The 71,185-nt window shown below is 51.9% G+C and overlaps 1 long non-coding RNA gene across 1 annotated transcript; it reads left to right on the forward strand.

The window, feature by feature from the left end:
• The first annotated feature begins 44,711 nt into the window (after window positions 1-44,711).
• Window positions 44,712-45,561, forward strand: LOC127492746 (uncharacterized). The gene is made up of 2 exons (XR_011382110.1): window positions 44,712-44,985; window positions 45,419-45,561. It is a non-coding gene; the product is annotated as an uncharacterized lncRNA (long non-coding RNA).
• The last annotated feature ends 25,624 nt before the right edge of the window (window positions 45,562-71,185 follow it).

Genomic DNA, 71,185 nt, shown 5'->3' on the forward strand with positions numbered 1-71,185 from the left:
TTAATAAGGCCTTAGAACTGCCTAATATGTTCTTCTCTCTCTCTCTCTCTCTATTTTATAGAATTCATTTATTTACTGAGAGTCAGATTACAGAAAGAGAGAGGGAGAGCCAGGGAGAGAGTTCTACCACCCGCTGGTCACAACAGCTGGAGCTGTGCTGATCCAAAGCAAGGAGTCTCTTCCAGGTTCCGCCGCAGGTGCTAGGGCTCAGGCACTTGAGCCATTTGCTAATGCTTCCCCAGGCCATCAGCAGAGAGCAGGATGGGAAGTTGAGCAGCCAACACTCAAACTTGCTCCCATGTGGGATGTCCGGCTCTGCATATCATACTTCACATACTATGCCACTGGTTGGCCCCAGGAAGTGCTTATGGAGAGAATTCTGGTACTGAAACCACAAAGCTGAAGTTAGCACTTCATTCATGAAGTAGCAGGGACAGGTCTCTCCATGGGTGAGTGTTCTCCTGCTTGTAGATAGAAAGCAGAGCCTGGGTAACTGTACCACAGGGTAGAGGGAGTCCTAACAGGCACTGTGCTCTCCACACCTACGCCTGTTGTGTAGCGCCTGTTGCAGACATGCACAGAGAAGGTCACTAGCTTTCTCAACTCCCCTAGACAGAAACATCTGATGAGTTTAGAGATGCTTCATTAGGGAGTTTTGATTTACACAGTGTTAAATTATACTATAATTCTTACTTCAAAAGCCTACTGGTGTCCAGTATCCTTGAAAGGTTTCTTAACTACTTATATCATATTGTCTTACACTTCATTTCTCTATTACCCTATTCTGGAGAAGTTGTGTGTTATACACTAACAACAACAACAACAAGAACAAAAGTTCTTCTGCTATGGGAGTCAGAGAATCTGACATATTTAGGAAGAATTGTGAAAATACTTGATTTTAAGATTTATTTATTTCAAGATAGGCAGGGTTACAGAGAGGGAGAGGCGAGAGAGAGAGAGAGAGAGAGAGAGAGGGAGAGAGGTCTTCATCTGCTGGTTCACTCCCCAGATGGCTGTGATGGTCGGAGCTGCATCAATCCAAAACCAGGAGCCAGGAGCTTCTTCTGGATGTCGTACATCACGCAGGGGCCCAAAGACATGGGCCATCTTCTACTGCTCCCTCAGGCCATAGCAGAGAGCTCTGGTACATCATAAGGGAGGTGTGAACCTCGTTAGGAAAGGAACCCTGTTGACTTTCATTACCTAGCTGACCCGGGAAGAGAGCTAGCCAGGTGAAGGCAGGGGACATTCAAACAGGAAATTTACAGTTCTGCTTGTGATGTGGCTGACCCCCTTGGTCATCCCCTTGGCAGCAGTGGTTCCTATAGACGCTGGGCTGAGTGAAGGGCTTTTCAGCTTAGAGCGAACAAGGCTTGCGCCTCTGACCTGGAGTCCTTTGACTGCAGGGCAGTTCCGTTTCCAGTGACCCAACTCAGGGCTGGGTAACCGGAGTCCCCCTGCCACCCCTCCCAGATACCATTCTCCCTTATTCCCTGCACAGACATTCTTCTCTCTTTCGGTGGGTTTCAGTCTCTGCTCCAGCACTGCTACTGTTATGTTTTGGCTCAATAGAATTCTACAAAGCAGTGCCCCAAACACCTTCCTTCCCTTGGTATTTCGGATATCCCTACCGGCTCCACCAAGCCTGGAACTGTAGCCAGTGGCACAGCCAGCACAGCAGGGCAGCCAGTGTCTCGAGCCCCGTGAGTGCCATCTCTCAGACCCAACTCTTTGGGCTCCATCTTTTTCTAATATCCTTAGGAGGAATGCCACACACAGGAATTCTGCACGTGGTCAGCTTTTATTTGGGAAGGTGAAAGAAAATTGGACATGCGCTCCGCAGGCACATTTGCATGGTGCATCGGCGATCTCAGGAGGGTTTCTGTTGCCATTTCTTCCCACAGAGTCCTCTGTCAGGGTGGAAGCAGAAATCTTCAGGCTCCTGGGTGCTGCAGATGTGAGGTCAAAGCAACTTTATGGTCTTGAGTGCAGTGTGGATTGAATCCTGTGCCAGCAGACTTGACGGATTCCACTGTGGTTGCCCCCCGAGCAGAAGGGTGAGGCCCCGTGGTGTCTCTGCCATCAGAGGTCTTGGGATCTCATTGTATGTCACTGGAGCCATTTCCTGGGAGTGCCCGGGGCTTCTGTTCGGTTGTGGCCCTCCTGGGTGCGGGGCTCTGCGCCCCTCCTGAGCCTCAAGGTGGTGTGCACCCTGGGAAAGTGACTATTCCATGACCATTTCTGACTGAGAGTCCTGGGGAGGGTGGAGAGCGGGTCGCTTTGCAACTCTAAGCTGTCCCAGGAGAATGAGTTCAGGTCAAAATTTCAAAAGGGAGCAGCTAGGGCCTGGCACTGCTGCACTTGCCACCTGTAACTTCCAGGACTCCCAGGTCTCTACTGTGGAGCCAGGAGAGGGAGGCTCCATTGCGGTGGGATCCCACCAAGGGATTGTGAGTTGCTGGGATTCAGAAGTCATGACCATTTAGCCTTTCTTTTTTTTTAGTTTTTAAATTTATTTGACAGGTAGAGTTAAAGCCAGAGAGAGAGACAGAGAGAAAGGTCTTCTTTCCGTTGGTTCACACCCCAAATGGCCTCTATGGCCAGCACTGTGCCGGTCTGAAATCAGGAGCCAGGTGCTTCTTCCTGCCTACGCCCTAATGGGATGCCGGCACCACAGATGGAGGATTAACCAAGTGAGCCATGGCGCCGGCCCAAATTATTATTATTTTTTAAAGACTTAATGTATTTATTTGAGAAGTAGAGTTACAGACAGTGAGAGGGAGAGACAGAGAGTAAGGTATTCCATCTGCTGGCTCACTCCCCAGTACCCTCAATGGCAGGATCTGGACCAATTTGAAGCCAGGAGCCAGGAGTTTTTTCTGGGTCTCCCACATGGGTGCAGGGGCCCAGCACTTGGGACATCTTTACTGCCTTCCCAGGCCACAGCAGGGAGTTGGATCAGAAGTGGAGTAGCCAGGGCTAGAACCCTTGCCCATTTAGGATGCTGCCACCAATCTGGAGAATTAACCTACTGTGTCCCAGCACAGGCCCCACCTTTTGCTTTGTAATAGGGCTCTGGCCTCCTGGCTGGTTCTCATTAGGTGGCAGGAATGTGGGTGTGACCTTATTCCTAGGAGTTAATACATCAGAAAACGGAATTAGAGGGTCCTGTGATGTGGTGCAGTGGGTTAACGCCCTAGCCTGAAGCGCCGGCACCCTATATGGGCACTGGTTCTAGTCCGGCTGCTCCTCTTCTGGTACAGCTCTCTGCTATAGCCTGGGATAGCAGTAGAATATGACCCACGGGCTTGTTCCCTGCTTCCCTGCACCTGCGAAGGAGACCTGGAGGAAGCACCTGGCTCCTGGCTTCAGATCAGCACAGCTCTGGCTGTTGTGGCCATCTGGGGAGTGAACCAGCACCTCTCTCTCTGTCTCTGCCTCTCTCTGTAACTCCATCTTTAAATAAATAAAATAAATAAAAAAAGAAAATGGCATTAGAAATAAAATAAGAATCACTATGCTCCTAAATCTGTATATATGAAATACATGAAATTCCTGCACCTAACATAAATTAAAAACCTGAAGAAAAATAACAAAATTCGATCTAGCTGGTGTTCTGGTGTAGCTATAAAGCCACTGACAGGATGCCGGCATCCAATCGGGACCCACTGGTGTCCTGGCTGTTCCACCTCCCATCCAGCTCTCTGCTAATGGCCTGGGAAAGCAGCAGGGAAGTGTTTTGGCCCCTACTACCAAATGTCAGAGACCACAGTGACACTCCTGGCTTTGGCTTGACCCAGTGCTGGCTTTGGCCATCATCAAGGGAATGAGCCAGAATGGGGAAGATCTCTAAGTCTTTTACATAAATCTAGAAAGAAAAGAAGGAAGGAAGGAAGGAAGGAAGGAAGGAAGGAAGGAAGGAAGGAAGGAAGGAAGGAAGGAAGGAAGGAAAGTGATGATATGTTGTAGTATTCACTGGCCAGTACAGGCATCTCCTATGCAGATACGGGTTCTCACACTTGCTAGGCCTCCAAGACACTATGCAGAGGGTAGCAACCCTGAGAATTAGCTGGGATTCTCACTGGTCTTTCTGATATTTCTTCCCTCTGAATCCTACTCAGGGTTTCCTGTCAACATCCCACAACTCTGCCTTCCCCTATATACCTTCCGTCTTTGTCTTCTGGGGACCCAGAGCCTCCCATCCTCTCAGGTGCAAAGTCTTAGGCGGTATCCTTCCTATTTATTTATGTTTTATTTTTTTGACAGGCATAGTTGGACACTGAGAGAGAGAGAGAGAGAGAGAGAGAGAAAGGACATCCTTTTTCTTTTGGTTCACCCCCAAGTGGCCGCTACGGAAGTGCGTTGCGGCCGGTGCATTGCACTGATCTGAAACCAAGAGCCAGGTGTTTCTTCCTGGTCTCCCATGTGGGTGCAGGGCCCAAGGACCTGGGCAATCTTGCACTGCCTTCCCGGGCCACAGCAGAGAGCTGGACTGGAAGAGGAGCAACCAGGACAGAATCTGGCGCCCCAACCAGGACTAGAACCCAGGGTACATGCGGAGGATTAGCCTAGAGCCGTGGCAACGGCTGATGGGAGTAAGTCTGGTCTGGGAACAAGCCACCTAGCCTCGGGCAAGTGACCCCACCTGCTTCAATTCCAGAGTAGGTCTATTTGCTTATAATCCTTACTCCAAACTTGTTTGCTTTTAGGGCTCTTTACCTCTACAGTGGATAAGCAACTGAAAGTACCCACTGTGTCTTAGAGTTAAAACGGACAAAGGGACAAAAGATAATTGGGGCAGGCGCCGTGGCTCAATAGGCTAATCCTCTACCTAGCGGCACCGGCACACCGGGTTCTAGTCCTGATCGGGGTGCCGGATTCTGTCCAGGTTGCCCCTCTTCCAGGCCAGCTCTCTGCTGTGGCCCGGGAAGGCAGTGGAGGATGGCCCAAGTGCTTGGGCCCTGCACCCCATGGGAGACCAGGAGAAGCACCTGGATCTTGCCTTTGGATCAGCGCAGTGCGCCGGCCACAGCACTCCAGCCGTGGCGGCCATTGGAGGGTGAACCAATGGCAAAAGGAAGACGTTTCTCCCTCTGTCTCTCTCTCTCACTATCCACTCTGCCTGTCAAAAAAAAAAAAAAAAAGATAATTGTCCAATTAAAACTAGACCCACCACACATCTGAATGCACATGACCCGGGACCGCCCCTGCCATCTGCCTTTGCTGACCCAGCGCCCTAAAGGCTCTGCGCAGACGCCTCGCTTGGAGACCCTGGTAGAACAAAGGGTTGTACAGCGCCGGACCTCAGTCCCTCGAGGAGATTTGTGAGATTTTCTCTCCGTTCCTGAATGAAATTTTACAATCTGCCATCATGCTTTCTCACGCATGTTTCTAGTGCGGCCGTGGGATGAAGGAGGTGCACAAGGTCCAATAGACGAGCGCCAGGATCCTCCTGCGCAGGACCTTCAGTGGCTTCCCCTGGCTGGACTCGTGGCAGGCAGCCGTTTCCTGTGCAGAGCAGCACAGGCGGATTCCAGCGTGGCAACATGGACCTGGGTGTCTCTGCGGAGCCTGCAAAAGACCCAGCAGACAAGTGGCAGCCCGAGACTCCACTGAAGCCACAAGGTCTCCTGTTCCGTGGCCCCAGCTCTGAGGCTCCAGCTTCTTCAGGGGGCACTGCTGCAGCCTCCTCGGACTGGCCAAGCTTCTAAAGGCATCTACAGGACGAAGCCTCGGCTGAGCTGTCCTCAGGGACTCCCCAGGCAGTGCCCTGCTGCCTCAGACTGTCCTTTCAGCCCCACAGTGGAGCTGCCCAGCTGCCCACCTGCTGCAGGCCATGGAAAAGTCCGTGGTCCCAGGATGTGAAAACATCAGCGACTTCTTTTCTGTCCTGTGGGGCTGGGGTTCTTGTACTCTCCAGTGGGACTGCTTCTTTTCAATCCCTGCTCCCATGTGGTGAGTTGCTTTTTTTCTCTTTTAGAAGTTCTTTATATTTGAAGCACAGTGTGACATGGGGGAGAGAGAGAAGAGACGGAAGGAGGGAGAGATCTTTCGTCTGCTAGTTGCCCAAATGTCCACAACATGCAGAACTGGGCATGGGGAAAGCCTGGAGCTTAGAACACCATCTGGGTGTCCCACTGGATGGCAGTCTCTTAACTATTTAGGCCATCATCAGCTGCCTTCAGGCACATTAGTGATAATTGTCGCTCCCCCTCTTCGTGGAGGAACGACACAGGACCCTGCGCTGTTCTTTCGTCTGCTCGGCCCTCCCCGGGTTTGCTGCTGGTTCTTCCCGGGTTGGCTACTATCCCTTCCACCTCCGTGGAAGGGCAGTTCCCCCTGGCCGCATTCCCCACTTCCGCAGGGGAGCGGCACACCGCCGGCCGGTTCTCTCGGGGCTGCACGGGTTCCCTTAGATGTTCCCCATAGATGTTCCTGGTGCATGCCGTCTCTCTCCTCCTTTATAGTCCTCCTCCGCCAATCCCAACTCGGCTGAGTACGCTGCTCTCCAATCAGGAGCAAGTCCTACAGTTAATTGGTTGAACTGGAGGCAGCTGTGCGGAAGCTGTTTACTTCTCTCCCAGCGCCATATTGTGGGAGAGCAGATGCATAGAATAAGTCCTAATTCGAGCAACTTAGTCTAGTCCGGATTGCTCCCCACAGATCCCCCTTTCTTTTTATTTTTTGGCGTTGATACGCGCCTGTCTTCGGTGTCCCGCAGCACACACTCTGCTGTACTTGCTAGAGTTGCCACAGGCTCTTACAAGTCCTATCAATCAGGAAAACCGAATCCGGGTCCTCTCTTCGCCATTGTGAGGAGGTTTTTAGGCGCTGATGTGTGCCTGTATTCGGTGCCCTGCAGCGCATGCTCTGCTCTGCCTGCAGGGGACTTACAAGACCTATCAGGCAAACCGAATCCAAGCCTTCTCATTGCCTTATTGTGGGGGAGACTTATTAGTGTTGGTTCGTGCCTATCTTCGGTGACCTGCAGCTCATACTCTGGTCGAGCTTTGCTGGCGCTTACCGCCTTAAATCAGGCAGACCGAATCCAAGCCTCCTAATTGTTGCATTGTGGGGAAGCCTTGATGTTAATTCGTGCCTGTCTTCGGTGACCTGCGGCTAGCCGCCCAGGTGCTCATCGCCTCACTAATCGGGCAGACCGAATCCAAGCCTTCTAATTGGCATGTTGAGGGGAGGCCTTATTTCTCTCTATTTCTCTATCTCCGGGCATTCCTATTTCTCCCATTTTACTTCTATCTTCCAGCATTCCTATTTCTCTCACTTTACTTCTAAAACTTCTGTTTCTCTTATCCCCGCAGCTTCCCGGCACCTCGCCCCGCCGGCGGGTTCCCGGCTCTGCGCCGCTTCAGCCCGCGCGCCTCTCTCATCTGCGCAGCTTCCCGGCTTTGCGCGGCTCGACTTTGCGCGCTCCGCGGTCTCCACGCTTAACCCTTTCGCGTCTGAACCACGGCCTACGCCAGCGTTCCCTATCTATTCACGCCCCGTGCTCTCTCTGCACGCGGCGGCTTCCGCGAGTAACACAGCGTAGCTTGCGTCTCCGCCACTAGGATTCAATCTAAGTTCCCCGGGCTAGCCTGGCGAATTCAACCCAGCGTACGTCTCCGCCCCACGATTTGGCTTTCCGTCCTTTGCTCCCCGGGCTAATCAGACGGATCCCAATCTGGCTTACGTCTCAGCTTCTGGTTTCAACTTTTCGCCCCCTATTCCCGGGCTAACTTGAGAACCCCAAAGTGGCTTTCGTCTCCGCCTCGGCCTGCCCCCCGCGGCTTCAATTTCCCTAACATTTTTCTCTACCCGGTATGTTTCCCCAAGCTTTCCTCCAACGATATTCCTCCCTCATTTCTCCTGGCCTCTCCCCACAGTCCGCATCTGAGTCTGTTTGTTCTAGCTTTCACTTTCGCTTTCGACCTTAGAGATTTCTCCCAGCTTCCCCCTGTAGTCCGTATCCGAGTCTATGCCTAGGCTTTCAATAGCTTCTTCCGGCACCCTTTTCGTCCGGCTTTTCCCTAGGCTGTTTGCTAGTTTCTCTCTCTGATATTTTCCCTAGTTCTTCCCGTTTCTTCCCGTTTCTTCCCTCCTAAGTTTCATATCCGTCCTAAGTTTCCTATCCGAGCTAGGTTTCCTATCCGAGTCACGGCACCATTATGTCGCTCCCCCTCTTCGTGGAGGAACGACACAGGACCCTGCGCTGTTCTTTCGTCTGCTCGGCCCTCCCCGGGTTTGCTGCTGGTTCTTCCCGGGTTGGCTACTATCCCTTCCACCTCCGTGGAAGGGCAGTTCCCCCTGGCCGCATTCCCCACTTCCGCAGGGGAGCGGCACACCGCCGGCCGGTTCTCTCGGGGCTGCACGGGTTCCCTTAGATGTTCCCCATAGATGTTCCTGGTGCATGCCGTCTCTCTCCTCCTTTATAGTCCTCCTCCGCCAATCCCAACTCGGCTGAGTACGCTGCTCTCCAATCAGGAGCAAGTCCTACAGTTAATTGGTTGAACTGGAGGCAGCTGTGCGGAAGCTGTTTACTTCTCTCCCAGCGCCATATTGTGGGAGAGCAGATGCATAGAATAAGTCCTAATTCGAGCAACTTAGTCTAGTCCGGATTGCTCCCCACAATAATCTAAGTAGGAAGAGGAATGCAGCTCCATATGGGATGTCAGTACCAGAAGGGTGGGTTTAACTTACGGTGCCAAAGGCCAGCCTCTCTCCTTTATTTCCTCAAGAGTTGTTCTAAGGAATGATATCAATGTGCACTAGAAGTTAATGACACTCATTCATTCAATTACTTTCAGGGGTGACGTGAAACTCCATTGTGGCACTCGTGGACTTCTTGTAGGGGGCTGCCTGTGACACAACCCAGAGCACTGATTTCCCACCAGCAACTGCTGCTAGTAAACCCGAAGGAGCCACAGGCGCTGCAAAGGGAGGCGCACACTGCCTGAGCCAGCTCACGTGCTCCTTTGGCCTCTGGATGCCGAGACTCTGACAGATGAAGACTTCACTTGTCCTTGGGAGCCACCAGAACTGGCATCAAGATCCCTGACTGAAGACATGGCCGCAGGAGTCCTGAAGACCCGGGACCCTGATGGACCCACAGACACCCACGAGACAGATGGATGCTGTCATCTCAGGTTTGGACGCAACATTGCCCTGCTTGCTCTAGGCACAGACCACCGGAGCTGGAGACCTCTGATGGCAATATTGGGCACAGCCTGACCCTCGCCACCACCACAGGAAATTCCCATTCTGGTTGGAGGTGGATCCACCTTCTGCCTGGGACCCTTGAGGTTTCTGACTCCATACTCCATACACCAAGCGCTGTAAGCAGATGTTGTTCTGTTGCTTTCTGTCTTGGTTTAAACGCATGACAAGATTTGTGCCAGCACTGTGCATTGTAAGCAGGCTTCTCCTTGGTTTTCCCCTGCAATAAAATGGCCCTCAAATGTAAATTCTTTCTCGTGTTTCTGGTATGGCTGTTGACATCCTGGGCCATGGTTATGAGAACCTGGATTGGAATAATGTGGGGCCCCCAGAGCCTTCCCCTGGCTGAGACCTGGAGTGTGATTGTTGAGTCCCTGAGCTGGAGTTGCACCACATATATGGCGTGGGCCATGGCCTGTGCACAGGAAAGCTCCCAGCACCTATGTGGCTGATCGTCACATTTGTCTACACGTCCTGAACCTGCAAGTGTGCAACCGGCAGACAGAGCAGACTGACAGCTGCACTTGACGGGGAGATGTTCCTGCTTCCTCTCACTGGCCTCTCAGGCGGTGAGGCCATTTCTGGGCTTGCAGTTGCCTCCCCGGCATTTCCACTGCTCTCCTACCACCCTCACATTCTGGCTTCCTCCCTGCAACCCAGCATGTGTCCATCCACACTTTGGCACTCTTGCAACCCCTTCTCCAACATTGCTTAGAGGCAGAATGTCCTGGGGGTTGTGCCCTGTACCTTCTACCTGGTAGGAGGCCCTCAGTGGTGAGCACAGCAAACCTGCAAGCCTCCCTGCCCCAGGTGAGATCCACAAAATGCCCAGCACCACAGTGGATGGACAGAGTCGTAAGAACCCTGGCCTGTCCATAGTAACCTAAAACAGTGTTCTTTTAGCTCCTCTGTTGATATTTTACTCTTTCAGACTCAGAGGGAAGTTCCTCAGTTAGGGCGTAGGTAGCGTGGGAGGCATGGGGACTCAGAAGATCCTGGCCCAGGGAGGCTGGAGGAGCTGGGACCTCAGCTGTGGAGGAGGTCTCCCAGTCGCCAGAGCAGAATTTCCTCTCAGCTCCTGGATCCCGTGCTGGTGTTGGAGGAACGGGCTCATTAGAGTCAGCCCAGGGGGAAGGGGAGGAAGCAGGGAGAACTGTGGGGCCACTCAGCCAGGCCCTTCCAGAAGGGCAGCCTGGGAGGAAGTAGGCAAAGTCTCTCCCACTCCTCCAGGCAGAAACGGTAAGCAGCTCTAGGAAAAATGGTCAGCAGTAATGGCTTCGGGTCCCAGGTGGAACCACACCCAGGGTCCATTCCAGAGGTCACAATCAAGGCAGGGAGTGAGGGGTGCTCTACTGCTGGGTGCCTGTGGGGTTCCTGGGGCCCAGGAATCCAGTGACAGACAGCCCAGCCTATAGGAGGCATCCTGGCTCTCCCGGGTGGAGCTGGAAGCCACGGCTTTGACTGCTGCCTAGTCCCTTTGGCCTGTGGGGATTCTCGGGCTCCAAAAAACACAGACCCTTGTGTCTGAAAGGGAGAGGTAGGGGACCAGAGGCAACTTGCAGTGGATTAGGCAGCGGACACCATGAGCAGGATCGAGGTGAAAAGGGCCAGGGGTCAAGATTTGGGGCTTGCCCGCATCTCAGCCTGTCTTGGAGGCTTTGGAGGAAAGGACCTGCTCCTGGTGACTCCCGCCCACTCCCTAGCCCAGGAGACGCCAGCAGCATCCCCAGATCTCCACAGCCAGCATCCTAAAATCTCCATCTCTCTGCCTTTTGGCAATATCCACACAGAAACAACACAAGAATTTTCCGTGCCGGACAGTTTTTATTGAGAAGGTGAAAGAAAACGGACAAACAACTCTGAAGGCACAGCGTGCACCGTGCATCAGCATTGCTGAAGTGCTCCTGTCACCATCGGTTCTGTAGGGTCCTCGGGCCAGCAGTCGCAACAGAAGTCTCCAGGCTCCTGTGCACTGCAGTCGTGAGGTGAACCCAAGTTTACCTTCTCAGATCTGGAGCGCTCGAGTCCCCCACCAGCAGTCTAGATGCGACCCAAGGTGGCTGCTGGGGGCTGGAGGAAGAAGCTCCATGTTGTCTCTGCCATCTGCGGTCTTGGGACCTCGTCATTTGTCACTGGAGCAAGGCGATCAGGCCGAGGGAGGCAGAGGACTTGGGCGTGGGTGGGGCGTGCTGGGTTGGTCTCTCCTGATGGCGCCTGGGGCTTCTGCTGGTTCGCGGGAGGCGGGGCCCAGGCACAGGGCTCTGTGCCCTTCCTGGGCTTCAAGGTGCCCTGCGCCCTGAGAGAGTAACTGCTCCGTGAGGATTTCCAAAAGAGAGTCTGTGAACTTCAGGTCGCAGTCCAGCTCTGGGCTGTCCCGGGAGAACTCGCTCAGGTCGACATCAAATGGGAGCGCCAGGGTCCCGCGTGGCCGATCTCGGCGCCTGCTGTTTCTGGGACCCAGGAGATGGCAAGCGAAGACAGCCCCAGGGCACTTTTCCCCCCACCCCCACCTTCTGCCAATCAGGCAAATTGCTTCCAGATGTGGCCCAGTCCCATCAGGCAAGCTACTGTAGCCCACGTGACCTTCAAGCTGATTGGAGAAGCATAGCATCACCAATATTGGCTTCATCCAATAGAAGTAGTATTGCCCTGCATTAGTTACGCCCCTTCTGCCTGCCCTTTAAATAGTGTACCTGGTTGTTAATAAAGTGGACCTGTTCCCTGAAACTTGTCTTTGGTGCTACTTGCCAGATGAGCTTGATTGAAAGTGGAACAGCTGGGCACTCAAACTGGCACTAGTAGGGGATGCTGGCTTTGCATGCTATGGCTTAATCTCTTGTTCCAAATCCAGCCCCAAGATATGACCTTATAAGTTGAAAACTTCTGGCTCATCCCTCTGCCTCTCTGCTGAGCCGCCCGCCTGTTCTGGCCAGGTGTACTCTCTCCACTCCACCATGTAACCTTCTCCCCCCCCCCCCCCCCCCCGGCCGAGCGACTGGCACTCTCTCAGTCTCAGGCTCTGTCTGGAGAAGTGCCCATCCATCCTTACGGATATCCCTTCCCTAATAAACCTTGCTATTTTACCTCCCACTAAAAAAAAAAAAGTTGAAAACTCCTGAATGCTCTTCTTTTTCTATAAATTAAAAAATTTAAAACTCCTAAAGACACATCACTTAAATACACATACACCCCAAAAATGCCATCAGCACTAATAAACAAGTTCAACAAAGTAGCAGCATACAAAAATTAACAACACATTTGCATCCTTTAAATCTTTTTTTTTTTTTTTTTTTTTTTTTGACAGGCAGAGTGGACAGTGAGAGAGAGAGACAGAGAGAAAGGTCTTCCTTTGCCTTGGTTCACCCTCCAATGGCCGCCACGACTGGTGTGCTGCGGCCAGCGCACTGTGCTGATCCGATGGCAGGATCCAGGTGCTTCTCCTGGTCTCCCATGGGGTGCAGGGCCCAAGCACTTGGGCCATCCTCCACTGCACTCCCTGGCCACAGCAGAGAGCTTGCCTGGAAGAGGGGCAACCGGGACAGAATCCGGGGCCATAATGTGGAGGATTAGCCTAGTGAAACACAGCTTTGGCCAACATTTGCATCCTTTAACAATTAGCAATTTGAAACAAAAATTCCAAAAAAAAATCCCATTTACAGTTGTATCAAAAATAACACCAGGAATTAATCCAGGAGGTGGTGCAATTACATGATGAAAACTACAAAATATTTATGAAATAAATTAAAGAAATAAATACATTGAAAGATATCCCATGCCTATGTATTGGGAGATTTAGGAATGCTAAGATCTCAAAAGCACCCAAAACAATCCACAAAATCTACCCTAAAACTTCTATGCAATCTGGAAGAGCCCACAAAATCCAAACAATTTTAAAAATAAAAATCTAAAGTTGGAGGACCATCCACTCTGATTTCAAAACAGATTACAAAGGTACAGCAACAAAACCGTGTGGAAATTGCATACAGGCAGATAAATAGACTACACCTAACAGTAGTTCTGGGGCAGAGACTGAAACCCAGGGATGGAGAGAGAGGAAGGTTTGTGCGGGGACTAAGGGGGAATGGTATCTGGAGGGGTGGCAGGGGAACTCGCAAAGGGTAATTTTTTGGAAGGGAATCTTGAGGTTCTGTGGGAGTTGACCAATTCCAAAACCTACTCTCAAGTAGAAAATTATGTTAGCTGTACAATATTTGTAGAGGCAAAACAACAGGGATGGGGCATATCTTTAAATTAGAAGTAACCAATGATGTTAAAGTGCTGAAAGGAAAACCACAGTAATCAGCACAATGGAATATGTACTGTGCAAAACAAACAATCACATTGGTGCTCTTCATACGATGGTGTTGTGTAAGTTCTCCTGGTCGATAATCGAGACAAGCTTGGAGAAGAGTGGACTATGTTTATCAAAATATATGAAGATTAAATTTGCAATGCATTTTGAAACACTAGACTTACAATTGTTTCATAAATACATAAACAGAAGTTATGTGAAAACATGCAGTAAGTAAAACCTAGAATCTACAAAATGTCAAACCATAAGTTTTTTTTAAATATTTATTTTATTTATTTGAAAGACGCAGTTAGAGAAAGAGAGAGAGAGAGAGAGAGAGAGAGAGAGAGAGGTCTTCCATCAATTGGGTCCCTCCTCAAATGCCTGCAAGGGATGAGAATCAGCCATTTGGAGATGGAAAGTGCAGGGCATAGGAAGAGCATTTCCTGGCAAGAAAGTGGAGACTTCAGGATGTTACAGAAACAGTACCCCTGACCTTTATTACCCTGATGAAGAGTCTTGGCAATCCCTTCCCCCATACACTCCCTTCCTCTTCCTGACCCAGCTGATTGGGTGTTAAGTCAGAGGGCATTTTCAAGGGTTCCTTCTGGTGGATTTGATAACCTATGTTCCCTTCTGTAGTGAGACATAAGTCACCTGTGAACGTTCTCAAGCTGGAGCAGAATGAGAAGGAAGCTCTCCAAGCATGGGGTGAGAGTGCCTGCGACACACACTTCTCCATCCTTGTGTCCCTGTTTTCCCTGTCCAGACCTCCAATGCCTGCACCCTCCATGCCAGTCCTCGCAGCAGGATCGCTGCAGCAGAGCTTGGCAAAGAAGAAGGAGTCCAGAGAAGCAGAGGAAAGTTTGCTGAGATTTGCCTGAGAGCAGAAGAGTTGTTTGGAGGCAGCTGCAGGGTAACCTGGGAAGCTGGGAGGGGTCCCTGGGCGGGCATGGTCAGAAGAGCCAGGAGCGCTTCCACAGGAAGTATGGGAGGGTCTCAGGCTTGCACTGCTTTCCCTCTGTCCACCTGATCTCTGCAGCTCGTATGCACAGCTTGGACCATTGTCTACACAGACCCGTGGAGCGCCCCTGTGCACGGGGTCACCACTGCCCTCTATATCTCAGCCAAATAGACGCTCCAGAGTTGCATGCTGCTCCCAACCCAGATCCCCATAAGCCACTGCCCAGGCAGACACCAGCCACACCACAAAAGCGAAAAAGAATTTGCATTTTGGACCATTTTATTCCAGGGGCAAACCAAAGAGAAGGCTGCCTACAAAGCAATATGCTAGCAGAAATCTGTCACCGTATGTGACCACATAAGACCGAAGCAACAGGACAAGGATATCCATTTATGGCACTTGGCTGAATGGGGCATCGAGGTGGAAACCTAAAGGGTCCGGGGTCCCCAGGCAGAAGTGGAGGGTGGGATCTGCCACCAGCCAGACTCGAAATTTCTCCTGGTGTCTGGGCGGGTCAGGCTGTGGGCCTCCACCATCAGAGGTCTCCATCCCCAGTGGTCTATCTGGAGAAGGAAGATCTTAGGGACTGAAGCTGAGACGGCAGCGTCCATCTGTCTCACGGGTGTCTGTGGGTCCTTCTGGGTCCAGAGCGTCAGTTCCTTGCGGGGCAGTGCTTCACCCCAACCCCAGGGGCTGCACCTTCTCGGTTCTTGTGGCCAGCGTCCCTGGCTCTGAAGTCTGCAGGGCCAGGAAAGCACTTCCCTGTAGATGGACCTGCGGTCCCAAGAGCAGAGACTCTGCATTGGATATAAAGGGACAACCAGGGCTCTGGATGATAGGGGCTCAGGGCTGGCGGCCTCTGAGGCCCACTGGTTTGCTCTGCAGAAAATCAAGCTCCCAAACAGAGCACAGGAAGTGCGTTTTTGGCCTCTCTGGAGCTCAGGTGGTCAGAATCCTAGGCATGCAGAGGGCAGTTCTAGGACAAAAGTCCACAGGGGCAGAAGGAGGTCCACCACCAGGGGGCCTCGCACTCCCTCCAGGCCATAGGGGGAAGAGCATCTTGGAGCGGGCTGTGACCTAGGCTGGGGGTGTTTTCCTTTCCCGGTTCCTCCCAGATGAAGACCTCGGTTTTCAGCAGCTTCCGTGTTCCTGCCCTGACTCCAGAGGTCGCTCTGGGCGTGGGTCTGTCCTCCTCCGCGGGCGCTGGCATCTCCAGGCTGGGTCAGACACACTTCTTGAGGTGGCTGGGGGTCCACGGTGCTCTCAGCCATCGGCTCCTGGACGTCTGGGTCTCGACAGCGTTTCTGCCAGGATTGCACCTCGGCCACGGCTCCCACACTGGCAGAAGCCTCTCGCCGCAGCCCGTGGACTCCGGAGTTCCCTTCTGCGCAGGACTGGGGGCGCTGGCACAACTGATTGCTCAGTGCTTCCAAATTATCCAGGGCCCAGGCCCACGCCTCTTCTGGGCTCAGCCCCGGAGGCATGTGGGGCTCTGGAGGGGCCCTTGGCCAGCACAGCGCTTCCAGGGAGGAGGGGTGGAGCGCCATTGCTGCTTCTCCTCTGCAGGCCAAGTGTGTGGCTTCTCTCTGCTCAGCGGAAGGTGTGAATGAGGCAGTCCTGCCCTGACTGAGCCTTTTATAGTGGTCTGCCAGGGGGTGGGGATGCAAATCCCTTCAGAGTGAGGTGATTAGGCCAACAGCTGCCCCAGTGAGCTGCCTTGGGTGTGGTCAGATGAGGAAAGGGAAGGAAGGGGGTGGGGTGGAGGAAAGATGCAGTTATTGGCCATTGCTGGTCAGTGTGAAAGTCTCTCCTGGTGTCAGATGGCCCACATACGCTCATGACTGATTCTTGTCCCATCTGGAGGTTTCAGTCCTCAGTGAGATGGCAGTGCAAGGTCACAGCCAGTCCTCCACGGAGTTGTTAAGGACCTAGTCCTCAAGGATGCTTATGGTGTAGGTCATGAACAAAGGAGGAATTCAGCTGCACCAAGAATGCATTGTACAAGCTGACGGGGGTCTTCTGCTGAGACGTGCTTGGCAGGCACCAGGCCCGGGTCTCTGCGTCCCTCCTTTGCTTCAAGGTGCTGAGCTCCCTGGGAAACTAACTGCTCCGTGAGGATTTCCAGCTGAGTGTCTCAGGGACCGTGAAGAGCAGGTCGCTGTCCAACACTGGGCTGTCCCATAAGAACTGCTCAGGTCAAAATAATATAGGAGCGGCCAAGGTCCGGCATTGGCCAATCTGGGCGGCTGTGCTTCCAGGACCCTGGGGACTGTGTTTTCCTAGATTTGGGAGCTGGAGTGTGGGGACTTCCGGATCTCTACCATGGAACTGGGTAAGCACAGCTCCATCGGGGAGGTGTCTCACCAAGGGGACCACAAGTGGCTAGAATTTGGGATTCAGAAGCCTCCACCTTTTGCCTTTTTATGTTGCCCTGCCCTTGGGGGTGGTCCTAATCAGCTGATTGTAGTGTGGGTGGGGCAGTTAATCCTGGAAGCTCATTACCTGAGATGATGGGATTAGAAATAAAATGCCCTCATCTGGGAGCAGGTTTCCTAGAATGGCTTAGTTTGGAGACCAAGAGCAGGAGTCCTACTGGCCTGGAGAGGAGTGCTGTTGTTGGAGACCATGATTCATAGAAAGAGATTTTCTGGAAGGACAAGGGCTAGTCCCACCTCAACATAATGGAAACCACGTATGAAAAGCCCACGAGTGCCGTGCTCAACTGTGATAGACTAGAAACTTCTCAAGATCAGAAACACAGTAAAGTTATGCACGTTCACTTTCCACTTAGTTCTGGTAGTTCTAGTTAGAACCGTCAAGCATGAAAATATGTTCATAAGATCTCAACTGAAAGAAGTCAAATTGAGTATGTTCTCTTTAGATAAAATTTGATCTTTTTATTATTATTTCAATTTATTTATTTGAAAGAATTGCAGAGGGAGAAGAAGAGACAGAAATTTTCCATCTGTTGGTTCACACCCCAAATGGCCATAAATGTCAGGCTGTGTGGGAGATCCCCTGAGATGGCCTGGGTACTCCATGCAGTTAGCCTGGCTGCTGGCAGGCAGAGGGAGCCCCAGGGAACTTTTCCCTCCACCCCCACCTTCTGCCAATCCGGTATATTTCTGGGGAGAGGGGGAGGAAATCCCAGGCCCATCAGGAGAGCTACTATAGCCTACTAGACATTCAAGCTGATTGGAGAAGCATAGCATTGCCAATATTGGCTTCATCTAATAGAATAAGTATTTCCCTGAATTAGTTACATCCCTTAGGCCTGCCCTTTAAATAGTGTGCGTGGTCCAAAAGGACTGGGGACATAGGAAAACTTGGCAATAAAAGCTAGACCCATCACCTCTGACTAAGCCATGTCACACAGACACACACACACTCAGGTTAGCACTTCCAGCTGTGAAATTACATGCAAAAAATGACCAACCGATACTTTCAATATTTTGGGCGAAAATATGGTGCATATCAGGAAAAATATTTCCTGGTGCTAGTGCTGTGGCACAGAGGGTTAATGCACTGGTCTGAAGTGTTGGCATCGCCTAGGGAACGAGATCCTGCTGTTCAACCTGTGAACCAGCTCTGTGCTACACCCTTGGAAAGCACTAGAAGATGGCCCAGGTCTTTGAGCCTCTGCACCCCCATGAGAGACCCTGAAGAAACTCCTGGCTCCTGGCATGGGATCATTGTAGCTCCAGCGTTGAGGCTAATTCGGGAGTGAACCATCGGATGGAAGGCCTCACTCTTGCTCTCTCTGCCTCTCCTCTCCCTGTGTAAATCTGTCTATCAAATAAATAAATATATCGTTAAAGAAAAAAAAAGAAGACCTGAGAATCAAATTGCATTTTCTCACAAACGTCAGGACACAAGAGATTGTAAAGGAGGAACTTTCTATACAGGTTGTGTAGTCCCATCCCCTCCAAACAAACCTTCCCCCTTCCCTCCTAGCACACTTCAAACTTATCAATCCATAAGAAGAAGGCAACTTCGTATCATTTCAATCATGATGATTGGATTACTCCTGATAGGATCTGGTCCTGCTCTCTGATGTGTTCCCACCTGAGCAAAGGTCTCCGCCCAAATCCACACCCTCTGATTGGTTTGGGGAGGGGCAGCACAGTATAAAAGAGGGAGGCCCCAGGCCCTGCAAACCCTTCATCCTCTCAGAGGCAAAGCAATGGAGCAGCCTCTTCCCCGCTGTGTGCGGGAGGCCTGGGACTCCACACAAGAGGCTCAGGGGCCCCAGGTGCTGCCTCCCCTGAGCAATCCCAAGTCTGGGCCCTGGGCGCTGCCCCTTTATCCCAGGTTGGGTCAACCTTTTGGGTGCCACGAGGACTTTGACGTGAAGCTGCTTTGTAGCCCCTGCGGGCTTCTTGGAGGGGCCTGCCCACGACACAACCCAGAGAGCAGAGCCGCTGCCTCTGACCAAATACCCAGGAAGCACAGCAGCCCTAGGCGCCTCAAACGGAGGCGCAAGAAGCCTGAGAAAACAGCCGCCGCCCGCCCCATAGCCTCTTTTGGCCTCTGGATCCCAAGACGCTGAGGAATGAAGACTCCGCTGGCCCCTGGGAGCCACCGTGGCCGCCATCAAGATCGCTGACTGAGGACGTGGCCAGCAGGACCGCGAAGACCCGGGACCGCCCCTGCCATCTGCCTTTGCTGACCCAGCGCCCTGAAGACTCTGAGCAGACGCCTCGCTTGGAAACCCTGGTAGAACAACGTTGGGACAGCGCCGGACCTCAATCCCTCATGGAGATTGGTGAGATTTTCTCTCCGTTCCTGAATGAAATTTTACAAACTGCCATCGTGCGTTCTCCCGCATGTTTCTAGTGCGGCCGTGGGAGGAAGGAGGTGCAAAGTACAATAGCCAAGCACCAGGAACCTCCTGCGCCGGAACTTCTGAGGCTTCCCTTTGGCTGGACTCGCGGCAGGCAGTGGTTTTCTGTGCAGAAGAGCACCTCCTTCCGCCACCGAAGCACTAGAAACATGCGGAGAAAGCATGATTGTAGTTTGTAAAATTTCATTCAGGAACAGAGAGAAAATCTCACAATAGCCCATGATGAACTGAGTTCAGTGCTGACCCACCTTTTTTTCTACCAGGGTCTCCAAGCGAGGCGTCTGCTCAGAGTCCTCAGGGCACTGGGTCAGCAAAGGCAGATGGCAGGGGCGGTCCCGGGTCTTCAAGGTCCTGCTGGCCACGTCCTCAGTCAGCGATCTTGATGGCGGCCACGGTGGCTCCCAGGGGCCAGCGGAGTCTTCATTCCTCAGCGTCTTGGGATCAGAGGCCAAAAGGGGCTATGGGGCGGGCGGCGGCTGTGCTCTCAGGCTTCTTGCGCCTCCCTTTGCGGCGCCTAGGGCTGCTTTGCTGCCTGGGTTTTGGTCAGGGGCAGCGGCTCTGCTCTCTGGGTTGTGTCGTGGGCAGGCCCCTCCAAGAAGCCCGCAGGGGCTACAAAGCAGCTTCATGTCAAAGTCCTCGTGGCACCCAAAAGGTTGACCCAACCTGGGATAAAGGGGCAGCGCCCAGGGCCCAGACTTGGGATTGCTCAGGGGAGGCAGCACCTGGGGCCCCTGAGCCTCTTGTGCGGAGTCCCAGGCCTCCCGCACACAGCGGGGAAGAGGCTGCTCCATTGCTTTGCCTCTGAGAGGAGGAAGGGTTTGCAGGGCCTGGGGCCTCCCTCTTTTATACTGTGCTGCCCCTCCCCAAACCAATCAGAGGGTGTGGATTTGGGCGGAGACTTTTGCTCAGGGTCAAACACATCAGAGAGCAGGACCAGATCCTATCAGGAGCAATCCAATCATCATGATTGAAATGATAGGAAGTTGCCTTCTTCTTATGCATTGGTAAGTTTAAAGTGTGCTAGGAAGGAAGGAGGGAAGGTTTGTTCGGAGGGATGGGACTACACAACCTGTATAGAAAGTTCCTCCTTTACAATTTCTTGTGTCCTGACATTCATGACAAAATGCATTTTGATTCTCGGTCAACTTTTTCTTTTTTTTATTCTTTAACCATATATTTATTTATTTGATAGACAGAGTTACAGAGAGAGAGTAGAGGGATAGAGAGGGAGAGTGAGGCTTTGCATCCGATGGTTCACTCCCGAATTAGCCGCAACGCTGGAGCTGCAATGATCCCATGCCAGGAGCCAGGAGTTTCTTCCAGGTCTCCCACTCGGGTGCAAGGCTCAAAGTTGGGCCATCTTCTAGTGCTTTCTGAGGCTATAGCAGAGAGCTGGTTCACAAGTTGAGCAGCAGGGTCTGGTTTCAGCACCCACAGGGGATGCCAACACTGCAGACCAGGGCATTAACCCTCTTTGCCACAGAACCGGCCCAAGTAATCTTTTTTCTGAAATGCACCATATATTCGCCCAAATGATTGGAAGTATAGGTTGGCCATTTTTTGCATGTAATTGCACAGCTGGATAGTGACAACCTGAGTGTGTGTGTTTGTGTGTGTGTGTGTGTGTTTCTGTGTGTCATGGCTTACTCAGAGGCGATAGTTCTAGCTTTAATTGTCCTGTTTTCCTGTGTCTCCAGTCCCTTTGGACCAAGCACACTGTTTAAAGGGCAGGCCTACGGGATGTAACTACTTCAGAGCAATACTTATTCTATTGGATGAAGCCAATATTGGCGATGCTATGCTTCTCCTATCAGCTTGAATGTCACCTAGGCTACAGTAGCTCTCCCGATGGGCCTGGGGTTCCCTCCTTCCCCCCAGCAATATATCTGTTTGGCGGAAGGTGGGGGTGGAGATAAATGTGCCCTGGGGCTCTCTCCACCTGCCAGCAGCCAGGCTAACTTCATGGGCTACCCAGGCCATCTCAGGGGATCTCCCACACAGCCTGACATTTTTGGCCAATTTTGAGTGGGAACCAACAGATGGAAAATTTGTGTCTCTTCTTCTCCCTCTGCAATTCTTTCAAATAAATAAATTGAAATAATAATAAAAAGATCAGATTTTATGTGAGCATACTCAATTTTACTTGTTTCTATTGAGATCTAATTAATATATTTTCATGCTTAACGGTTCTGACTAGAACTACCAGAACTAAGTGGAAAGTGAACGAGCATAACCTTACTGTGTTTCTGATCTTGAGAAATTTCTAGTCTATCAGTGTTAAGTACGGCACTTGTGGGTTATTCATACATGGTTTCTATTATGTTGAGCTGGGACTAGCCCTTGTCCTTCCAGAAAATCCCTTTCTATGAGTCATGGTCTCCAACAATAGCGCTCCTCTCCAGGCCAGTAGGACTCCTGCTCTTGGTCTCCAAACTAAGCCATTCTAGGAAACCTGCTCCCAGATGAGGGCATTTTACTTCTAATCCCATTATCTCTTGTAATGAGCTTCCAGGATTAACTCCCCCACCCACACAACAATCAGCTGATTGGGACCACCCACGAGGGCAGGGCAATATAAAAAGGCAAAAGGTGGAGGTTTCTGAATCCCAAATTCCTGCTACTTGTGGTCCCCTGGGTGAGACACCACCCTGATGGAGCTGCGTGGTAGAGACCCGGAAGACCCCACACCGGGCTCCAGGGTCCTGGAAGCCACAGGTGCCCAGATTGCCCAACACCGGAACCTGACTGCTCCTATTTTATCAACCAGAGCGGGACAGCCCAGAGTTGGACAGAGACCTGCTCTTCACAGTCCCTGAGACTCTCAGCTGGAAATCCTCACGGAGCAGTTACTTTCCAGGGCACACAGCAGCTTGAAGCCCAAGAGGGACGCAGAACCCGGGCCCGGTGCCTACCGACCATGACACAGCAGATGCCCCCGGCTTGGCTTCTTTTCCTGGTCCAGTTGAATTCCTGCTCTGTTCATGACCCTACCCCATAAGCATCCTTGAGGACCAGGTCCTTAACAACTCCATGGAGAACTGGCTGTGACCTTGCACTGCCATCTCACTGAGGCTCATCTCTGAAACCTCCAGATGGGACAAGAATCAGTCATGAGCATATGTGGGCCATATGACACCAGGAGAGACTTTCACACTGACCAGCAATGGCCAATAACTGCATCTTTCCTTTACCCCACCCCCTTCCTTCCCTTTCCTCATCTGACCACACCCAGGGAGCTCAGTGATGCAGCTGTTGGCCTAATCTCCTCACTCTGAAGGATTTGCATCCCCACCCCTTGACAGACCACTATAAAAGGCTCAGTCAGGGCAGGACTGCCTCATTTGCACCTTCCCCTGAGCAGAGAGAAGTCACACACTTGGCCTGCAGGGGAGAAGCAGCAATGGCGCTCCACCCCTTCTCCCTGGAAGCGCTGTGCTGGCCGAGGGCCCCTCCGGAGCCCCACATGCCTCCGGGGCTGAGCCCAGGACAGGTGTGGGCCTGGGCCCTGGATAATTTGGAAGCACTGAGCAGCCACTCGTGCCAGCGCCCCCAGTCCTGCGCAGACGGGAACTCCGGAGTCCACGGGCTGCGGCGCGAGGCTTCTGCCAGTGTTGGAGCCATGGCCAAGGTGCAACGCGGGCAGAAACGCTGTCGAGATCCAGACGCCCAGGAGCCGATGGCTGAGAGCACCGTGGACCCCCAGCCACCTCAAGAAGTGTGTCTGACCCAGCCTGGAGATGCCAGCGCCCGCAGAGGAGGACAGACCCACGGCCAGAGCGACCTCTGGAGTCCGGGCAGGAACACGGAAGCTGCTGAAATCCGAGGTCTTCATCTTGAGGACCAGGACAGGAAAACACCCCCAGCCTGGGTCACAGCCCGCTCCAAGATGCTCTTCCCCCTATGGCCTGGAGGGAGTGCGAGGCCCCCTGGTGGGGGCCCTCCTAATGCCCCTGTGGACTTTTGTTCCAGAACTGCCCTCTTCATGTCTAGGATTCTGACTACCTGAGCTGGAGCGAGGCCAAAAACGCACTCCCTGTGCTTTGTTTTGGAGCTTGATTTTCTGCAGAGCAAGCCCCCCCCCAAAATGGAATGCAAATTCTCAAAGAGATATTTTATACCTGTGTTCATAGCAATATTGCTCATAATAGCTATAAAAGGAAGCATTTCATGTGGCCATAATTGATAAATAACCCATCAGATTAGGTTATATATAGAACAGTATACTGTTTAGTCCTACAAAAGAACAAAATTCTAAGATCTACAACATGAATGATATTCCATCTTCCTGAGGTACAAATTCCCAGGAAGTGTCCTTCTAACAAATCCACATCCTCAATTCCCAGTGTGCACAGTGGAACTCACCTGCTGAAAGAGGGAGGAGTGAGATGGGACTAAGTCTTGCTCTGGGAACAAGCCACCAGCCTTAGAAACCTCACTTTCAACTGACTTCAGTTCCAGAGTGGATCTACTTGCTCATAATCCCTACACCACATTTACTAGCTTTCTAGGACACTTTGCCTCTCTAGAGGAAAAGCCACTGAAAGTATCCACTGTATCCTAGGGTTCAAAGGGACTGGGGACATAGGAAAACTGGGCAATTAACTCTAGACCCATTACTTCTCACTAAGCCATTACACACACACATACCCGCACTCAGGTTTGTCACTATCCAGCTGTGCAATTACACACTAAAAATGGCCAACCTATACTTCCAATCATTTGGGCGAATATATGGTGCATTTCAGAAAAAAGATTAGTTGGGGCCGGTTCTGTGGCACAGAGGGTTAAAGCCCTGGCCTGAAGCGCCGGCATCTTATAGCCAGTTCGAGACCCTGCTGTTCAACTTGCCATCCAGCTCTCTGCTATAGCTGCCCCCTTTCTTCCCAATGCCTCTGCTCTTGAGACTGTTGCTTAGTCCATAGGGAAGTACTTTCCCATCCTTGCAGATGTCAGAGGTAGGGCCGCCAGCTACAAGAACAGAGAAGGCGCAGCCCCCAGGGGAGGGGTGAAGAGCTGTCCATCATGGACCCGATGCTCTGGACCCTGAAGGACCCACAGATGCCCACGAGAGAGATGGATGCTGTTGTCTCAGCCTCGGTCACCAACATTGTCCTGCTCTAGGCACAGACCACCAGAAGTAGAGACCTCTGACGGCAGAGGCCCTCTGCAATGTTGGGCACAGCCTGACCCCCACAACCACCACGGGAACTTTCCAGGCTGCCTGGAGGCAGATCCACCATCTGCCTCTGCCTGGGTCCCAGAACCCTTGAGGTTTCTACCTTGATGCTCCTTACAGGCAAGAGCTCTAAACAGATGTCGTTCTCCTGTTGATTAGGTCTTGGTTCAAAGGCGAGGACAAGATATGTGCCAGCACTGTGCATTGTACACAGGCTTCTCCTTGGTTTGCCCCTGCAATAAAATGGCTCTCAAATGTAAATTCAATCTTGTGTTTCTGGTATGACTGTTGATGGCCTGGGCAGTGGTATCTGAGGACCTGGGTTAGGATAGCATGGGACCCCCAGAGAGTTCCCCTGGCTGAGACCTGGAATGTGGTTGTGGGTCCCTGAACAGGGGTGGCACCACATGTCTAGTGCGGGCCTGAGCACAGTTAACCTCCTAGCAACTGTGTGGTTGATCTTCACATTTGTCTACATGTTCTGAGCCTCCACGAGTTTAACCGGCAGACAGAGCAGACTGACAGCTGCACTTGACGGGAGATGTTCCTGCTTCTTCACACTGGCCTCTCAGGCGGTAAGGCCATTTCTGGGCTTGCAGTTGCCTCCCCGGCATTTCCACTGCTCTCCTACCACCCTCACCTTCTGTCTCCCTCCGTGAAACCCAGCATGTGTTCATCCATCCTTTGGCTCTCTGCAACCCACCATTGCTTAGAGGCAGAATTACCTGGAGGTTGTGCCCTGTACCTGCTACCTGGTAGGAGGCCCTCAGTGGTGAGCACAGCAAACCTGCAAGCCTCCCTGCCCCAGGTAAGATCCACAACCATGCCCAGCACCACAGTGGATGGACAGAGTCCTAGGGAAAGAAGTTCATGGAGATTTTCCATGGTGTTCCGTGTTTCTATGTTCTTTCTGGCAAACTCTCTCCTTTCTCCACCCTCCCCTCTCTGGTCTGCAGGTTCTCACCCTCCTCCTGCCCCCATACACATCTCCCCTCCTTCCCTACTTCCCTGCCCCTAGTCTGCCTGCTGCCTTGGCTGACAAGGCTGTGGACGCTGAATCAATAGAAGAACCCTGGCCAGTCCACAGTCACGAGACGGCCTGGGTAGCCCATGCAGTTAGCCTAGCTACTGGCAGGCGGGGGGAACCCCAGGGCACATTTCTGTCCACTCCCACCTCCTGCCAATCAGGTATTGCTCCCGGGGGGGTGGGGGGATGGGGGGAGGCCCAGGCACATCAGGAGAGCCACTTTAGCCTATGTGACTTTCAAGCTGATTGGAGAAGCATAGCATTGCCAAATTCGGCTTCATCCAAAAGAAGTAGTATTGCCCTGAATTAGTTACTCCCCTTCTGCATGCCCTTTAACCAGTGTGTGTGGTTGTTAATAAAGTGTGTATCTTCACCGAAACTTGTCTTTGGTGCTTTTGCCAAAGAGCGCTGTTGCCCCACCCATGCCAACAGCATGTGTGGCCTCTGGGGATGAGCCTGAATCCAGGATCCTGGAACTCCATTCAGATTTCCCATGTGGGTCACAGGATCCAAATACTTGGACCATCCTCTACTGCTTTCCCAGGCTCATTGTTAGCAAGGAGCTTGATTCAAAGTGGAACAGCTGGGCACTCAAACTGCACTGGTAGGGGATGCTGGCTTTGCGTGCTGTGGCCTAACCTCTTATGCCAAATGCCAGCCCCAAGATATGACCTTATAAGTTCAAAACTCCTGAATCCTCTTCTTTTGCTATAAATTAAAAAATTTAAAACTCCTAAAGACACATCACATAAATACACATACACTCCAAAAATGCCATTAGCACTAATAAACAAGTTCAACAAAGTAGCAGCATACAAAAATTAACAACACATTTGCATCCTTTAACAATAAGCAACTTGAAACAAAAATTACAAAAAAATCCCATTTACAATTGTATCGAAAAGAACACCAGGAATTAATCCAGGAGGTGGTGCAATTACATGATGAAAACTACAAAATATTTATGAAATGAATTAAAGAAATAAATACATTGAAAGATATTCCATGCCTATGTATTGGGAGATTTAGGAATGCTAAGATCTCGATAGCACCCAAAACAATCTACTAAATCTACCCTAAAACTTCTATGCAATCTTGAAGTGCCCACAAAATACCGAACAATTCTAAAAATAAAAATCTAAGGTTGGAGGACCATCCACTCTGATTTCAAAACAGATTACAGTCCAGTGCCACAGCTCAATAGGCTAATTCTCCACCTAGTGGCACCTGCACACCAAGCGCCCTGAGTGCTCTGAGTAGACGCCTCGCATTGAGACCCTAGTAGAACAAATGGCTGTTCAGCGCCGGACCTCAGTCCCTCGTGGACACTGGTGAGATTTTCTCTCCGTTCCTGAATGAAATTTTACAAACTGCCATCGTGCGTTCTCCCACATTTTTCTAATGCGGCCATGGCGGAAGGAGGTGAACAAAGTCCAATAGCCGAGCGCCAGGATCCTCCTGCGCCTAAACTTCTGTGGCTTCCCTCGCCTGGACTCGTGGCACGCAGTGGTTTTCTATGCAGAGCAGCACAGGCGGCATCCAGCATGGCAACATGGACCTGGGTTTGTTTGCGGAGCCGGCAAAAGACCCAGCAGACAAGTCAGAGCCCGAAGCTCCACTGAAGCCACAAGGTCTCCTGTTCCGTGGCCCCAGCTCTGAGGCTCCAGCTTCTTCAGGGGGCACTGCTGCAGCCTCCTCGGTCTCGCCAAGCTTCTAAAGGCATCTACAGGATGAAGCCTCGGCTGAGTTGTCCTCAGGGACTCCCCAGGCAGTGCCCTGCTGCCTCAGACTGTCCTTTCAGCCCCACAGTGGAGCTGCCCAGCTGCCCACCTGCTGCAGGCCATGGGAAGGTACTTGGTTCCAGGACGTGAAAACATCAGCGACTTCTTTTCTGTCCTGTGGGGCTGGGGTTCTTGTACTCTCCAGTGGGACTGCTTGTTTTCAATCGCTGCTCCCATGTGGTGAGTTGCTTTTTTTCCTTTTAGAAGTTCTTTATATTTGAAGCACAGTGTGACATGGAGGAGAGAGAGAAGAGATGGAAGGAGGGAGAGATCTTTCGTCTGCTAGTTGCCCAAATGTCCACAACATGCAGAACTGGGCATGGGGAAAGCCTGGAGCTTAGAACACCATCTGGGTGTCCCACTGGATGGCAGTCTCTTAACTATTTAGGCCATCATCAGCTGCCTTCAGGCACATTAGTGATAATCTAAGTAGGAAGAGGAATGCAGCTCCATATGGGATGTCAGTACCAGAAGGGTGGGTTTAACTTACGGTGCCAAAGGCCAGCCTCTCTCCTTTATTTCCTCAAGAGTTGTTCTAAGGAATGATATCAATGTGCACTAGAAGTTAATGACACTCATTCATTCAATTACTTTCAGGGGTGACACGAAACTGCATTGTGGCACTAGTGGACTTCTTGTAGGGGGCTGCCTGTGACACAACCCAGAGCACTGATTTCCCACCAGCAACCGCTGCTAGTAAACCCGAAGGAGCCACAGGCGCTGCAAAGGGAGGCGCGCACTGCCTGAGCCAGCTCACGTGCTCCTTTGGCCTCTGGATGCCGAGACTCTGACAGATGAAGACTTCACTTGTCCTTGGGAGCCACCAGAGCTGGCATCAAGATCCCTGACTGAAGACATGGCCGCTGGAGCCCTGAAGACCCGGGACCCTGATGGACCCACAGACACCCACGAGACAGATGGATACTGTCATCTCAGCTTTGGATCCAACATTGCCCTGCTTGCTCTAGGCACAGACCACCGGAGCTGGAGACCTCTGATGGCAATATTGGGCACAGCCTGACCCTCGCCACCACCACAGGAAATTCCCATTCTGGTTGGAGGTGGATCCACCTTCTGCCTGGGACCCTTGAGGTTTCTGACTCCATACCCCATACACCAAGCACTGCAAGCAGCTGTTGTTCTGTTGCTTTCTGTCTTGGTTTAAACGCATGACAAGATTTGTGCCAGCACTGTGCATTGTAAGCAGGCTTCTCCTTGGTTTTCCCCTGCAATAAAATGGCCCTCAAATGTAAATTCTTTCTCGTGTTTCTGGTATGGCTGTTGACAGCCCGGGCAGTGGTTATGAGAACCTGGATTGGAATAATGTGGGGCCCCCAGAGCCTTCCCCTGGCTGAGACCTGGAGTGTGATTGTTGAGTCCCTGAGCTGGAGTTGCACCACATATATGGCATGGGCCATGGCCTGTGCACAGGAAAGCTCCCAGCACCTATGTGGCTGATCGTCACATTTGTCTACACGTCCTGAACCTGCAAGTGTGCAACTGGCAGACAGAGCAGACTGACAGCTGCACTTGACGGGGAGATGTTCCTGCTTCCTCTCACTGGCCTCTCAGGCGGTGAGGCCATTTCTGGGCTTGCAGTTGCCTCCCCGGCATTTCCACTGCTCTCCTACCACCCTCACCTTCTGTCTCCCTCCCTGAAACCCAGCATGTGTCCATCCACACTTTGGCTCTCTGCAAAACCCTTCTCCAACATTGCTTAGAGGCAGAATGTCCTGGGGGTTGTGCCCTGTACCTTGTACCTGGTAGGAGGCCCTCAGTGGTGAGCACAGCAAACCTGCAAGCCTCCCTGCCCCAGGTGAGATCCACAAAATGCCCAGCACCACAGTGGATGGACAGAGTCGTAAGAACCCTGGCCTGTCCATAGTAACCTAAAACAGTGTTCTTTTAGCTCCTCTGTTGATATTTTACTTTTTCAGGCTCAGAGGGAAGTTCCTCAGTTAGGGCGCAGGTAGCATGGGAGGCATGGGGACTCAGAAGATCCTGGCCCCCAGGGAGGCTGGAGGAGCTGGGACCTCAGCTGTGGAGGAGGTCTCCCAGTCGCCAGAGCAGAATTTCCTCTCAGCTCCTGGATCCCGTGCTGGTGTTGGAGGAACGGGCTCATTAGAGTCAGCCCAGGGGGAAGGGGAGGAAGCAGGGAGAACTGTGGGGCCACTCAGCCAGGCCCTTCCAGAAGGGCAGCCTGGGAGGAAGTAGGCAAAGTCTCTCCCACTCCTCCAGGCAGAAACGGTAAGCAGCTCTAGGAAAAATGGTCAGCAGTAATGGCTTCGGGTCCCAGGTGGAACCACACCCAGGGTCCATTCCAGAGGTCACAATCAAGGCAGGGAGTGAGGGGTGCTCTACAGCTGGGTGCCTGTGGGGTTCCTGGGGCCCAGGAATCCAGTGACAGACAGCCCAGCCTGTAGGAGGCGTCCTGGCTCTCCCGGGTGGAGCTGGAAGCCACGGGTTTGACTGCTGCCTAGTCCCTTTGGCCTGTGGGGATTCTCGGGCTCCAAAAACCATAGACCCTTGTGTCTGAAAGGGAGAGGTAGGGGACCAGAGGCAACTTGCAGTGGATTAGGCAGCGGACACCATGAGCAGGATCGAGGTGAAAAGGGCCAGGGGTCAAGATTTGGGGCTTGCCCGCATCTCAGCCTGTCTTGGAGGCTTTGGAGGAAAGGACCTGCTCCTGGTGACTCCCGCCCACTCCCTAGCCCAGGAGACGCCAGCAGCATCCCCAGATCTCCACAGCCAGCATCCTAAAATCTCCATCTCTCTGCCTTTTGGCAATATCCACACAGAAACAACACAAGAATTTTGCATGCCGGACAGTTTTTATTGAGAAGGTGAAAGAAAACGGACAAACAACTCTGAAGGCACAGCGTGCACCGTGCATCAGCATTGCTGAAGTGCTCCTGTCACCATCGGTTCTGTAGGGTCCTCGGGCCAGCAGTCGCAACAGAAGTCTCCAGGCTCCTGTGCACTGCAGTCGTGAGGTGAACCCAAGTTTACCTTCTCAGATCTGGAGCGCTCGAGTCCCCCACCAGCAGTCTAGATGCGACCCAAGGTGGCTGCTGGGGGCTGGAGGAAGAAGCTCCATGTTGTCTCTGCCATCTGCGGTCTTGGGACCTCGTCATTTGTCACTGGAGCGAGGCGATCAGGCCAAGGGAGGCAGAGGACTTGGGCGTGGGTGGGGCGTGCTGGGTTGGTCTCTCCTGATGGCGCCTGGGGCTTCTGCTGGTTCGCGGGAGGCGGGGCCCAGGCACAGGGCTCTGTGCCCCTCCTGGGCTTCAAGGTGCCCTGCGCCCTGGGAGAGTAACTGCTCCGTGAGGATTTCCAGCTGAGAGTCTGTGAACATCAAGTCGCAGTCCAGCTCTGGGCTGTCCCGGGAGAACTCGCTCAGGTCGACATCAAATGGGAGCGCCAGGGTCCCGCATGGCCGATCTGGGCGCCTGCTGTTTCTGGGACCCAGGAGATGTCAGGCGAAGACAGCCCCAGGGCAATTTTTCCCCCCACCCCCACCTTCTGCCAATCAGGCAAATTGCTTCCAGGTGTGGCCCAGTCCCATCAGGCAAGCTACTGTAGCCCACGTGACCTTCAAGCTGATTGGAGAAGCATAGCATCACCAATATTGGCTTCATCCAATAGAAGTAGTATTGCCCTGCATTAGTTACGCCCCTTCTGCCTGCCCTTTAAATAGTGTACCTGGTTGTTAATAAAGTGGACCTGTTCCCTGAAACTTGTCTTTGGTGCTACTTGCCAGATGAGCTTGATTGAAAGTGGAACAGCTGGGCACTCAAACTGGCACTGGTAGGGGATGCTGGCTTTGCATGCTATGGCTTAATCTCTTGTTCCAAATCCAGCCCCAAGATATGACCTTATAAGTTGAAAACTTCTGGCTCATCCCTCTGCCTCTCTGCTGAGCCGCCCGCCTGTTCTGGCCAGGTGTACTCTCTCCACTCCACCATGTAACCTTCTCCCCCCCCCCCCCCCCGGCCGAGCGACTGGGCACTCTCTCAGTCTCAGGCTCTGTCTGGAGAAGTGCCCATCCATCCTTACGGATATCCCTTCCCTCATAAACCTTGCTATTTTACCTCCCACTAAAAAAAAAAAAAGTTGAAAACTCCTGAATGCTCTTCTTTTTCCATAAATTTTCTCTCTCTATCTCTGTCTCTCTCTGTAACTCTGCCTTTAAAATAAATAAATACATCTTTATAAAAAATAAAAAAAAAAATTTAAAACTCCTAAAGACACATCACATAAATACACATACACCCCAAAAATGCCATCAGCACTAATAAACAAGTTCAACAAAAATTAACAACACATTTGCATCCTTTAAATCTTTTTTTTTTTTTTTTTGACAGGCAGAGTGGACAGTGAGAGAGAGAGACAGAGAGAAAGGTCTTCCTTTGCCTTGGTTCACCCTCCAATGGCCGCCACGACTGGTGTGCTGCGGCCAGCGCACTGTGCTGATACGATGGCAGGAGCCAGGTACTTCTCCTGGTCTCCCATGGGGTGCAGGGCCCAAGGACTTGGGCCATCCTCTGCTGCACTCCTGGGCCACAGCAGAGAGCTTGCCTGGAAGAGGGGCAACCGGGACAGAATCCGGGGCCATAATGTGGAGGATTAGCCTAGTGAAACGCAGCGCTGGCCAACATTTGCATCCTTTAACAATTAGCAATTTGAAACAAAAATTCCAAAAAAAAATCCCATTTACAGTTGTATCAAAAATAACACCAGGAATTAATCCAGGAGGTGGTGCAATTACATGATGAAAACTACAAAATATTTATGAAATAAATTAAAGAAATAAATACATTGAAAGATATCCCATGCCTATGTATTGGGAGATTTAGGAATGCTAAGATCTCAAAAGCACCCAAAACAATCCACAAAATCTACCCTAAAACTTCTATGCAATCTGGAAGAGCCCACAAAATCCAAACAATTTTAAAAATAAAAATCTAAAGTTGGAGGACCATCCACTCTGATTTCAAAACAGATTACAAAGGTACAGCAACAAAACCGTGTGGAAATTGCATACAGGCAGATAAATAGACTACACCTAACAGTAGTTCTGGGGCAGAGACTGAAACCCAGGGATGGAGAGAGAGGAAGGTTTGTGCGGGGACTAAGGGGGAATGGTATCTGGAGGGGTGGCAGGGGAACTCGCAAAGGGTAATTTTTTGGAAGGGAATCTTGAGGTTCTGTGGGAGTTGACCAATTCCAAAACCACTCTCAAGTAGAAAATTATGTTAGCTGTACAATATTTGTAGAGGCAAAACAACAGGGATGGGGCATATCTTTAAATTAGAAGTAACCAATGATGTTAAAGTGCTGAAAGGAAAACCACAGTAATCAGCACAATGGAATATATACTGTGCAAAACAAACAATCACATTGGTGCTCTTCATACGATGGTGTTGTGTAAGTTCTCCTGGTCGATAATCGAGACAAGCTTGGAGAAGAGTGGACTATGTTTATCAAAATATATGAAGATTAAATTTGCAATGCATTTTGAAACACTAGACTTACAATTGTTTCATAAATACATAAACAGAAGTTACGTGAAAACATGCAGTAAGTAAAACCTAGAATCTACAAAATGTCAAACCATAAGTTTTTTTTAAATATTTATTTTATTTATTTGAAAAACACAGTTAGAGAAAGAGAGAGAGAGAGAGAGAGAGAGAGAGAGAGAGGTCTTCCATCTACTGGTTCACTCCTCAAATGCCTACAAGGGATGAGAATCAGCCATTTGGAGATGGAAAGTGCAGGGCATAGGAAGAGCATTTCCTGGCAAGAAAGTGGAGACTTCAGGATGTTACAGAAACAGTACCCCTGATCTTTATTACCATGATGAAGAGTCTTGGCAATCCCTTCCCCCATACACTCCCTTCCTCTTCCTGACCCACCTGATTGGGTGTTAAGTCAGAGGGCATTTTCAAGGGTTCCTTCTGGTGGATTTGATAACCTATGTTCCCTTCTGTAGTGAGACATAAGTCACCTGTGAACGTTCTCAAGCTGGAGCAGAATGAGAAGGAAGCTCTCCAAGCATGGGGTGAGGGTGCCTGTGACACACACTTCTCCATCTTTGTGTCCCTGTTTTCCCTGTCCAGACCTCCAATGCCTGCACCCTCCACGCCAGTCCTCGCAGCAGGATCGCTGCAGCAGAGCTTGGCAAAGAAGAAGGAGTCCAGAGAAGCAGAGGAAAGTTTGCTGAGATTTGCCTGGGAGCAGAAGAGTTGTTTGGAGGCAGCTGCAGGGTAACCTGGGAAGCTGGGAGGGGTCCCTGGGCGGGCATGGTCAGAAGAGCCAGGAGCGCTTCCACAGGCAAGTATGGGAGGGTCTCAGGCTTGCACTGCTTTCCCTCTGTCCACCTGATCTCTGCAGCTCGTATGCACAGCTTGGACCATTGTCTACACAGACCCGTGGAGCGCCCCTGTGCACGGGGTCACCACTGCCCTCTACATCTCAGCCAAATAGACGCTCCAGAGTTGCATGCTGCTCCCATAAGCCACTGCCCAGGCAGACACCAGCCACACCACAAAAGCGAAAAAGAATTTGCATTTTGGACCATTTTATTCCAGGGGCAAACCAAAGAGAAGGCTGCCTACAAAGCATTATGCTAGCAGAAATCTGTCACCGTATGTGATCACATAAGACCGAAGCAACAGGACAGGATATCCATTTATGGCACTTGGCTGAATGGGGCATCGAGGTGGAAACCTAAAGGGTCCGGGGTCCCCAGGCAGAAGTGGAGGGTGGGATCTGCCACCAGCCAGACTCGAAAGTTCTCCTGGTGTCGGGGCGGGTCAGGCTGTGGGCCTCCACCATCAGAGGTCTCCATCTCCAGTGGTCTATCTGGAGAAGGAAGATCTTAGGGACTGAGGCTGAGACGGCAGCGTCCATCTGTCTCACGGGTGTCTGTGGGTCCTTCTGGGTCCAGAGCGTCAGTTCCTTGCGGGGCAGCGCTTCACCCCAACCCCAGGGGCTGCACCTTCTCGGTTCTTGTGGCCAGCGTCCCTGGCTCTGAAGTCTGCAGGGCCAGGAAAGCACTTCCCTGTAGATGGACCTGCGGTCCCAAGAGCAGAGACTCTGCATTGGATATAAAGGGACAACCAGGGCTCTGGATGATAGGGGCTCAGGGCTGGCGGCCTCTGAGGCCCACTGGTTTGCTCTGCAGAAAAGCAAGCTCCCAAACAGAGCACAGGAAGTGCGTTTTTGGCCTCTCTGGAGCTCAGGTGGTCAGAATCCTAGGCATGCAGAGGGCAGTTCTAGGACAAAAGTCCACAGGGGCAGAAGGAGGGCCCCCACCAGGGGGCCTCGTGCTCCCTCCAGGCCATTGGGGGAAGAGCATCTTGGAGCGGGCTGTGACCTAGGCTGGGGGTGTTTTCCTTTCCCGGTTCCTCCCAGATGAAGACCTCGGTTTTCAGCAGCTTCCGTGTTCCTGCCCTGACTCCAGAGGTCGCTCTGGGCGTGGGTCTGTCCTCCTCCGTGGGCGCTGGCATCTCCAGGCTGGGTCAGACACACTTCTTGAGGTGGCTGGGGGTCCACGGTGCTCTCAGCCATCGGCTCCTGGACATCTGGGTCTCGACAGCGTTTCTGCCCGCGTTGCACCTCGGCCGCGGCTCCCACACTGGCAGAAGCCTCGCGCCGCAGCCCGTGGACTCCGGAGTTCCCGTCTGCGCAGGACTGGGGGCGCTGGCACGAGTGGCTGCTCAGTGCTTCCAAATTATCCAGGGCCCAGGCCCACGCCTCTTCTGGGCTCAGCCCCGGAGGCATGTGGGGCTCTGGAGGGGCCCTTGGCCAGCACAGCACTTCCAGGGAGGAGGGGTGGAGCGCCATTGCTGCTTCTCCTCTGCAGGCCAAGTGTGTGGCTTCTCTCTGCTCAGGGGAAGGTGTGAATGAGGCAGTCCTGCCCTGACTGAGCCTTTTATAGTGGTCTGCCAGGGGGTGGGGATGCAAATCCCTTCCCAGTGAGGTGATTAGGCCAACAGCTGCCCCAGTGAGCTGCCTTGGGGGTGGTCAGATGAGGAAAGGGAAGGAAGGGGGTGGGGTGGAGGAAAGATGCAGTTATTGGCCATTGCTGGTCAGTGTGAAAGTCTCTCCTGGTGTCAGACGGCCCACATACGCTCATGACTGATTCTTGTCCCATCTCGAGGTTTCAGAGATGAGCCTCAGTGATGGCAGTGCAAGGTCACAGCCAGTCCTCCACGGAGTTGTTAAGGACCTGGTCCTCAAGGATGCTTATGGTGTAGGTCATGAACAAAGGAGGAATTCAACTGCACCAAGAAAAGCATTGTACAAGCTGACGGGGGTCTTCTGCTGAGACGTGCTTGGCAGGCACCAGGCCCAGGTCTCTGCGTCCCTCCTTTGCTTCAAGGTGCTGAGCTCCCTGGGAAAGTAACTGCTCCGTGAGGATTTCCAGCTGAGAGTCTCAGGGACCGTGAAGAGCAGGTCGCTGTCCAACTCTGGGCTGTCCCATAAGAACTCGCTCAGGTCAAAATAAAATAGGAGCGGCCAAGGTCCGGCATTGCCAATCTGGGTGCCTGTGGCTTCCAGGACCCTGGGGACTGTGTTTTCCATGACTCCGGAGCTGGGGTGTGGAGACTTCCGGATCTCTGCCATGGAACTGGGAGAGCGCAGCTCCATCAGGGAGGTATCTCACCAAGGGGACCACAAGTGGCTAGAATTTGGGATTCAGAAGCCTCCACCTTTTGCCTTTTTATGTTGCCCTGCCCTCGTGGGTGGTCCTAATCAGATGATTGTAGTGTGGGTGGGGGAGTTAATCCTAGGAGCTCATTACATGAGATGATGGGATTAGAAATAAAATGCCCTCATCTGGGAGCAGGTTTCCTAGAATCACTTAATTTGGAGACCAAAACAGGAGTCCTACAGGCCTGGAGAGGAGTGCTGTTGTTGGAGACCATGATTCATAGAAAGGGATTTTCTGGAAGGACAAGGGCTAGTCCCACCTCAACATAATGGAAACCATGTATGAAAAGCCCACGAGTGCCATGCTCAACTGTGATAGACTAGAAACTTCTCAAGATAAGAAACACAGTAAAGTTATGCACGTTCACATTCCACTTAGTTCTGGTAGTAGTTCTAGTCAGAACCATTAAGCAAGAAAATATGTTGATAAGATCTCAATAGTAAGAAGTGAAATTGAGTATGTTCTCGTCACATAAAATGTGATCTTTTTATTTTATTTCAATTTATTTATTTGAAAGAATTGCAGAGGGAGAAGAAGAGACAGAAATTTTCCATCTGTTGGTTCACACCCCAAATGGCCAAAAATGTCAGGCTATGTAGGAGATCCCCAGAGATGGCCTGGGTACTCCATGCAGTTAGCCTGGCTGCTGGCAGGCAGAGGGAGCCCCAGGGCACTTTTCCCTCCACCCCCACCTTCTGCCAATCAGGTATATTGCTGAGGGGGGGCGGGGTGTAGGGAATCCCAGGCCCATCGGGAGAGATACTGTAGCCTACTAGACATTCAAGCTGATAGGAGAAGCATAGCATTGCCAATATCGGCTTCATCTAATAGAATAAGTTTGCCCTGAATTAGTTAGACGCCTTCTACCTGCCCTTTAAATAGTGTGCTTGGTTCAAAAGAATGGGGGACATAGGAAAACTGGGCAATAAAAGCTAGACCCATCACCTCTGACTAGGCCATGTCACACAGACACACACACACTCAGGTTCGCATTATCCAGCTAGAAATTACATGCAAAAAATGACCAACCAATACTTCCAATATTTTGGGCGACAATATGGTGCATTTCACAAAAATATTTCCTGGTGCTGGTGCTGTGGCACAGAGGGTTAATGCCCTGGACTGCAGTGTTGGCATCCCCTATGGGCGCTGGTTCCAGACCCTGCTGCTCAACTTGTGAACCAGCTCTCTACTATAGTCTCAGAAAGCACTAGAAGATGGCCCAAGTCTTTGAGCCTCTGCACCCGCATGAGAGACCCTGAAGAAACTCCTGGCTCCTGGCATCGGATCATTGCAGCTCCAGCACTGCAGATAATTAGGGAGTGAACCATCGGATGGAAGGCCTCACTCTTGCTCTCTCTGCCTCTCCTCTCTCTCTGTAACACTATCTATCAAATAAATAAATATATCGTTAAAGAAAAAAAAAGAAGACCTGAGAATCAAATTGCATTTTCTCATAAACGTCAGGACACAATAGATTGTAAAGGAGGAACTTTCTATACAGGTTGTGTAGTCCCATCCCCTCCAAACAAACCTTCCCCCTTCCCTCCTAGCACACTTTAAACTTCTCAATCCATAAGAAGAAGGCAACTTCCTATCATTTCAATCATGATGAATGGATTGCTCCTGATATGATCAGGTCCTGCTCTCTGATGTGTTTGACCCTGAGCAAAGGTCTCCGCCCAAATCCACACCCTCTGATTGGTTTGGGGAGGGGCAGCACAGTATAAAAGAGGGAGGACCCAGGCCCTGCAAACCCTTCCTCCTCTCAGAGGCAAAGCAATGGAGCAGCCTCTTCCCCGCTGTGTGCGGGAGGCCTGGGACTCCGCACAAGAGGCTCAGGGGCCCCAGGTGCTGCCTCCCCTGAGCAATCCCAAGTCTGGGCCCTGGGCGCTGCCCCTTTATCCCAGGTTGGGTCAACCTTTTGGGTGCCACGAGGACTTTGACGTGAAGCTGCTTTGTAGCCCCTGCGGGCTTCTTGGAGGGGCCTGCCCGCGGCACACCCCAGAGAGCAGAGCCGCTGCCCCTGACCAAAAACCCAGGATTCAAAGCAGCCCTAGGCGCCGCAAAGGGAGGCACAAGAAGCCTGAGAGCACAGCCGCCGCCCGCCCCATAGCCTCTTTTGGCCTCTGGATCCCAAGACGCTGAGCAATGAAGACTCCGCTGGCCCCTGGGAGCCACCGTGGCCGCCATCGAGATCGCTGACTGAGGACATGGCCAGCAGGACCTCGAAGACCCGGAACCGCCCCTGCCATCTGCCTTTGCTGACCCAGCACCCTGAGGACTCTGAGCAGACGCCTCGCTTGGAAACCCTGGTAGAACAAACGGTGGGACAGCGCCGGACCTCAGTCCCTCATGGACACTGGTGAGATTTTCTCTCTGTTCCTGAATGAAATTTTACAAACTGCCATCATGCTTTCTCCCATGTTTCTAGTGCGGCAGTGGTGGAAGGAAGTGAGCGAAGTCTGATAGCAAAGCACCAGGATCCTCCTGCGCAGGACCTTCTGTGGCTTCCCTCGGCTGGACTCGCGGCAGGCAGCCGTTTCCTGTGCAGAGCAGCACAGGCGGGATGCACCATGACCAACAATGATCCGGTGTCTCTGCGGAGCCGGTGAAGACCCAGCAGACAAGTCGCAGCCTGAGACTCCACTGAAGCCACAAGGTCTCCTGTTCCGTGGCCCCAGCTCTGAGGCTCCAGCTTCTTCAGGGGGCACTGCTGCAGCCTCCTCGGACTGGCCAAGCTTCTGAAGGCATCTACAGGACGAAGCCTCGGCTGAGTTGTCCTCAGGGACTCCCCAGGCAGTGCCCTGCTGCCTCAGACTGTCCTTTCAGCCCCCACAGTGGAGCTGCCCAGCTGCCCACCTACTGCAGGCCATGGGAAGGTCCTTGGTCCCAGGACGTGAAAACATCAGCGACTTCTCTTCTGTCCTGTGGGGCTGGGGATCTTGCACTCTCGAGTGGGACTGCTTCTTTTCAATCCTTGCTCCCATGTGGTGAGTTGCTTTTTTTCTCTTTTAGAAGTTCTTTATACTTGAAGCACAGTGTGACATGGAGGAGAGAGAGAGAGACAAGAGACAGAAAGAGGGAAAGATCTTTCACCTGCTAGCTGCCAAAATGTCCAAAACCTCCAGGACTGGGCATGGGGAATGCATGGTTCTTAGAACTGGTGTCCCACTGGATCGCAGTCTCTTAACTATTTAGGCCATCATCAGCTGCTTTTCAGGTGCACTAGTGAGAATCTAAGTAGGAAGAGGAATGTAGCTCCATTGGGATTCAGTACTGGAAGGCTGGGCTGAACTTACTGAGCCTCTCCTTTAATTTCTAAAGTGCTAACAGTGTGAACTAGAAGGTAATGACACTCATTGATTCAACTCCTTATTCAGGACTGTATGTGAAGCTGATTGGGATCTCTGGAGGACTCTTTGGAGGGGCCTGTTCCTGACACAGCCGGGGCTTGTAAACCCGAGAGCCATAGGCACTGCAATGGGAGAGAGCCCAGACGCCACTTACGCCTTACGCTCCTTAGACCTTGGAATCCAAGACTTTGACGAATGAAGACTTCACTGGCACCTGGGAGCCACCGTGGCCGGCATCAAGAATGCAGAGTGAGGACATGGCCTGAGGAGCCATGAAGACCCGGGACCTGTTCTGCCATCTGCCTTAGGTGACCCAACAAGCTGAGGGACCCAAGCAGATGCCTCCCTGAAGACCCTCAGAAACAAAGGGTTGTAAAGTAATGGAACTCATTGCAACATGCACACAAGCAGTTTTCACTGGTACTCATTTGAGATACTCTGTCCATACCTCAATAAAGTTTTATAATAATCCCATCATCCGTTCTGTGCGTTTCCGTCTCAGCAGTAGGGAAAGCAGAGGTAATATGGTCTGGGTGGCTGAGCACCAGGATCTGTGCAGCAAAGGACCTTGGGTGGCTTTGCTTTGCCAGACCCCAGGAGGCAGCAGTCTCGGTCTGCGCACAGCAGGGCAGGCAGAGGTCAGCCTTGGTGTGTATGTACGGGGGCTAAATCTGCGGGTCCCGCTAGAGACCCAACAAAGCAGCAGCAGCCAGAGTCTCCACTAAAACCTGAAGAGCTCCTGCTCTCTGGCCTCCCACCCTGCATCCATCATGGGACCTTGCACCAGCTTCCAGTTGCTCTGCTGTGGCCTTCTGGGACTGTCCTGGCTCTAGAGGCATTTCCAAGCACCTGCCTCCTAGGGGTCATGTTCTAGGAACTCCTCCGGCCAGCCATTCCCTTATGCCTCAGACTGTCTTTGAGCACACACAATGGAGCTTGCCAGCCACCAAGCTGCTTCTTGCAATAGGAAGGTATCCTGGAGCCCAAGACATGAGAAAATCTGCAACTTCTCTTGTTGTGTGGACTTAGTGACCCGGATTCTGGAATGGGTGTGCTTGCTTTCTACCCCAGCTACAATCCAGTAAATTTTCTTTTCAATAAAAAATTCTTTTATTTGAAAGCTTTTTCATGCTCAGAGGGAAGTTCTTCAGTTAGGGCGCAGGTAGATGGGAGGCATGGGGACTCAGACATCCTGCGTGAGCATCCAGTGAGGCTGCAGGAGCTGGGACCTCAGCTGTGGATGAGGTCTCCCAGTTACCAGAGCAGAATATTTTGCCCTTCCAGAAGGGCAGCCTGGGAGGAAGTAGGCAAAGTCTCTCCCACTCCTCCAGGCAGAAGCAGTAAGAAACTCTAGGAAAAATGGCCCTAAGCAGTGGTTTAGGGTCCCCTAGAAAATAACTCTCTATAAATCATGGTCTTCAAAAACAGCGCTCCTCTCCAGGCAGTAGGACTCGTGCTCTTGGTTTCCCAGACCAAAGTGCCTCCTGGTAACCTCATCCCAGATGAGGGCATTTTCTTTTTTTTTTTTTTTTTATTTTTAAGATTTATTTATTTTTATTTGAAAGTCAGAGTTGCACAGAGAGAGGAGGGCCAGAGTGAGAGAGAGGTCTTCCATCTGATGGTTCACTCCCCAATTGACCACAATGGCTGCAATGGCATGGATCCGAAGCCAGGAGCCAGGAGTTTCTTCCGGGTCTCCCATGCTGGTGCAGGGGCCAAGGAGTTGGCAATCTTGTACTACTTTCCCAGGCAATAACAGAGATGTGATATCTGAAGTGGAGCAGACAGGATTAGAAGGCACGCCCAATTGCCATGCCAGGGCTTAGAGCCAGGGCGTTACCCAGTGCTCCACAGGGGACACCATTTCGTTTCTAATTCCATCATCTCATGTAATGAAGTGCTAGGATTAACACCCCCACCCACACACCTATCAGTTGATTAGGACCACCCACAGAGCCAGGCAGTAGAAAAGGCAACAGTAGTGGCTTCTGAATCCCAGCAACAGGCAGTCCCCTTGAGAATACACCTCCATAATGGAGCTGCCCAATCCCTGCTCCATGATAGAGCTCCAGGCGTTCCTCTCTATACCCAAGTCATGGAAGCCAAGAACCCTGGATCCTGGAAGTCAAAGGCACCCAGCTCCACAGAAGCGGGACCCTAACAGTTCGCCTTTTATTTCGACCTGAGCAAGTTCTTATGGGTCAGCCCAGAGTTGGACAGCGACCTGCTCTTCACAGTTGAGACTCAGCTGGAAATCCTCACAGAGCAGTTCCTTTCCCAGGGTGCACAACACCTTGAAGCCCAGGATGGGTGCTGAGCCCCGCACCCAGGCCCGCTGCCCGAGACTCAGCAGAAGCCAGCTGTGCCTTCCGGAGAGAATGGATCCACTGAGCAGCCCAACCACACCCACGTCCTCCACCTCCCTCAGCCTGATCGCCCTGCTCTGGTGATAAATGACGGGGTCCCAAGACCACAGATGAGGAAGACTACAGGAGCATCGCTCTCCTGCCCACAGCAGCCACCATGGGATGCATCCAGGCTGCTGGCGGAGGATTCAAGTACTTGGGATCTGAGATGGTAACTTGGGTTCACCTCAGGGCTGGGGTGCGCAGGAGCCTGGAGATTTCTGCCTCGACAGCTGGCCAGAGGACCCCGCGGGAACAGACAGGAGCACTTCAGCGATGCTGATGCACAGTGCAAGCTGTGCCTTCGGAGTTGTTTGTCTGTTTTTCTTTCGTCTTCTCAATAAAAACAGTCCTGCACGCAAAATTCTTGTCATGTTTCTGCTGTGGATGTTAGATAAATGCAGAGAGACCGTGAATATTGGGAGAAGGTGCCCTGTGGACACAGGAAACAGGCTGTGCTGGTCACATACCGGTGCCTGTGTCTCCTGGGCTAGGGAGCGAGCCCTGGCAAGAGGAGAGGGTCCTTTTCCTCCAGAGCCTCCAAGACAGGCTGAGATGCGGGCAAGCCCCAAATCTTGACCCCTGGCCCTTTTCACCTCGATCCTGCTCATGGTGTCCACTGTCTAATCCACTGCAAGTTGCCTCTGGTCCCCTACCTCTCCCTTTCAGACACAAGGGTCTGTGTTTTCAGGACCAAGAATCCACACAGGGAAATGGGACTCGGCAGGAGTGAAACCCCTGGCTTCCAGCTCCACCCGGGAGAGCCAGGACGCCTCCTATAGGCTGGGCTGTCTGTCGCTGGATGCCTTGGCCCTAGCTCCCCAGTAATTCTGCAGGCACCAAGTGATGGAGCACCCCTCACTCCCTGCTTCCCTGTTGGCCTCTGAAATACACCCCGGGTGTGGTTCCACCTGGGATCCTAAACCACTGCTTAGGGCCTAGAGTTTCTTACTGCTTCTTCCTGGAGGAGTGAGAGAGACTTTGCCTTCTTCCTCCCAGGCTGCCCTTCTGGAAGGGCAGAATATTCTGCTCTGGCGACCGGGAGACCTCATCCACAGCTGAGGTCCCAGCTCCTCCAGCCTCACTGGAGGCTCACTCAGGATCTTCTGAGTCCCTATGCCTCCCATCTACCTGCGCCCTAACTGAAGAACTTCCCTCTGAGCCTGAAAAAGAAAAATATCAACAGAGGACCTGAAAGAATTCTGTTTTAGGTTACTATGGACTGGCCAGGATTCTTAAGATTCATTGATCGGCTGCAGCCTTGCTAGTGAAGGCAGCAGGCAGACTAGGGGCAGGGCAAGGAGGGAAGGAGGGGAGATGTGTATGGGGGCAGGAGGAGCGTGAGAACCTGCAGACCAGAGAGCAGAGTGTGGAGAAATGAGAGAGAGCAGTGCACATGCTCGGGGGGCAACTGCAAGCCCAGAAATGGCCTCACCACCTGAGAGGCCAGTGTGAAGAAGTGGAACATCTGCCAGTCAAGTGCAGCTGTCAGTCTGCTCTGTCTGCCGGTTGCACACTTGCAGGTTCAGAACGTGTAGACAAATCTGATGATCAGCCACACAGGTGCTGGGAGCTTTCCTGTGCACAGGCCATGGCCCAAACCCGAAACATGGTGCCACCCCTGTGCAGGGACTCACCGCCACACTCCAGGTCTCAGCCAACAGGAGGCTCTGGGGGCCCCACAGATAATATCCCAACCCAGGTCCTCATAACCACGGCCCAGGCCATCAACAGTCATACCAGAAACACGAGACTGAATTTACATTTGAGAGCCATTTTATTGCAGGGCCAAACCAAGGAGAAGCCTGCGTACAATGCACAGTGCTGGCACAAATCTTGTCATTGCGTTTGCACCAAGACAGAAGACAACAGGAGAACCACAGCTGTTGACAGCACATTTCTGTATGGGACATGGAGGCAGAAACCTCAAGGGTCCTGGGATATAGGTAGAGAGAAAAATGTTAAATCTGCCTCCTACTAGCCTAGAAAGAGCCCGTGATGGTGGCAGGGTCAGGCTGTGCCCAACATTGCCATCAGAGGTCTCCAGCTCTGGTGGTCGGTGCCAGCTGGAGTCTCGGCTGCTCTTCTTACAATCCACGCTCATACTAATGCCCCTGGGAAGTCCTCAAATGATGGCTCAAGTCCTTGGGCCCCTGCCACCCAAATGGGCCTGGGTGCAATTCCTGCCTCTTGGGTTCAGCCTGGCCCAACCCTGGCTACTGAGAGTATTTGCAAAGTGAACCAGGGTATGGAAGATTGATCTCTCTCTCCTTCCCTCTCTCCATCCTTCCTCTCCACTCTGTAGCTCTGCCTTTCAAATTAATAAACAACTCTTTAAAAATAAGTGATTTAAAGACATTTTGATTTTTTTTCTGTAGGTGTGAACTTCCTTGACAGTGTAGAATAAGACTAGAGACTGAAGCCTGAATGTGGGGAGAGTGTAGGAGTGCTGAGTAGAAGACTTCAGAGGAGTGATTGTGTAGAGGCTTAAAAATGAAAGATTCGGAACTTTCTTTCATCCTGGGCAATCCCTGACTAATGTGGACATTCGGGGAGTGAGCAAGCAAATGAAAGAATTCCCCCTCTCTCTCTCTCTCTCTTTCTCTCTCTGTGTGTGTGTGTGTGTGTCAGTGGTGGGAAAGAAACATAGTGAGAGAGAGAGACTCTGCCTTTCAAATAAATCATTTAAAGAGAAAATGTCACCAGATTGGAACTATGACTGAAACCAGCATTCTCACTCTAAAATCCAGGCTCACTAAGCCTCCCATACAAAAGAGAAGTGGCTGGTATTTGGGTGTTCCCCAACCAGGACCTGCCCATCCCATGGTGCAGTGGCCACTGGTCAGCTCCATTGTGTGGGCTGAAAGGACAGACTGAGGCAGAAGCCTGGGAGTTCCTGAGAGACTGAGGAGTGTGGACCACAGGAGGCCTGTGCAGGAGCTGCCTCTGGACCCATGGACTGTCCCAGGAGGCCAGAGCACAGCCATCTGCAGATGGCGGGAGGGCCCCTGAGATGGACCCCGAGCTGGGCCATGGAGCAGGAGCATTTGTGGCTCATGTGCGGTGTCTGGCTTTTGCGTTTTTGCAGGTTCTCTAGATCCCCGAACCACCAGCCCAGTGGAAGAACAGCCACTCCCAGGCCTGTCCACCAGGCTGTGCATAGGAAAACAAAGGCTGAAGCCAAGCCAAGCTACGGATGGTCCCGTGTTGGTAGGATCCTGGGTTCAGCCATCTGACCCTTCTGCTTCTCCTCCCACAGCAAAACCAGAAACAAATGGGAGAAAGTATGATGACATTTTGTCAAATTTTATTGAGGAACGGACAGGAAATCTCACAATGTCAATGAGGGGAAACTGCCCGCGTGGTTCTTGCACTGAGGTCCGTGCTGCACGACGATTTGTTCTCTGAGGGTCTTCACTGAGGCCTCTGCTTGGAGACCTCAAGGTGGGGGGGGGCACCAGAGGCAGAAGGCAGAACGGGTCCCGGGTCTTCAGGACTCCAGCGGCCATGTCGTCAGTCAGGGATCCTGATGCAAGCTCTGGTGGCTTCCAGGGACAGCGAAGTCTTTATGCGTCAGTCTCAGCATCCAGAGGCCAAAGCATGGTGTCTCCTGGGCTCATGTAGCGTTCGCTTCCCTTTGCAGAACTTATGGGTCCCTCCAGAATTACAAGCGATGTTCTATGGCGGGGAACCTGCTCTGAGTTGTATCACAGGCAGACCCTTCCAAGAAGTCCACTAAGGCCACAAGCAGCATCACATACAGTCAAGAATCTTTTTATTGAATTGGTGGGTGTCATTACCTTCTAGGGCACATTGATCTCATTTCTTAGAACAACTCTTGAGGAAACAAAGGAGAGGGGCTGGCCTTTGGCACAGTAAGTTAGGACCACTCTTCAGGTCCTGACATCCCATATGGAGCTGCATTCCACTTCCTACTTAGATTATCACTAGTGTGCCTGGGAAGCCAGCTGATGATGGCCTAAATAGTTAAGAGGCTGCCATCCAGTGGGACACCCAGAGGGAGTTCCAGGCTCCTGGCTTTGCCCATGCCAAGAACTGGTGTTTGTTGCTATATGGCCAGACAACTAGCAGATGAAATCTCTCTCTCTCACTCTCTCTTTCTCATCTCTCCTCCATGTAACTCGTTGGCTAAATAAAATAAACATTTAAAGAAAAAAAAGAAATCACCACATAGGAGCAGGATTGAACACAAGCAGTCCCACTGGAGAATGCAAGAGCCCCAGCCCCACAGGACAGAAGAGAAGTCGCTGATGTTTTCACGGCCTGGGACCAAGGACCTTCCCATGGCCTGCAGCAGGTGGGCAGCTGGGCAGTCCACTGTGGGGGCTGAAAGGACAGTCTGAGGCAGCAGGGCACTGCCTGGGGAGTCCCTGAGGACAGCTCTGCCGAGGCTTCGTCCTGTAGATGCCTTTAGAAGCTTGGCCAGTCCGAGGAGGCTGCAGCAGTGCCCCCTGAAGAAGCTGGAGCCTCAGAGCTGGGACCATGGAACAGGAGACCTTGTGGCTTCAGTGGAGTCTCGGGCTGCGACTTGTCTGCTGTGCGCAGAGACACACAGGTCCATGTTGGCCACGTTAGACCCTCCTGCACTGCTCTACACAGAAAACCGCTGCCTACCGCGAGTCCAGCCGGGGAAGCCACAGAAGGTCCAGCGCAGGAGGATACTGGCGTTCATTTACTGGACCTTGCGCACCTCCTTCCGCACCTCCTTCCTCCAACGGCCGCACTAGAAACATGCGGGAGAACGCATGATGGCAGTTTGTAAAATTTCATTCAGGAACAGAGAGAAAATCTCACCAATCTCCACGAGGACTGAGATCCGGCGCTGTACAGCCGTTTGTTCTACCAGGGTCTCCAAGCGAGGCATCTGCTCAGAGCCCTCAGGGCGCTGGGTCGGCAAAGGCAGATGGCAGTGGTGGTCCCGGGTCTTGGCGGTCCTGCTGGCCACGTCCTCAGTCAGCAATATTGGTAGCGGCCACGGTGGCTCCCAGGGGCCAGCGGAGTCTTCATTCCTCAGCGTCTTGGGATCCAGAGGCCAAAAGAGGCTATGGGGCGGGCGGCGGCTGTGCTCTCAGGCTTCTTGTGCGTCCTTCCAGCTAAGGTGGTCAGAATCCTAGGCATGAAGAGGGCAGTTCTGGAACAAAAGTCCACAGGGGGAGAAGGAGGGCCCTCACCTGGGGCCTCGCACTTCCTCCAGGCCATTGGTGGAAGAGTGTCTTGGAGCTGGCTGTTTCCCAGGCTGGGGCTCCTTTCCTTTCCTGGTTCCTCCCAGATGAAGTCCTCGGTTTTCAGCAACTTGCGGGGCCGGCCAGGACTCCAAGGGTCGCTCTGGGCATCGGATTGTCCTCCTCCGCGGGCGCTGGCATCTCCAGGCTGGGTCAGACACACTTTTTGAGGTGGCTGGGGGTCCACGGTGCTCTCAGCCATTGGCTCCTGGATGTCTGGGTCTCGACAGCGTTTCTGCCCGCATTGCACCTCGGCCGCGGCTCCCACACTGGCAGAAGCCTCTCGCCGCAGCCCGTGGACTCCGAAGTTCCCGTCTGCGCAGGACTGGAGGCGCTGGCACGAGTGGCTGCTCAGTGCTTCGAAGTTATCCAGGGCCCAGGCCCACGCCTGTTCTGGGCTCAGCCCCGGAGGCATGTGGGGCTCCAGAGGGGCCCTCGGCCAGCACAGCGCTTCCAGGGAGGAGGGGTGGAGCGCCATTGCTGCTTCTCCCCTGCAGGCCAAGTGTGTGGCTTCTCTCTGCTCAGGGGAAGGTGCAAATGAGACAGTCCTGTCCTGACTGAGCCTTTTATAGTGGTCTCCCAGCGGGTGGGATGCAAATCCCTTCAGAGTGAGGAGATTAGGCCAACAGCTGCATCCCTGAGCTGCCTTGGGTGAGGTCAGATGAGGAAAGGGAAGGAAGGGGGTGGGGTGGAGGAAAGATGCAGTTATTGGCCATTGCTGGTCAGTGTGAAAGTCTCTCCTGGTGTCATATGGCGCACATAACTCATGACTGATTCTTGTCCCTTCTGGAGGTTTCAGAGATGAGCCTCAGTGAGATGGCAGTGCAAGGTCACAGCCAGTTCTCCATGGAGTTGTTAAGGACCTGGTCCTCAAGGATGCTTATGGGGTAGGGTCATGAACAAAGGAGGAATTCCACTGCACCAAGAAAAGAAGAGTCCCAAGAAGGGGGCATCTGCTGTGTCGGGGTCGGCAGGCACCGGGCCCGGGTCTCTGTGTCCCTCTTGGGCTTCAAGGTGCTGTGCACCCTGGGAAAGTAACTGCTCCGTGAGGATTTCCAGCTGAGAGTCTCAGGGACTGAAGAGCAGGTCTCTTTCCAGCTCTGGGCTGTCCCATGAGAACTCGCTCAGGTCAAAATAAAATAGGAGCTTCCAAGGTCTGGCGTTGGTCAATCAGGGTGCCTGTGGCTTCCAGGACCCTGGGGACTGTCTTTTCCATGATTGGGAGCTGGGGTATGGGGACTTCCAGGTCTCTACCATGGGAGAGGCCAGCTCCATCAGGGAGGTGTCACACCAAGGGGACCACAAGTGCCTGGAATTTAGGATTCAGAAACCTCCACCTTTTGCCTTTTTCTATTGCCCTGCCCTCGTGGGTGGTCCTAATGGGCTGATTATTGTGTGGGTGGGGGAGTGAATCCTAGGAGCTCATTACATGAGATGATGGGATTAGAAATAAAATGCCCTTATCTGGGAGCAGTTTTCCTAGATCCCTTAGTTTGGGGACCAAGAGCAGGAGTCCTACTGGCCTGGAGAGCAGTGCTGTTGTTGGAGACCATGATTCATAGAAAGGGATTTTCTGGAAGGACAAGGGCTAGTCCCACCTCAACATAATGGAAACCATGTATGAAAAACCCATGAGTGCATTGTCAAACATTGATAGACTGAAAACTTCTCAAGATCACAAACACAGTAAAGCAGTAAAGTTATGCACATTCACATTCCACTTAGTTCTGGTAGTCTTGTCAGAACCGTTACATGAAAATATATTAATTAGATGTCGATTGAAAGAAGAAAAATTGAGTATGATCTCTTCACATAAAATGTGATCTTTTCATTATTATTTCAATTTATTTATTTGAAAGAATTGCAGAGGAAGAAAAAGAGACACAAATTTAACATCTGTTGGTTCACACCCCAAATGGCCATAAATGTCAGGCGGTGAGGGAGACCCCTGAGACAGCCTGGGTAGCCCATGCAGTTATCCTGGCTGCTGGCATGCAGAGGGAGCCGCAGGGCACTTTTCCCTCCTCCCCCACCTTCTGCCAATCAGGTATATTTCTGGGGGGGAAGAAGGGAATCCCAGGACCATCGGGAGAGCTACTGCAGCCTACTAGACATTCAAGGTGATTGGAGAAGCATAGCATTGTCAATATCGGCTTTATCTAATAGAATAAGTATTGCCCTGAATTAGTTACATCCCTTAGACCTGCCCTTTAAATAGTGTGCTTGGTTCAAAGGGACTGGGGACATAGGAAAACTGGGCAATTAAAGCTAGACCCATCACCTCTGACTCAGCCATGACACACAGACACACACACACACACACAAACTCAGGTTTGTCACTATCAAGCTGTGCAATTATGCACAAAAAACGGCCTACCTATACTTCCAATCATTTGAGTGAATATATGGTACATTTCAGAAAAAAGATTACTTAGGGCCAGCGCTTTGACACAGAGGGTTAGTGCCCTGACCTGAAGTGTTGGCATCCCCTATGGGTGCTGGTTCCAGACCCTGCTGCTGAACTTGTGAACCAGCTCTCTGCTATAGCCTCAGAAAGCACTAGAAGATGGCCCAAGGCTTTGAGCCTCTGCACCCACGTGGGAGACCCGGAAGAATCTCCTGGTTCCTGGCATGGGCTCATTGCAGCTCCAACATTGCGGATAATTCGGGAGTGAACCATCGGATGGAAGGCCTCACTCGCTCTCTCTGCCTCTCCTCTCTCTGTGGAACTCTGTCTATCAAATAAATAAATATATCGCTAAAAAAAAAAAAGAAGAAGAAGATGACCTGAGAATCAAATTGCATTTTCTCATAAACGTCAGGACACAATAGATTGTAAAGGAGGAACTTTCTATACAGGTTGTGTAGTCCCATCCCCTCCAAACAAACTTCCCTCCTTCCCTCCTAGCACACTTTAAACTTACCAATCCATAAGAAGAAGGCAACTTCCTATCATTTCAATCACGATGATTGGATTACTCCTGATAGGATCTGGTCCTGCTCTCTGATGTGTTTGACCCTGAGCAAAAGTCTCCGCCCAAATCCACACCCTCTGATTGGTTTGGGGAGGGTCAGCACAGTATAAAAAAGGGAGGACCCAGGCTATGAAAACCCTTCCTCCTCTCAGAGGCAAAGCAATGGAGCAGCCTCTTCCCCGCTGTGTGCGGGAGGCCTGGGACTCCGCACAAGAGGCTCAGGGGCCCCAGGTGCTGCCTCCCCTGAGCAACCCCAAGTCTGGGCCCTGGGCGCTGCCCCTTTATCCCAGGTTGGGTCAACCTTTTGGGTGCCACGAGGACTTTGACGTGAAGCTGCTTTGTAGCCCCTGCGGGCTTCTTGGAGGGGCCTGCCCACGACACAACCCAGAGAGCAGAGCCGCTGCCCCTGACCAAAACCCAGGCAGCAAAGCAGCCCTAGGCGCCGCAAAGGGAGGCGCAAGAAGCCTGAGAGCACACCGCCGCCCGCCCCATAGCCTCTTTTGGCCTCTGGATCCCAAGACGCTGAGGAATGAAGACTCAGCTGGCCCCTGGGAGCCACCGTGGCCGCCATCGAGATCGCTGACTGAGGACGTGGCCAGCAGGACCGCCAAGACCCGGGACCACCACTGCCATCTGCCTTTGCTGACCCAGCGCCCTGAGGACTCTGAGCAGACAACTCGCTTGGATACCCTGGTAGAACAAAGTGCTGTACAGCGCCGGATCTCAGTCCTCGTGGAGATGGGTGAGATTTTCTCTCTGTTCCTGAATGAAATTTTACAAACTGCCATCATGCTTTCTCCTGCATGTTTCTAGTGCGGCCCTGGGAGGAAGGAGGTAAGCGATGTCCAATAGCCGAGCGCCACGATCCTCATGCGCGGGACCTTCTGTGGCTTCTCCTGCTGGACTCGCGGCAGGCAGCCGTTTCCTGTGCAGAGCAGCACAGGCGGCGTCCAGCGTGGCAACATGGACCAGGGTGTCTCTGCGGAGCCGGCAAAAGACCCAGCAGACAAGTTGCACCCTGAGACTCCACTGAAGCCACAAGGTCTCCTGTTCCGTGGCCCCAGCTCTGAGGCTCCAGCTTCTTCAGGTGGCACTGCTGCAGCCTCCTCGGACTGGCCAAGCTTCTGTAGGCATCTACAGGACGAAGCCTCGGCTGAGTTGTCCTCAGGGACTCCCCAGGCAGTGCCCTGCTGCCTCAGACTGTCCTTTCAGCCCCCACAGTGGAGCTGCCCAGCTCCACTGGATGAGATTACCAGGAGAGGTCTCTCATCTTCCAGTTGTCTGCCCAAATGCCCACAACAACCCCAGCTACTGTGGGCAAATCCAGGAGCTTGGAACTCCATCTGGGTGTCCCACTGGATGGCAGCCTGTCAAGCTTTGAGGCCATCACCAGCTGTCTTCCCAGGCGCAATAGTGAGAATCTAAGTAGGAAGACGCATGCAGCGCTATTAGGATATAGTACCCGAAGGGTGGGCTTAACTCACTGAGCCACAGGCCAGCCCCTCTCCTTTATTTCCTCTAGAGTCGGGCATAAGATATGGTATCAATGTGTTCTAGAGGTTAATTACACTCATCAACTCAATCATTTTTTCGGGACTGTGCATGAACTGCTTTGCAGCCCAGCGGGCTTCTTGGAGGGGCCTGCCTGCAACAAAATCCAGAGCGCTCCCAGAGCCCCGGGGTCGACCTTCATCATGAACACGAATTAGCCACAGAGGCTGCAAAGAGGGAGAACCCAGCCGCCACCCGCCCATAGCCTCCTTTGGCCTCTGGATCCCGAGACTCTGAGGAAAGAAGACCCCGCTGACCCCTGTATTCACATCTTTAATTTGTCTCATTGATGTCTTATAGTGAACTCCAGATAGTCTGTTCTTTTTGCTGCTATTGTAAATGAAATTGTTTTGGCAACTTCTATTTCAGATTGTTTGTTGTAAGTGGATAGAAATACAATGGTGCTGGTATTGATTTTTGCATTCTTCTGGGTTTTGTTGAATTTGTTTATAGTGCTAACAGTTTTTGGGCTTTTTGGTTTGTGTGTGTGCCAATCTGAAGCCAGGAGCCAGGAGTTTCTTCCGGGTCTCCCATGCGGGCACAGGGGCCCTAGGAGTTGGGCCATCTTCTGCTTTCCCAGGTAATAACAGAGAGCTGGATCCGAAGTGGAGAAGACAGGATTAGAACCCGCGCCCCGTTGTGATGCCAGGGCTTCAAGCCAGGGTGTTACTCACTGAGCCACAGGGGACACGATTTTATTTCCAATTCCATCATCTCATGTAATGAAGTCCTAGGATTAATGCCCCTACCCACACTCCTATCAGCAGATTAGGACCACCCATGGAGCCAGGCAGTAGAAAAGGCAACAGTGGTGGCTTCTGAAGGCCAGCAACAGGCAGTCCCCTTGGGGAAACACCTCTGTGATGGAGCTGCCCTCTCCCGCTCCATGGTAGAGCCCAGGGCCTCCCTCCCTCCACCTGGGTTAGGGAAGCCACAGTCTCCAGGGTCCTGGAAGCCACAGGCACCCAGATTGGCCAACGCTGGACCCTGGCTGCTCCCCTTTTTTCGACCTGAACGAGTTCTCATGGGACAGCCCAGAGCTGGACAGCGACCTGCTCTTCACAGTCCCTGAGACACTCAGCTGGAAATCCTCACAGAGCAGTTACTTTCCCAGGAGCACAAAACCTAGAAGCCCAGGAGGGGCACAGAGCACCGCGCCCAGGACCCACTGCCCGCGATCCAGCAGAAGCCAGCTGTGCCTTCGGGGGAGACCAGCACAGCTGAGGAGCCCGTCCACGCCCAGTTCTTCCGCCTCCCTCAGCCTGATTGCCCTGCTCTGGTGATAAATGACAGGGTCCCAAGACCACAGATGAGGAAGACTACTGGGACTATCGCCACCTGCCCCCAGCAGCCTCTGTGGGTCGCATCCAGGCTATCGGCGGGGGATTTGAGAGCTCGGGATCCGAGATGGAAACCTGGACTCACCTCAGGACTGCAGTACCCAGGAGCCTGGAGATTTCTGTCACGACCGCTGGCCAGAGGATACCGTGGGAACCGACAGGAGCACTTCAGCGATGCTGATGCACAGTGCAAGCTGTGCCTTCCGAGTTGTTTGTCTGTTTTCCTTTCGTCTTCTCAATAAAACTGTCCTGCACGCAAAATTCTTGTAGCGTTTCTGCTGTGGATGTTGGTTAAAGGCAGAGAGACCGTGAATATTGGGAGAAAGTGCCCGGTGGACACAGGAAACAGGCTGCGCTGGTCGCATACTGGTGTCTGTGTCTCCTAGGCTAGGGAGCGAGCCATGGCCAGGAGGAGAGGGTCCTTTTCCTCCAGAGTCTCCAAGACAGGCTGAGATGTGGGCAAGCCCCAACTTTTGACGCCTGGCCCTTTTCACCTCGAGTCCTTCTCATGGTGCCCGCTGTCTAGCCCCCTGGAAGTTGCCTCTTGTCCCCGGACCTCTCCCTTTCAAACACAAGGGTCTGTGCTTTTCAAAGGCTGAAACTCTTCACAGGTGAATGGGACTAGGAAGAGTCAAACCTGTGGCTTCCAGCTCCACCCGGGAGAGCCAGGACGCCTCCTACAGGCTGGGCTGTCTGTCACTGGATCCTGGGACCCAGCTCCCCAGGAACCACGCAGGCAACCAAAAATAGCGCCCCTCACTCCCTGCCTCCATGTGGGCCTCTGGAATGGACCCTGGGTGTGGTTCTACCTAGGACCCTAAGCCGCCCCCGCATAGTTCTCCCTGCTCCCTCCTCTTCCCCCTGGGCTGACTCTAATGAGCCCGTTCCTCCAACACCAGCACGGGATCCGGGAGCTGAGAGGAAATTCTGCTCTGGCGACTGGGAGACCTCCTCCACAGCTGAGGTCCCAGTTCCTCCAGCCTCCCTGGGGCCAGGATCTTCTGAGTCCCCATGCCTCCCATGCTACCTGCGCCCTAACTGAAGAACTTCCCTCTGAGTCTGAAAGAGTAAAATATCAACTGAGGACCTAAAAGAATACTGTTTTAGGTTACTATGGACAGGCCAGGGTTCTTAGAATGATTCAGTGGCCGCAGCCTTGACAGCCAAGGCAGCAGGCAGACTAGGGGCAGGGGAAGTACGGAAGGAGGGGAGATGTGTCTGGTGGCAGGAGGAGGGTGAGGACCTGCAGACCAGAGAGGGGAGGGTGGAGAAAGGGGAGAGTTCCCCAGAAGGAAAGTGGAGACATGCAGACACCACGGAGAATCTCCATGAACTTCTTTCCCTACGCCTCTGTCCATCCATGTGGTGCTGGGCATGGTTGTGGATCTTACCTGGAGCAGGGAGACTTGCAGGTTTGCTGTGCTCATCACTGAGGGCCTCCTACCAGGTAGCAGGTACAGGGCACAACTCCCAGGTAATTCTGCCTCTAAGCAATGTTGGAGAACAGGGTTGCAGAGTGCCGAAGTGTGGGTGCACACATGCTGGGTTTCAGGGAGGGGGACAAAATGTGTGGGTGGTAGGAGAGCAGTGGAAATGCCAGGGAGGCTACTGCAAGCCCAGAAATGGTTCACCACCCAAGAGGTCTGTGTAGGTCTACACGGGTCTGTGTAGACAATGGTCCAAGCTGCTCATAGGAGCTGCAGAGATCAGGTGGACAGAGGGAAAGCAGTGCAAGCCTGAGACCCTCCCACACTTGCCTGGGGAAGCGCTCCTGGCTCTTCTGACCATGCCCGCCCAGGGGCCCCTCCCAGCTTCCCAGGTTACCCTGCAGCTGCCTCCAAACAACTCTTCTGCTCCCAGGCAAATCTCAGCAAACTTTCCTCTGCTTCCCTGGACTCCATCTTCTTTGCCAAGCTCTGCTGCAGCGATCCTGCTGCGAGGACTGGCGTGGAGGGTGCAGGCATTGGAGGTCTGGACAGGGAAAACAGGGACGCAAGGATGGAAAAGTGTGTGACTCGGGCACTCTCACCCCATGCTTGGAGAGCTTCCTTCTCATTCTGCTCCAGCTTGAGAATGTTCACAGGTGACTTATCTCTCACTACAGAAGGGAACATAGGTTATCAAATCCACCAGAAGGAACCCTTGAAAATGCCCTCTGACTTAACACGCAATCAGGTGGGCCGGGAAGAGGAAGGGAGTGTATGGGGGAAGGGATTGCCAAGACTCTTCATCAGGGTAATAAAGATCAGGGGTACTGTTTCTGTAACATCCTGAAGTCTCCACTTTCTTGCCAGGAAATGCTCTTCCTATGCCCTGCACTTTCCATCTCCAAATGGCTGATTCTCATCCCTTGCAGGCATTTGAGGAGTGAACCAGTAGATGGAAGACCTCTCTCTCTCTCTCTCTCTCTCTCTCTCTCTCTCTCTCTCTCTTTCTCTGTAACTCTTTAAAATAAATAAAATAAATCTTAAAAAAAAAAGCTTATGGTTTGACATTTTGCAGATTCTAAGTTTTAGTTACTGCATGTTCTCAAGTAACTTCGTTTATGTATTTATTGAAACAATTGTAAGTCTAGTGTTTCAAAAATGCATTGCAAATTTAATCTTCATATATTTTGATAAACATAGTCCACTCTTCTCCAAGCTTGTCTCAATTATCGACCAGGAGAACTTACACAACACCATCGTATGAAGAGCACCAATGTGATTGTTTGTTTTGCACAGTATATATTCCATTGTGCTAATTTTTGTGGTTTTCCTTTCAGCACTTTAACATCATTGGTTACTTCTAATATAAAGATATGCTCCATCCCTGTTGTTTGCCTCTACAAATATTGTACAGCTAACATAATTTTTTACTTGAGAGTAGGTTTTGGAATTGGTCAACTCCCACAGAACCTCAGGATTCCCTCCCAAAAATTACCCTTTGCGAGTTCCCCTGCCACCCCTCCAGATACCATTCCCCCTTAGTCCCCACACGAACCTTCCTCTCTCTCCATCCCTGGGTTTCAGTCTCTGCCCCAGAACTACTGTTAGGTTTAGTCTATTTACTTGCCAGTATGCAATTACCATACGGTTTTGTTGCTGTACCTTTGTAATGTATTTTGAAATCAGAGTGGATGGTCCTCCAACTTTAGATTTTTATTTTTAAAATTGTTTGGAATTTTGTGGGCTCTTCAAGACTTCATAGAAGTTTTAGGGTAGATTTTGTGGATAGTTTTGGATGCTTTTGAGTTCTTAGCATTCCTAATCTCCCAATACATAGGCATGGGATATCTTTCAATGTATTTATTTATTTAATTTATTTCATAAATATTTTGTAGTTTTCATCATGTAATTGCACCACATCCTGGATTAATTCCTGGTGTTCTTTTTGATACAGTTGTAAAGGGGATTTTTTGTTTGTAATTTTTATTTCAAATTGCTAATTGTTAAAGGATGCAAATGTGTTGTTAATTTTTGTATGCTGCTACTGTGTTGAACTTATTTATTAGTGTTGACAGCATTTTTGGGGTGTATGTGTATTTATTTGATATGTCTTTTTAATTTATAGAAAAAGAAGAGAATTCAGGAGTTCTCAATTTTTTATTTATTTTTATTTATTTATTTTTAGTGGGAGGTAAAATAGCAAGGTTTATGAGGGAAGGTACATCCGTAAGGACAGATGGGCAGTTCTCCAGACAGAGCCTGAGACTGAGAGAGTGCCCAATCACTCGGACTGGGGGGGGGGGGGGGTAGGAGCAAGGTTACATGGTGGAGTGGAGAGAGTATACCTGGCCAGACCAGGCGGGCGGCTCAGCAGAGAGGCAGAGGGCTGAGCCAGGAGTTTTCAACTTATAAGGCCATATCTTGGGGCTGGATTTGGCACAAGAGGTTAAGCCACAGCATGCAAAGCCAGCATCCCCTACCAGTGCCAGTTTGAGTGCCCAGCTGTTCCACTTTGAATCAAGCTCATCTGGCAAGAAGCACCAAAGACAAGTGTCAGGGAACAGGTCCACTTTATTAACAACCAGGCACACTATTTAAAGGGCAGGCAGAAGGGGCGTAACTAATTCAGGGCAATACTATTTCTATTGGATGAAGCCGATATTGGCGATGCTATGCTTTTCCAGTCAGCTTGAAGGTCATGTGGGCTACAGTAGCTTGCCTGATGGGACTGGGCCACACCTGGGAGCAATTTGCCAATTGGCAGAAGGTGGGGATGGGGGGAAAAGTGCCCTGGGGCTGTCTTTGCCTGCCAGCTCTCGGGTCCCAGAAGCAGCAGGCGCCCAGATCAGCCACGCGGGACCCTGGCGCTCCCATTTGATGTCGACCTGAGCGAGTTCTCCTGGGACAGCCCAGAGCTGGACTGCAGCCTGAAGTTCACAGACTCTCAGCTGGAAATCCTCACGGAGCAGTTACTCTCCCAGGGCACAGGGCACCTTGAAGCCCAGGAGGGGCACAGAGCCCTGTGCCCGGGCCCCGCCTCCCGCGACCCCGCAGAAGCCCCAGGCGCCATCAGGAGAGACCAACCCAGCACGCCCGACCCACGCCCAAGTCCTCTGCTTCCTTCGGCCGGATCGCCTCGCTCCAGTGAGAAACGACGAGGTCCCCAGACCACAGATGGCAGAGACAACATGGTGCTTCATCCTCCTGGCCCCAGCAGCCACCTTGAGTCGCATCTAGACTGCTGGCGGGGGATTCGAGCGCTCCGGATCTGAGAAGGTAAACTGCAGTGCACAGGAGCCTGGAGACTTCTGTCGCGACTGCTGGCCCGAGGACCCGGCCGAACCGATGGTGACAGGAGAACTTCAGCAATGCTGATGCACGGTGCACGCTGTGCCTTCAGAGTTGTTTGTCCGTTTTTCTTTCACCTTCTCAATAAAAACTGTCCGGCACGCAAATTTCTTGTGCCGTTTCTGTGTGGATATTGCTGAAATGCAGAGAGATAGAGATGTTGGGACATCAGGATGCTGGCTGTGCAGGTCTGGCAATGCTGCTGGGGTCTCCTGGGCTAGGGAGTGGGCGGGAGTCACCAGGAGCAGGTCCTTTCCTCCAGATTCTCCTAGACAGGCTGAGATGCGGGCAAGCCCCAAATCTTGACCCCTGACACTTTTCAGCTCGAGTCCATCTCATGGTGTCCCTGTCTAGTCCCCTGGAAGTCTCCTCTTGTCCCTGGACCTCTCCCTTTCAAACACAAGGGTCTATGGTTTTTGGAGCCCGAGAATCCCCACAGGCCAAAGGGACTAGGCAGCAGTCAAAGCCGTGGCTTCCAGCTCCACCCGGGAGAGCCAGGACGCCTCCTACAGGCTGGGCTGTCTGTCACTGGATTCCTGGGCCCCAGGAACCCCACAGGCACCCAGCAGTAGAGCACCCCTCACTCCCTGCCTTGATTGTGACCTCTGGAATGGACCCTGGGTGTGGTTCCACCTGGGACCCGAAGCCATTACTGCTGACCATTTTTCCTAGAGCTTCTTACCTTTCTGCCTGGAGGAGTAGGAGAGACTTTGCCTACTTCCTCCCAGGCTGCCCTTCTGGAAGGGCCTGTCTGAGTGGCCCCACAGTTCTCCCTGCTCCCTTCTCTTCCCCCTGGGCTGACTCTAATGAGCCCGTTCCTCCAACACCAGCACGGGATCCGGGAGCTGAGAGGAAATTCTGCTCTGGCGACTGGGAGACCTCCTCCACAGCTGAGGTCCCAGTTCCTCCAGCCTCCCTGGGGCCAGGATCTTCTGAGTCCCCATGCCTCCCACGCTACCTGCGCCCTAACTGAGGAACTTCCCTCTGAGCCTGAAAAAGTAAAATATCAACAGAGGACCTAAAAGAATACTGTGTTAGGTTACTATGGACAGGCCAGGGTTCTTACGACTCTGTCCATCCACTGTGGTGCTGGGCAATTTGTGGATCTCACCTGGGGCAGGGAGGCTTGCAGGTTTGCTGTGCTCACCACTGAGGGCCTCCTACCAGGTAGCAGGTATAGGGCACAACGCCCAGGACATTCTGCCTCTAAGCAATGTTGGAGAAGGGTTTTGCAGAGAGCCAAAGGATAGATGGACACATGCTGGGTTTCAGGGAGGGAGACAGAAGGTGAGGGTGGTAGGAGGGCAGTGAAATGCCGGGGAGGCAACTGCAAGCCCAGAAATGGCCTCACCGCCTGAGAGGCCAGTGTGAAGAAGCAGGAACATCTCCCCGTCAAGTGCAGCTGTCAGTCTGCTCTGTCTGCCGGTTGCACACTTGCAGGTTCAGAACGTGTAGACAAATGTGAAGATCAGCCACAGAGGTGCTGGGAGCTTTCCTGTACACAGGCCATGGCCCACGCCATATATGTGGTGCAACTGCAGCTCAGGGACTCAACAATCACACTCCAGGTCTCAGCCAGGGGAAGGCTCTGGGGGCCCCACATTATTCCAATCCAGGTCCTCATAACCACTGCCCAGGCTGTCAACAGCCATACCAGAAACACGAGAAAGAATTTACATTTGAGGGCCATTTTATTGCAGGGGCAAACCAAGGAGAAACCTGCTTACAATGCATAGTGCTGGCACAAATCTTGTCATGCATTTAAACCAAGACAGAAAGCAACAGAACACCATCTGCTTACAGCGCTTGGTATATGGGGTATGGAGTCAGAAACCTCAAGGGTCCCAGGCAGAAGGCGGTTCCGCCTCCAACCAGAATGGGAATTTCCTGTGGTGGTGGCGAGGGTCAGGCTGTGCCCAATATTGCCATCAGAGGTCTCCAGCTCCGGTGGTCTGTGCCTAGAGCAAGCAGGGCAATGTTGCGTCCAAACCTGAGATGACAGCATCCATCTGTCTCGTGGGTGTCTGTGGGTCCATCAGGGTCCCGGGTCTTCAGGACTCCTGCGGCCATGTCTTCAGTCAGGGATCTTGATGCCAGCTCTGGTGGCTCCAAAGGACAAGTGAAATCTTCATCTGTCAGAGTCTCGGCATCCAGAGGCCAAAGGAGCACGTGAGCTGGCTCAGGCAGTGCGCACCTCCCTTTGCAGCGCCTGTGGCTCGTTCGGGTTTACTAGCAGCGGTTGCTGGTGGGAAATCAGTGCTCTGGGTTGTGTCACAGGCAGCCCCCTACAAGAAGTCCACGAGTGCCACAATACAGTTTCACGTCACCCCTGAAAGTAATTGAATGGATGAGTGTCATTAACTTCTAGTGCACATTGATATCATTCCTTAGAACAACTCTTGAGGAAATAAAGGAGAGAGGCTGGCCTTTGGCACCGTAAGTTAAACCCACCCTTCTGGTACTGACAACCCAATGGAGCTGCATTCCTCTTCCTACTTAGATTATCACTAATGTGCCTGGAAAGGCAGCTGATGATGGCCTAAATAGTTAAGAGGCTGCCATCCAGTGGGACACCCAGATGGAGTTCCAGGCTCCTGGCTTTGCCCATGCCCAGCCCTGGTTGTTGTAGGCATTTGCACAGACAACTAGCAGATGAAAGATTGCTCCCTCTGTCTCTTCTCTTCCCTCTCTCTCTCTCCTCAATGACACACTATGCTTCAAATAATATAACCATTTCAAAGAGAATAAAAGCAAGTCACCACATTGGAGCAGGGATTGAAAACAAGCAAGTGAATGAAAGATTTATTGTTTAAGATTTCTTTATTTGTTTATGACAGAACTAGTGACATACAGAGAGAGAGAAAGGAAAAAAATCTCCTTGCATTTACAGCCCATTTCAAGAGCTGTGACAGCAATAGTGGTCTATTCTAGAAGAGTTTTCTGTAATAATGAAACAGTTGAGGAACTATTGCAATGACTCCAGAATTGTAAACTACAAAGTGCATCTAAACAAGGTTCAGCATTTGCCGTCCAGTTTCATAGCCAGACACAGTCTAAGCTTCCATGTATGACTACTGGTAATACACTCCCTAAATAATGAAAGGGACTCTAACACATTTGAGAGAGTCACTGGGGTGCAAATGTATGTGGAATTCACGATGTGGGAGATTGTAGCCTGGAAAGAGGAACTTGTCCTGATGTCCTGAAACCATGCTATGTGAGTAGGACTGTGCTCAGGAAGCAACCACTCCCATGCTACTCAGGTGTCTCTGGAGAAGGAGTACACAGGAGCTCACACAGTCCAGGTCAGACTAAGCTGGAGTTTTCCTACAAAATGTGTGCATAAAGAATCAGTGCCAGGAAATTTGAGTTTAGACTTGTTAAAGTATTCTAGATAGAGCTCTACTCCAAATTCTCCTAGTGGTTACTGCCAAGGGGCTTATAAAACACTGTCACTGGCTGTGTGAGTTCAAGGATATTTCCTGTGCTTCACCCAAGAGATCAAGCACTGTCAACTCACCACTGGGAAGTTCCCTACATGAATACGAGAATGAAATATGAAGGGTCTTCAAAAAGTCCACAGAAAATGTGTATTATGGAGGAAATACGCATGGTCCTCAGTTTATACATCAAGCTCCATTTATCTTTGCTTCCTCTTCTCCATGAAATTTTGAAGTATTCTCATGAAAGAGTAATGAATGTCATTTATTTCTACTTCATAGTGATTGCATGTCTTATGTACAACTCATTGGGCAATAAGGAGTAGAGCAGATCTGGTGGCACAGTGGGTGAAGACACCACTTGGTATATTGATAGCCCATAATCCTCTTCCTCTTCAGTTTACTGCTAATGTGCCTGGGGAGGCAGCTGATGATGTCTCAGGTATGCAGGGTGTTGAACCCAGGGGGAAAACCAGATGGAGTTCCAGACTCCTGGCTTCATTGTGGCACAGGCCTGGGTGTTGAGCTGGAAGTGCTATTCTCCAGGTGCCCTCCTGGACCCCCTCCCAACACAGAACTTTGGCTTTCAAATAAAAGAATTTTTTATTAAAACAAAAATTCACCAGATTGGAGATGGTGTTGAAAGCAAGCACACCCTTTCCAGAATCCGGGGCACTAAGTCCACACAACAAGAGAGAAGTCGCTGATTTTCTCATGCTCTGGCCCCAGGATACCTTCCTATTGCAAGAAGCAGCTTGGTGGCTGGCAAGCTACATTATGTGTGCTCAAAGACAGTCTGAGGCATAAGGGAATGGCTGGCCGGAGGAGTTCCTAGAGACTGAGAACATGACCTATAGGAGTCCGGTGCTTGGCAATGTCTCTGGAGGCGGGACAGTCCCAGGAGGCCGCAGCAGAGCAACATGAAGCTGGTGCAAGGTCCCATGATGGATGCAGGGTGGGAGGCCAGAGACCAGGAGCGCATCAGGTTTCAGTGGAGATTCTGGCTGCTGCTGCTTTGTTGGGTCTCTAGCAGCCCCGCAGAATTAGCCCCCGTGGATATACGCCAAGGCTGACCTCTACCTGCCCTGCTGTGTACAGACCGAGACTGCTGATTCCTGGAGTCTGTCAAAGCAAAGCCACCCAATGCACGAGTGGAGTCTTCATTCGTCAAAATCTTGGACCCCGAGATCTAAGGAGGCTAAGGGGTAAGTGGCGTCTGGGCTCTCCCCCATTGCAGTGCCTATAACTCCTGGGTTTACAAGCCAGGGTTGCTGGTGAGGAATCTGCTCGCTGGGCTTGTCAGGAGCAGGCCCCTCCAAATAGTCCTCCAGAGATCCCAATCAGCTTCACATACAGTCCCGAATAAGGAGATGAATCAATGAGTGTCATTATCTTGTAGTTCACACTGAGAGCATTTCTTGTGGACAACTCTTTAGGAAATAAAGGAGAGGCTCAGTAAGCTAAGCCCACCCTTCTGGTTCTGCCATCCGAAAGGAGCTGCATTCCTCTTCCTACACAGATTATCACTAGTGCACCTGAAGGCAGCTGATGATGTCCTAAATAGTTAAGAGGCTGCCATCCAGTGGGACACCCAGATGGTGTTCCAAGCTCATGGCTTTCCCCATGCCCAGTCCTGCATGTTTTGGAAATTTGGGCAGCTAGCAGATGAAAGCTCTCTCCCTCTTTCTGTCTCTTCTCTGTCTCTCCTCCATGGCACTCTGTGCTTCAAATACAAAAAACTTCAAAAGGAGAAAAAAAGCAACTCACCACATGGGAGCAAGGATTGAAAAGAAGCAGTCCCACTCGAGAGTGCAGGAGCCCCAGCCCCACAGGACAGAACCGAATTTGCTGATATTTTCACGTCCTGGGACCAAGGACCTTTCCATGGCCTGCAGCAGGTGGGCAGCTGGGCAGCTCCACTGTGGGGGCTGAAAGGACAGTCTGAGGCAGCAGGGCACTGCCTGGGGAGTCCCTGAGGACAGCTCAGCCAAGGCTTCATCCTGTAGATGCCTTTAGAAGCTTGGCGAGTCCGAGGAGGCTGCAGCAGTGCCACCTGAAGAAGCTGGAGCCTCAGAGCTGGGGCCACAGAACAGGAGACCTTGTGGCTTCAGTGGAGTCTCGGGCTGTGAATGTTTGCTTTGTCTTTCGCCGGCTCCACAGAGACACCCAGGTCCATGTTGTCATGCTGGACATCGCCTGTGCTGCTCTGCACAGAAAACCACTGCCTGCCAGGGAGTCCAGCCAAGGGAATCCACAGAAGGTCCTCCAAGGAGGATCCTGGTGGTTGGCTATTGTACTTTGCACCTCCTTCCACCACGGCCACATTAGAAACATGAGGGACAAAGCATGATGGCAGTTTGTAAAATTTCATTCAGGAACAGAGAGAAAATCTCACAACAGCCCATGAGGAACTGAAGTTCAGCGCTGTCCCACCATTTGTTCTACCAGGGTCTCCAAGCGAGGCATCTGCTCAGAGCCCTCAGGGCGCTGGGTCAGCAAAGGCAGATGGCAGGGGCGGTCCCGGGTCTTCAAGGTCCTGCTGGCCACGTCCTCAGTCAGCGATCTCGATGGCGGCCACGGTGGCTCCCAGGGGCCAGTGGAGTCTTCATTCCTCAGCGTCTTGGCATCCAGAGGCCAAAAGAGGCTATGGGGCGGGCGGCGGCTGTGCGCTCAGGCTTCTTGTGCGTCCTTCCAGCTCAAGTGGTCAGAATCCTATCATGCAGAGCACAGATCTGGAACAAAAGTCCACAGGGGCAGTAGGAGGGCCCCCACCAGGGGGCCTTCCCCTCCCTCCAGGACATCCAGGGATTAGTGTCTTGGAGCTGGCTGTTTCCCAGTCTGGGGCTCCTTTCCTTTCCTGATTCCTCCCAGATGTAGTCCTCGGGTTTCAGCATCTTCCGGGACCGGTCGGGACTCCAAGGGTCGCTCTGGGCGTGGATCTGTCCTCCTCCGTGGGCGCTGGCATCTCCAGGCTGGGTCAGACACACTTCTTGAGGTGGCTGGGGGTCCACGGTGCTCTCAGCCATCGGCTCCTGGACGTCTGGGTCTCAAAAGCGCTTCTGCCTGCATTGATCTCGGGGATGGCTCCCACACTGGCAGAAGCCTCTCGCCACAGCCCGTGGACTCCAGAGTTCCCTTCTGCACAGGACTGGGGGTGCTGGCACGAGTGGCTGCTCAGTGCTTCGAAGTTATCCAGGGCCCAGGCCCACGCCTGTTCTGGGCTCAGCCCCAGAGGCATGTGGGGCTCCAGAGGGGCCCTTGCCCAGCACAGTGCTTACAGGGAGGTGGGGTGGAGCGCCATTGCTGCTTCTCCCCTGCAGGCCAAGTGTGTGGCTTCTCTCTACTCAGGGGAAGGTGCAAATGAGGCAGTCCTGTCCTGACTGTGCCTTTTATAGTGGTCTGCCAAGGGGTGGGGATGCAAATCCCTTCAGAGTGAGGGCATTAGGCCAACAGCTGCATCACTGATCTCCCTGGGTGTGGTCAGATGAGGAAAGGGAAGGAAGGGGGTGGGGTGGAGGAAAGATGCAGTTATTGGCCATTGCTGGTCAGTGTGAAAGTCTCTCCTGGTGTCATATGGCCCACATACGCTCATGACTGATTCTTGTCCCATCTGGAGGTTTCAGAGATGAGCCTCAGTGAGATGGCAGTGCAAGGTCACAGCCAGTTCTCCATGGAGTTGTTAAGGACCTGGACCTCAAGGATGCTTATGGGGTAGGGTCATGAACAAAGGAGGAATTCAACTGCACCAGGAAAAGGAGAGTCCCAAGCCGGGGGCTTCTGCTGAGTCACGGTCGGCACCTCCGGGCCTGGGTCTTCAAGGTGCTGTGTGCCCTGGTAAAGTAACTGCTCTGAGAGGATTTCCAGCTGAGAGTCTCAGGGACTGTGAAGAGCAGGTCGCTGTCCAACTCTGGGCTGTCCCATGAGAACTCGCTCAGGTCAAAATAAAATAGGAGCGGCCAAGGTCCGGCGTTGCCCAATATTGACGACTGTGGCTTCCATGACTCGGAAGCCGGGTGTGGGGACTTCAGGGTCTCTACCATGGAACTGGGAGAGCACAGCTCCATCGCACAGGTGTCTCACCCAGGGGACCACAAGTGGCGGGAATTTGGGTTTCAGATGCCTCCACCTTTTGCCTTTTTATATTGCCCTGCCCTCATGGGTGGTCCTAATCAGCTGATTGTTGTGTGGGTGGGGGAGTTAATCCTAGGTGCTCATTACAAGAGATGATGGGATTAGAAATAAAATGCCCTCATCTGGGAGCAGGTTTCCTAGATCTCTTATGTTGGAGACCAGTCCTGCTGGCCTGGAGATGAGCACTGTTGTTGGAGACCAGGATTCATAGAAAGGGATTTTCTGGAAGGACAAGGGCTAGTCCCACCTCAACATAATGGAAACCATGTATGAAAAACCCTCCAGTGCTGTGCTCAACAGTGATAGACTAGAAACTTCTCAAGATCAGAAACACAGTAAGGTTATGCATGCTCACATTCCACTTAGTTCTGGTAGTTCTAGTCAGAACCGTTAAGCATGGAAATATATTCATTAGATCTCAATAGAAAGAAGTAAAATTGAGTATGCTCACATAAAATCTGATCTTTTTATTGTTATTTCAATTTGTTTATTTGAAAGAATTGCAGATGGGGGAAGAAGAGACAGAAATTTTCCATCTGTTGGTTCACACCCAAAAGTGGCCAAAAATGTCAGGCTGTGAGGGAGATCCCCTGAGATGGCCTGGGTACTCCATGCAGTTAGCCTGGCTGCTGGCATGCAGAGGGAGCCCCAGGGCACAAACCTTCCACCCCCACCTTCTGCCAACCAGATATATTGCTGGGGGGGGAGGGGGGGGAATCCCTGGCCCATTAGGAGAGCTACTGTAGCCTACTAGACATTCAAGCTGAAAGGAGAAGCATAGCATCGCCAATATCGGCTTCATCCAATAGAATAAGTATTGCCCTGAATTAGTTAAAACCCTTCTGCCTGCCCTTTAAATACTGTGCTTGGTTTAATGGGACTGGGGACATAGGAAAACAGGACAATTAAGCTAGACCCATCGCCTCTGACTAAGCCATGACATACAGACACACACACACACAAACACACACACTCAGGTTGTCACTATCCAGCTGTGCAATTACATGCAAAAAATGGCCAACCTATACTTCAAATTATTTGGGCGCATATATGGTGCATTTCAGAAAAAAGATTACTTGGGGCCAGCCCTGTGCCACAGAGGGTTAATGCCCTGGCCTGAAGTATTTGCATCTCCTAAAGATCAACACCCTGCTGCTCAACTTGTGAACGAGCTCTGTGCTATAACCTTGGAAAGCACTAGAAGATGGCCCAAGTCTTTGAGTCTCTGCACCCGCATGAGAGACCCTGAAGAAACTCCTGGCTCCTGGCATGGGCTCATTGCAGCTCCAACGTTGCGGCTAATTCGAGAGTGAACCATCGGATGGAAAGCCTCACTCTCGCTCACTCTCCCTCTCCTCTCTCTGTATAACTCTATCTAATAAATAAATATATTCTTAAAGAATAAAAAAAAAGAAAAAGATAACCGAGAATCAAAATGCATTTTCTCATGAATGTCAGGACACAAGAGATTGTAAAGAAAGAACTTTCTATACAGGTTGTGTAGTCCAATCCCTCCAAACTTACCTTCCCTCCTTCCTTCCTAGCACACTTTAAACTTACCAATCCATAAGAAGAAGGCAACTTCCTATCATTTCAATCACGATGATTGGCTTGTGACTGATATGATCAGGTCCTGCTCTCTGATGTGTCTGACCCAGAGCAAAGGTCACCGCCCAAATCCACACCCTCTGATTGGTTGGGGAGGGGCAGCACAGTATAAAAGAGGGAGGACCCAGGCCCTGCAAACCCTTCCTCCTCTCAGAGGCAAAGCAATGGAGCAGCATCTTCCCCGCTGTGTGCGGGAGGCCTGGGACTCCGCCCAAGAGGCTCAGGGGCCCCAGGTGCTGCCTCCGCTGAGCAATCCCAAGTCTGGGCCCTGGGTGCTGCCCCTTTATCCCAGGTTGGGTCAACCTTTTGGGTGCCACGAGGACTTTGACGTGAAGCTGCTTTGTAGCCCCTGCGGACTTCTTGGAGAGGCCTGCCCACGACACAACCCAGAGAGCAGAACCGCTGCCCCTGACCAAAAACCCAGGAAGCAAAGCAGCCCTAGGCGCCGCAAAGGGAGGCACAAGAAGCCTGAGAGCACAGCCGCCGCCCGCCCCATAGCCTCTTTTGGCCTCTGGATCCCAAGACGCTGAGGAATGAAGACTCCGCTGGCCCCTGGGAGCCACAGTGGCCGCCATCAAGATCGGTGAATGAGGAGGTGCGCAGCAGGACCCCAAAGACCCGGGACCGCCCCTGCCATCTGCCTTTGCGGACCCAGCGCCCTGAGGACTCTGAGCAGACGCCTCGCTTGGAGACCCTGGTAGAACAAACGTTGGGACAGCGCCAGACCTTAGTCCTCGTGGAATTTGGTGAGATTTTCTCTCCGTTCCTGATTGAAATTTTACAAACTGCCATCATTCGTTCTCCCGCATGTTTCTAGTGCGGCCGTGGGAGGAAGGAGGTACAAAGTACAGTAGAGATGCACCGGGATCCTCCCGCTGGGGACCTTCTGTGGCTTCCCCTTGCTGGACTCCGGGCAGGCAGCCGTTTCCTGTGCAGAGCAGCGCAGGCGGCGTTCAGCGTGGCCACCATGGACCTGGGTGTCTCTGCGGAGCCGGCAAAAGACCCAGCAGACAACTCGCAGCCCGAGACTCCACTGAAGCCACAAGGTCTCCTGTTCCGTGGCCCAGCTCTGAGGCTCCAGCTTCTTCAGGTGGCACTGCTGCAGCCTCCTCGGACTGGCCAAGCTTCTAAAGGCATCTACAGGATGAAGCCTCGGCTGAGCTGTCCTCAGGGACTCCCCAGGCAGTGCCCTGCTGCCTCAGACTGTCCTTTCAGCCCCCACAGTGGAGCTGCCCAGCTGCCCACCTGCTGCAGGCCATGGGAAAGTCCTTGTTCCCAGGACATGAAAACATCAGCGACTTCTCTTCTGTTCTTTGGAGCTGGGGCTCTGGCACTCTCGAGTGGGACTGCTTGTTTTCAATCCTTGCTCCCATGTGGTGAGTTATTTTTTTTCTCCTTTAGAAGTTTTTTATATTTGAAGCACAGAGTGTCATGGAGTAGAGAGAGAGAGAGAAGAGACAGAAAGAGGGAGAGATCTTTCTTCTGATAGCTGCCCAAATGTCCAAAACATGCAGGACTGGACATGGGGAAAGCCTGGAGCTTAGAACACCATCTGGGTGTCCCACTGGATGGCAGCCATCTAAATATTTAGGCCATCATCAGCTGCCTTCAGGCACACTAGTGATAATCTAAGTAGGAAGAGGAATGCAGCTCCATTGGGATGTCAGTACTGGAAGGGTGGGCTGAACTTACTGAGCCTCTCCTTTATTTCCTATAGAGTGTCCACACAAAATGCTCTCAGTGTGAACTAGAAGTTAATGACACTCATTGATTCATCTCCTTATTCGGGACTGTATGTGAAGCTGATTGGGATCTCCAGAGGACTATTTGGAGGAGCCTGCTCCTGACAGAGCCCAGGGAGCAGATTCCCCACGAGCAACTCTGGCTTGGAAACCCCAGAGCCATAGGCACTGCAATGGGAGAGATCTCAGCCGCCCCAACTCTTGAGCCTGCTTAGACCTCGGGATCCAAGACTTCGACGAATGAAGACTCCTCTCCAGCTTGTGAGCCGTGGCCGGCATCAAGAATGCAGAGTGAGGACATGGCCTCAGGAGCCATGAAGACCCGGGACCTGTTCTGCCATCTGCCTTAGGCAACGCAACACACTGAGAGACCCGAGCAGATGCCTCGCTGAAGACCCTCAGAAACAAAGGGTTGTCAAGTAATGAATTCATTGCAACATGCACGCAAGAAGTTTTTGCTAGTACTCATTGGAGATACTCTGTCCATACCTCAATAAAATTTTACAATAATCTCATCACCCGTTCTCCAGTGTGTTTCCGCCTCAGCTTAGGAAAAGCAGAGGAACAAGGGTCTGGGTGGCTGAGCACGGGGATCTGTGCAGCAAAGGATCTTGGGTGGCTTTGCTTTGCCAGACCCCAGGAGGCAGCAGTCTTGGTCTGCGCACAGCAGGGCAGGCAGAGGTCAGCCTTGGCGCATATCCACGGGGGCTAATTCTGCGGGGTCCACTAGAGACCGAACAAAGCAGCAGCACCCAGAGTCTCCACTGAAACCCAAAGAACTCCTGCTCTCTGGTTTCCCACCCTGCATCCATCATGGGACCTTGCACCAGCTTCAGATTGCTCTGCTACAGCTTCCTGGGACTGTCCCGACTCCAGAGGCATCGCCAGACTAGCCTTCTACGTGTCATGTTCTCAGTCTCTAGGAACTCCTTCGGCCAGCCATTGCCTTATGCCTCAGACTGTCTTCTGCCTACACACAGTGGACCTTGGCAGCCACCAACCTGCTTCTTGCAATAGGAAGGTATTCTGGGGCCCAGGACATGAGAAAATCAGTGACTTCTCTTGTTGTGTGGGCTTAGTGGTCGGATTCTGGAATGGCTGTGCTTGTTGTCATACCAGCTCCAATCCGGTGAATTTTCTTTTTCATAAAAAATTCTTTAATTTGAAAGGCAAAGTTCCATGTTGGGTTGGGGTCCAGGAGGGCACCTGGAGAATAGCACTTCCACTCAACACCCAGGCCTGTGCCACCATGAAGCCCAGAGTCTGGAACTCCATTTGAGTTTCTCCCTGGGTTCAACACCCTCCATACCTGAGACATCATCAGCTGCCTCCCCAGGCACATTAGCAGTAAACTGAAGAGGAAGAGGATTATGGGCTATCAATATACCAAGTGGTGTCTTCACCCACTGTGCCACCAGATCTGCTCTACTCCTTTATTGCCCAGTGAGTTGTACTTAAGAAATGCAATCACTATGAAGTAGAAATAAATGACATTCATTACTCTTTCATGAGAATACTTCAAAATTTCATGGAGAAGAGGAAGCAAAGATAAATGGAGCTTGATGTATAAACTGAGGACCATGCGTATTTCCTCCATAATACACATTTTCTGTGGACTTTTTGAAGACCCTTCATATTTCATTCTCGTATTCATGTAGGGAACTTCCCAGTGGTGATTTGACAGTGTTGGATCTCTTGGGTGAAGCACAGGAAATATCCTTGAACTCACACAGCCAGTGACAGTGCTTTATAAGCCCCTTGCCAGTAACCACTCTTGAATTTGGAGTAGAGCTCTATCTAGAATTCTTTAACAAGTCTAAACTCACATTTTCTGGCACTGATTCTTTATGCACACATTTTGTAGGAAAACTCCAGCTTAGTCTGACCTGGACTGTGTGAGCTCCCTTGTACTCTTTCTCCAGAGACACCTGAGTAGCATGGGAGTGGTTGCTTCCTGAGCACAGTCCTACTCACATAGCATGGTTTCAGGACATCAGGACAAGTTCCTCTCTCCAGGCTACAATCTCCCACATCGTGAATTCCACATACATTTGCACCCCAGTGACTCTCTCAAATGTGTTAGAGTCCCTTTCATTATTTAGGGAGTGTATTACCAGTAGTCATACATGGAAGCTTAGACTGTGTCTGGCTATGAAACTGGACAGGAAATGCTGAACCTTGTTTAGATGCACTTTGTAGCTTACAATTCTGGAGTCACTGCAATAGTTCATCTACTGTGTCATTATTACAGAAAACTCTTCTAGAATAGACCTCTTTTGCTGTCACTGCTCTAGAAATGGGCTGTGTATGCAAGGAGGTTTTTTGCATTTCTCTCTCTCTGTATGTCACTAATTCTGTCCTAAACAAATAAGGAAATCTTAAACAATAAATCTTTCATTCAGTTTTGGACAAATTGCTAGGTAAGGGTCCAACTTCATGTTTTATAAGTGTATACAGACTGTTTCTAGTTCGAGTAGTTGAAAAGTACTCATTCCTCCCATTGAACACTCTCATACCCTTATCTAAGATCACTTGACCATATTTGTGAGTGTTTACTAATAGAATTCGTACTCTATTCCATTGTTCTTATCTGAGTGTAATTCAC

Source organism: Oryctolagus cuniculus, chromosome 14, assembly GCF_964237555.1.
Source record: "Oryctolagus cuniculus chromosome 14, mOryCun1.1, whole genome shotgun sequence".
Lineage (NCBI taxonomy): Eukaryota > Metazoa > Chordata > Mammalia > Lagomorpha > Leporidae > Oryctolagus > Oryctolagus cuniculus.